The sequence below is a fragment of the Opisthocomus hoazin genome, chromosome 4 (assembly GCF_030867145.1).
Source record: "Opisthocomus hoazin isolate bOpiHoa1 chromosome 4, bOpiHoa1.hap1, whole genome shotgun sequence".
Taxonomy (NCBI): domain Eukaryota; kingdom Metazoa; phylum Chordata; class Aves; order Opisthocomiformes; family Opisthocomidae; genus Opisthocomus; species Opisthocomus hoazin.
In genome coordinates this window covers 9,205,258-9,271,978 of record NC_134417.1, presented here as the reverse complement: position 1 = coordinate 9,271,978, position 66,721 = coordinate 9,205,258, and the positions used below count along the sequence as shown (strand labels likewise).

General features: G+C 46.3%; 2 protein-coding genes across 4 annotated transcripts; one reads left to right on the top strand and one right to left on the bottom strand.

Moving 5' to 3' along the window:
• Positions 1-32,692: 32,692 nt before the first annotated feature.
• Positions 32,693-41,225, bottom strand: LOC142361095 (uncharacterized). Its single transcript, XM_075417852.1, has 5 exons — positions 41,189-41,225; positions 37,655-37,821; positions 35,983-36,105; positions 34,505-34,653; positions 32,693-33,038 (listed from the first exon to the last, which is right to left on the bottom strand). The coding sequence occupies exons 1-5, from the start codon at positions 41,223-41,225 to the stop codon at positions 32,720-32,722; spliced, it is 795 nt and encodes a 264-aa protein (XP_075273967.1). The 3' UTR covers positions 32,693-32,719.
• On the top strand, positions 37,080-60,987 carry SERPINE2 (serpin family E member 2). 3 transcript variants are annotated; one of them, XM_075417856.1, is made up of 11 exons: positions 37,080-37,160; positions 50,560-50,834; positions 51,536-51,556; positions 52,024-52,143; positions 53,317-53,544; positions 54,612-54,809; positions 57,327-57,525; positions 57,668-57,768; positions 58,760-58,846; positions 59,394-59,477; positions 60,305-60,987. In XM_075417856.1, the coding sequence occupies exons 2-11, from the start codon at positions 50,579-50,581 to the stop codon at positions 60,340-60,342; spliced, it is 1,332 nt and encodes a 443-aa protein (XP_075273971.1). In that variant the 5' UTR covers positions 37,080-37,160; positions 50,560-50,578; the 3' UTR covers positions 60,343-60,987. The 3 variants fall into 3 exon arrangements, with proteins under 3 accessions (XP_075273971.1, XP_075273969.1, XP_075273970.1); XM_075417854.1 differs by lacking the exon at positions 52,024-52,143; XM_075417855.1 differs by lacking the exons at positions 51,536-51,556; positions 52,024-52,143.
• Positions 60,988-66,721: the final 5,734 nt, after the last annotated feature.

Genomic DNA, 66,721 nt, shown 5'->3' with positions numbered 1-66,721 from the left:
TCCCTGCTGTGCCTGCTGCTGTCAAAGGGGAACGGAGAGAGATGGGTCCTGCCCCCCAAACGGCGAACCTTCATCATCTGGGGGGTTTTACATGATTAATGGAGATGTTCCTACCTCTATTGCTACAAGGTCAAACTATTTGTTTTCACGGGGTATGCTAATATAATCTGTTTTTTTGTTGCTTCTCAGACATCTCTCTTACACAAAAATTCTTAGAGGTTTATTTGGTAAAGTGTTGCAGATATACTTCTACGTGACATATTTATGCGTGCCTTCACTGATCTGAATGCAGCCCTGCGCTACGGTCATAACTGATAGGTTGTAATGTTTATAAACTTTGCTTTGAGATTTAAATTTAAGAGACAAGCCTAGGAAATAGATCTTATTATAACACACTGTAACCAAATAGGGTCCCAATAAAGAGAAATAAAGAAAACAAATTTTATATCTGGGCATCAACATTCTCCCAGATGTTGGGCACCATCTGCCAGGATTTTTTAGCTCTAAAGTAAACTGCATTTATAAAACCTATAATCCCAGTGATTTGTTCCCTTTTTCTCCCCTGCCCACGCTTCTGTAAGGGAAGGCTACACCTGAAAATAACTCAGGGTGAAAACTTCCTGCTGGTGTACATGGACAATGGTGTGGCATGTTCAGGTGGACTTGGCTCTGTAAGTAGGACCAAGATGAGCACTGCAAGGACTAAGAAGCTGGGCCATCTCTAACAGAGAGCAGGCAAGCCAAGGTTCCAGCTTCCCATTGCAGGTGCCATGGGAAGGTGAAGCTGCAGCTGGGGAGGAAGGTGCGTCTCCATCGGCATTCCCACCTCTGGGCTACCACGACCACCAGCACTCTTGGGAGAGACTTTTGCACGTAAGGAGGTTTTTATCTTCCAGACTGTTCATATCTGGGATGCTTCCAGTTTATTCTGGCAATAAGGCTGCTAGCTTTTCTTACTGTTTTGAGGAGATCCACACAGGTGTTACAGGTATTTAATACAGTTCACACATACTACTTACATATGCTCAAGGTCTCAGCTATGTTCTTATTATATCAACAGTATATGTAGATTCCCTAGAACTCAAGTTTTTACAGGGAAAAAGGTCAGTATTTGCTGACACATTGAAAAATCTTATCTAGTTTTGTTTTCACTCTGAATCCCAGTGATTCTGCACAAAGATGAGATTTATTAGAGGTTTGAATGCTCAGCTGTGTGCATTATTTCCATTGGATTGGGAGCAGATTGAAAACTGGAGAACTGGACATTCATATGGTCCAAGAAATGAAAGGTACAACTAGCACTGGGTTATTTCCCCCCCTCCCTCTGAGTTATGCTGACAGCAGCCGTAATATTAAGACTGAAAAGTTTATTTACTATATAAAGGCCATATTTTCCCTTCTTATCCCAGCTTTTCTTGGCTTGCATTGCTTGGCAGTATCCCCTTAACCACTAACACCCAGAGGCGTGGTATTAAACTGGGATGAAAAATGAACATGTAGAAGAATATTGGAGATTTAAGTGGGTATGTTTCTAAGAAAACCAGTGGAAAATATGTTTACTCCAAGCATCTGTAGCACCTAATTGAAGCAGTGATATTTTCTGTAAGAACATAGGGAATGCTTTTCTGCTTTCTCTTTGGCTTTGAATTTCACTTTGAATCGATGTGACATAATCCATGGAATTATTTTCTCACAGCTGCAATGGAAACTTTCTGCCAATAGACAAGGATGTGTTAATCGGGGTGAAAAAGCTGACATTCAGTCCAGCTTTGTTGCTTTCTGGAGTCTTTGTTAGGAACTGTTGCTTCCTCCTAATTTATTGACATCTAGTACACAGTAAACACTATTATTTTTGAACTATTAATGTTGCTATAAATCTCAATGGCTAGAAAAGGGTGGCAGATTGTGATCAAAAGGGAGCTGATCTACAGCTGTGTGTGAAATCATTGCCGATACCAAATGTGACAGAGAATGAAACACGTATTTATGTGCCCATAAAGGATGATTTAGCGCTCCTGGGCCTGCAGTATTGGCATCACCGAATGAATTTCTGTGAATCTAATTTAGAAGAACATAAAAGATCCCGTATCACCTTTAGGACATCTGCAAATGCTGCTGGTTGGTAGTTTGTTGTTTATTCATATTACTTTTCCTAGATGTCTCTAATTTGAAGGCTGAGCTCCCCTCCAGTGGACTTGCCAGGACCAGCAAGGGCGTGCAGCCCTGCCGGGATGGGGGACTGGCCACTGACCGCCGAGGGAAGGCTCCCGGTTGAGGGACAGTTCCCAGTGTGGGGATGGCTCCCAGAACAGAGGTTTCCCCCTGGAAGAGGTGCTGGGGTGCAAGAAGGCCCTTTGTGCGGAGGTTGCCGGAGCACTGTGCACCACTCCACGGGCACACCTCCCTAACACTGTGCATGTACTGGAGTTTTAATTAAATACAGCTAAGCCATCGTCGGCAGTTTTAGCTCATTTTGGTCCATTATTGACCTCGTGGTTCTCCAGCACCATTCCAAAATAAGTAAATAAATGGCATGTGTGTGTTTGATGGGAACACACAGGCAGCAAATGGCCTTTTCTTTCCTGCAGCCCTATCCCCCCCTTTTTAAGGCAATGGGGTCCTGCAGCAGCCGTCTGCTCTAAAAGCTACTGATTTAAGCATCCAACTCTTTTTGACTGTATTAATCTGTATTTATACAGGTCGCTTATCTTCCCAAGGACACATCACAACATGCAGTCAAGTCATCATCCCGCAACGCATTCACATCCCCTGGCAGGCATGAAAATCTCAAATGGGTAGGGGAGTCCTCCAGCCTTGCCCTCGCCACAGCCAGGTGGGCTCATCCTGCGCTCGGGCATCCCCTGGCACTTCATCTCACCAGCCTTTCCCTCCTCTCTCATACCACCCGAGGAACCACCGCTCCTGCCAGAGCTGCCCAGGCCCCTTGCTGCAGCCTGGTGCCTCACTTGGACCATGCCCACAGTCACGGCCAAGCCCGGTGTCGTGCCCGCTGCACCTCCAGTGACCGCCCCAGCCACTCGCCAGAAGAGGAAAGATGAATTCCCACACCTCACTGGTGAGTCTGGCCCGCCGTTTCCTTGCCTTGTGTCGCATGTGCTTAAACGGTAGCTGTTTCAGAAGTTAACTTTTTTCCCCCTAAAATACAGATTTACATTTTTCGGAGACCTTTGAAGATGTAAATTGAACAAGATAAATTTTAAAGCTCTTCTAATCAGCATCACAGCCCTGGTTTGTGCCATATGGAGGAGCAGAGAAACAGACTGGAGCTGAGAGAGTGAGACAGGGTAGGTGACGCACCAAACGGCCTCACCAGCAGGTCACACCAGTGGAGAGGCAAACAGGGATATTTAATGGGCGCTGTAGTGTACACGGTCATGGCCATCATAACAGAGCATGATAGTGCCATCAGGGTGGCTAGAAAAAAATAGATTTTCTCATTTAACCAATGGTATTATTTTACAGTTGTGTTTTGCAGATTAACAATGAACAGAAGAGGCTACTGATGTAAGTGCTCGAGAGAGAGCGACTTCATCCTGCAAACCGGTTATCAAAAGCTCCAACTGAGAATGGCAGGGCAGCATTCAGGCTGCACGAGGAGCGCCAGCAACCAGCTTTGAGTAGAGGCAGTTTCATGAATGTATCTGTGGGGAAAATGATCAGAGCAGAAACGGCCCCGGTCGCTAGCTGGAACTGCCACTGTGGGCAGTGCCGTGCCAGGCGGTGTCTGGCCTTCACAAGCCTTTGCAGAACAACAGAAATGTAATACCCACCTCATTATGGGGACCAGTTTCCAAACTTTTCTCACTGAACAGTTGAAAGAAAAGCTAATGTCCCTTCCTGGACGAAGCTTTGCTGCTCTTCTTTTGGCCAGCCTTCGCCTGAGTGGTGGACCTCATCTCGGGTGGAAGAACCGTGCCGACGAGGAGGTGGCTTCACAGCAGGCTGACAGAATTTCATGCAGTGGGGAGTGCTTTCAGGATTTACGTCGTCTGTAAGAGCTGCGTGTTGGGACAGGAGGGGGTGGGCTGGCTCTGCTTGCTCCCCATCCCTGCCAGCGTCGCTCCGAAGCATTTTGTGGTGGGCTGGCTTTCGGCCAGATGAGAGAGGGGTCTGTCCTGCCGTGTGGTTACCAGATCCCCACCACGGGGCTGCTCGGGAGGGTGCAGCCCACAGCAGGGACGGGAGCGGGACCTCCTGCTCACCTGAATGTCACTTCTCTTGCCTCCCATCACACAGCGCAGGGCTTTATTCCAGGATTCATCCCCGGGGAACAGGCATGGCTCCTTAAGGCACTGGGCGCAGGATGGGGCAGAACTCAGCCTTTGTGGGGTCTCTGTTGTTGCGCACAAAGAGCAGGCAAAGGGCAAGGGCTGTGGTTACTGACACAAAGCAAAAGCAGAGGTGAAAAGGAGGTTCTTCATTTGAAGAAGGCTGTTCAGACTTTATCTCCAGTTTCCCATGTGTTCAAAACAGAGCTGCCTTCCCTTCTCAGTCTTAAAACTTCTTCAAGCCCTGAGCACAGGAAGAGCCCTGATTCTGCCACTCTTCTCCACCTCTCAGCCCTGTTTGTTTTTTTTTTTCTCAGCAAGATGAATCAGGGTGCAAACTGACGGGCTGAGCAGGGCAGAGCTCCTCACCGGCTCCCACTCCCACCTACGCCTGCAGCGGAGACCTGTGCCTCCGACCAGCGCAATCGCAGGCCTGGCTGCTGGGAAGCTCCCCTTGGGTCTCAGCTCTTCTGAGGGCAGCTGGACTTTCACGGCCCTGTAGGTATCCAAACACTGACAAGGCTTTCTAAAAATTGTTTTGAAAATGTATTTTTACCATTGCAAATACTGTCAACCTTTGCTGGGGTGTCTGGCTGGGCTGCAAAGGAAGCCCACAATGTCAGGCACTAAAATAGAAAATATTTATGTAAAGAAGAAAAATGTTATAATGCCTTCTCTTTTCCGGTAAGTGTAAATTAATGGCAGTTCAGCACTGTGCTGAAATAAGTGGGGTGAGACTGTAGGAGGGATATATTTAGGCAAATATATGCAATGCTTTAATTGTCACCCACTCGTTTGCTTTTTAATTTGAGCAAGGCTTCAGCAGGCTCCAAAGAGCATGTGCCTGCTGCTTGCACCCACCCAGCTCCAGAGTGGCCCCAGCCAGGGACCTCCAGTGTGTCCACAGGCAGGTTTTAAACACCAACAAGATCACTGCTTGAGGAGCCAAATACCGTCTCCGTTGTCCATGGCTCTAGCCTGGAAAAAGGGCTCCAGGCTTTCCAGTGGTGGTAAGCTAGCAAAGGAAATTTGGGACTCCCCTGCTCTGCTCGTTTCCCACGAGATGTTAATGGGTGCTAATAACGTCACCAGCTTCTGTGGCGAGGATCTGCACGCAGAGAAACAGCAATCACGTGCTGTGATGGAAGGTGGTCAAACTTTGGGGTTTTTTCTTCCCAAAATCCATGATTGTCTTTGGAAGCAGAAGGAGGGCTGCTCTGTATTTGAGGATTTTTCAGAATCCTCTGCAGTGGTCTAATCCTGCTGCCACTGATCCCAGCTGGGGAAAAGCCTGACCGCTGCTGAGGATTTCTGGAAGTTAGGTCAAAACACCTAAGTGATAGCCCTGCATGGGAGAGGGGCTGGACACCCCAGCAACGCTGCTGGTGGGACTTCCAGAGCTGTCGGGCTAAATAGCTCCTGAGAGCCACCTCTGGTTCTCTGTGTTGCTTTGGATTGATATGCAGACTCACCCTGGGTTTTTTGCAATTACTGTCAGGGAAATGGAATAATATTCCTCTCCTTCACCTTTGTATTGGAGTTTAAGCACCGTCCTTAACCATGCGCAGAGACCTGTATCCTGGAGCTGTAATTGCACCTGGGATCTTCCCACACCGTAATGCAGAATAATAACCCGACACTAACGAGCTGTATGTGTTCAGTCAGGATCAGACCTGCCATCCTCCTTCCCAATGAAATTACTGCTGAGCTGCTAGTGCTGTCTTTCCAAGTGTATGCTAGGGCTTACTATCAATCTGAGCAAGTCTTAATTTTGATTCAAGTTTCTCCCGAAATATCTAACAAAGCCAAAGAAAGACAAAGCCAGGACAGTGAAGCAGATATGAATGCACTTAAACAGAAAAAAAAAAAACAAAAAAACCCCACAAAAAACCCCAGGGTTCTCTTTAATTTGCAGTTTATCTGCAATTTAAAAGAGTAAACACAGCCATGCTGAAGATGCATAAACACAGCTTGGAGAGCCATTGAAATCTAGGTCAGGGTTTCAGCTCTGCCTGGGGATCTCATTACGCGAATCAGGGAGACTGTGCTGCTCCAGGAGCCGGGTGGAGAACGCTTCGGAACTGGTACAGTGAAGCCAGGTAGGCTGCTGCACAGTCAACAGCAGCTCCGCTGCAGACTGATAAACAGCTCACGTAAGCCATCGCTGAGCTGAAATTGCTAAATTCTTACCACGTCACACCGCTCAGTAACGGGGAAGGAAGTCTTTCTTTTACTCTCTAGCAGCTTCAGTCTACAGTTGGGTTCTGAGGAGGACCCGAAGCATTTTCCAGCAGTAACCATCTTGCATTCCAGGTGCTTGGAGGAAAGTATCGAGCTGTCAGTCTGATAGTTGTTAACAAAATACGCAGTTTGAGGGGAAAAGAAAAAAAAACAGCTTGCATTGATCCATGTTCATTTGATTTGCAATCCGAGTATATGACTTTTGCAGAACATGAATCTATTCTGTATTTGAGACCCAGTCTGTGTTTGTATTTTAAGCTAGTCTTCCAAGCAAAACATGGGAAAAGAGAACATTTAAACAGGAAGGGTTCAATATTTTTTTTCCCTCATAAATTTCTGTGGGTCTTGTTGCTGCTAATTACTGGAGATCTTAGTACAAGAGCTTTTCTTTCTAGCAAACCAAGCTTCTCATGTTTCCTGCCCTTCAGTTAATCACTTATAATCTCCTGCTCTGTTTGTTTATTTAACTTTTAAAAAGCTAATTGACTGTTTGTGACATGAATCGGCCTGAGACTACAAAAGCTAAGTTTGTCTGCGTGTGCCCGCAGAGCAGATGGAGGGTGGGCTCTGGCAGTGCCCTCCACCTGCCCTGCGTCCCCTGATGCTCCCTGCCTGGCTCCCGGTGCCCACTGATGGGCATGGCGGGCGGGTTGACCCTGGCCTGCTGGCTCTGCCCTGGTGCCACCTGGGGAGCTGGTTCCCCTGGGGCTGGATGGCTGGTTTCCCTCAGGGATGGCTGGCTGGTTCCCCAGGGCTGGCCAGCAGCCCAGCACCCGCGCAGGTAGGGCACAGGCAGCTGCCGGGGCTGGTGACTTGCAGCCTTGCCCAGCTGAGGCAGAATCCCAGTCAGCAAGGGTGGGTTCAAGCAAGGCAGGGACGAGCATGGGAGCTGCTACAAGCCTGATCCTCTGATTCTTCTGGAGGGGCTGGAAAAGCAGCTTAGAAAATAAAAAGTTGAGGGGCTTTATTGCAACCTTGTTTGTGTCTCTTGTCTGTTAATTGAGGGAACATGTTTTGTGGTGAGAGTGGTGGGCTTGTGTCGTCTCTTGCTCCACTGTCCCCTCCCTGGCACAGACACGCTTTTTGGAAGGGCCAGACGCCTGTTTCTCTCTGTGAACATGTAGCGCAGGACAGTAGCTGCACCCACAGCTCCCGACTCCCCCGTGCCCTGGAGTCGGGCTTCTCAAGAAGCAAACCAGCACATATGGGTGTCAGGGTGTCAGGGTTTCTCTGCAGCCAATATGGTCTTTTTCACTGATGTGGCAGCATCTCTGGTGGGGCAGCCTGGCGTGCATGAGGCTGGGGCTCATACGAGCCAGTCGGGTCCAGTGTCATTGATGATCTGTTGGATCCTCTGAGCAAGAGTACGAGATGGCTTTTCTCAAAATCTGTAGTTAATTCACTGCAAGTGAGGAGGTTTTTTGACCAGGTGTTTTTTGCCTTGACCATGCAAGAATAACTACGCCACACTGATTTTTTTTTTTTTCTTTTCTCCCTTTAAAATGGATCCCTAGATCACATCAGACTTTGGCCCCCTTACAGCTTTCTGTGGTATCACATGGCTGCAGGCTGAAATGATACAGCCAGTGGAGAAATCCTCCTGCCTAAGGGGAGTTTCTGAAAGGATGGGTCTGCTATAAGGTATCTTAGTCATGCTCATGCATATCATTGCTACAAAAGAGATGGGTTTTTTCAGCAACTATGTGCTCCTGGGATTGTATTTCAGCATGAGACAAACAGGCTGTAACGCAGGGACTCTTCAGCAGGTCCCACTTGCGTTCCCAGTATGACAAAACTACCACTTCACCTCAACCCATCAAGTATAAGGCACTCTGCTCCTGAAGTGATTTGAAACATTATGCACAGTTCTATAAAAATGCAAAACAGGGCTGCTGTATTACCTCCCATAGTTCAGGAGGTTTGGAGGAATTGGTTCATCATTTATTACCAAAAAAGCACCTCCTTAAAGCTGTGGCTGCTGCATCTTCCTTTGCAGCAGGCTCTTTATTTTTGTGCTTATAATATTGCAGTTTATTTCAATGGCAACAACTATAATGTGATAATTTGCATCCATAATCACTTCACTGTTATTAGAGAAGGTAAACTTGTGACAGTCATTTCAAAAAAATGATCTGGGTCCAGCTGAAACAGCAAACTATTAAAAAAAATTAAAAATTAAACTACTTTCTCGGGTATTAAATCATGAGCTATTGAACTGCACATACAATTTTTCTCCTCTCACTGCAGGAAAGTTGCCTGCCATACCAAGGGGCAAGCCTGCGTAAGCAGGCTGGAGAGCTGAGGCTGCGACGAAGGAACACACAAGCACTCGCATTTGTATCTCACTTGAGCTTTGCCAGTGTTGTTCTGTTTTCCCTTCCTTGAGGACTCTGATTACTCATGTAGTGTTTTCCTTCATTCTACTAAGTGATGCACAAATTGGTTCTGCATTCCAGGTTAGTTTCTGATGTCCCTCTCTTCTGTTTACACACGGGTAATGAAGATGCTGCCCTGCTCGTCAGGAAGTGAGTAGGCTGCCTGGCTCCAGCCCGAGCCGAAGGAGAGGGGCCGCATCTAGGTCAGTGGAATCGCTGTGGCTTACCACTAGCCCTGAATTGGGATTTGCCCCAGAATTGCCAGTTCTTCAGTGTTCTTGAACATGTTCTACCTTTCACCTGTGTCCAAAATCTCAATGCTCTCCTTCACTGACAAGTTTAGGACAGAATGTGGGCTCCGCTGGGATGAACGCTGAGGGCAATCATCGAGGAGCTAAGTGAAAAATGCCTTTCCCTCGGTTCAAATACAAACCAGACACACGGTGTCTTTCCTAGTTCTGTCTGCTGTGGGGTTTGCTTGCGTTATATTTTTTCAGAACATAGTAAAAGTTTTTTATTTTCTTGTGCATACACACATGCACACTGTCTCATGTTTAATTAGATAAACGAGAATGCTGCTCGTATGATGAGACGCGCCTACAGAGGGTGTGTAGGACTCCACACTTGTCTGGTCTTCGATGCCATGCCTTCATTCGAATGATCCTCTGTTTGGATGAGTTGATTAAATCTATTTTAGCTGAATACTTCACAGAAATCAGGCTACTGGTAATATAAGATGAGCTAAGAAAAATACTGTACATATGCTTTCCTGAAAATCTTATATTTCCTCCATAAATAGAAGTAAGAAAGCCAGCACTGAGAGAACACAGCAGGCTATCAGAGAGGGAGGTCAGTCTGGCTGGTGTAGAAATTGTTCTTCAGATGATTCGATTCTCCATGAATTATTGACTGCACAACCAGGTTGAGAAGTTAGACTCCTCTGAGAAAGGTAAGAGCCACGTGAGCTGTTTGATCCCACATGTGGTCGTGAGCTCTTCAACCTAGCTTAAAGCAGCTGGGCGAGTGAATAGCAGGTTTTTTTCATGTGTGATGTGGGTTGGGAGAAATACAAAACAAACCTCCTCACCTGCTGCTTTGGCTCTTTACATTTCCTTAGGCAAAATTCCAGAACAAAAAACCCCACATCCAATAATGCAAGCAGGGGCTGGCCTCGGCCCTGTGTTCCCTTGCCAAAGGTGGCGAGAGGTCTCTTCGCGGCCCCTGGACACTGCTAGGACATGACCTGCAGCTCAGCTGGCCTCGGTCTGCCTGGTCTTCATGTGTGCTCTGCCTGCACGTGGTGCTCACCTACACTGGTACGTGGATTTGGCAAGTAAAGTTTGTGGCTGCATATAGACGTTCTGCTAATTAACACATGGTCTTAATTAGAACACAGGTATGGAGAATTGGCTCTGATGTTACTTTTGGCGAAGGTGGATAGGTTAAATTTGATTTTTGCTCTCTTAAAAATTTCCTGCTTTTCCTCTTTCGTGACACTGTAGTCTTTTACCAGCTATTGGAGTCACTGTGTAACGCGCTCCTTGTTGCTGTCCATGTTTATTTTTTCCTTCGCATTCAGAGTATTATCAATATTGATTCTCAAAATGGTTCTTGTGCCATTTCTAGAGAGACATGCAGATTGAACCACTTTCCATTTACTATTAACCGAAACTCCCTGGAACATTATCATCTGCATGGCAACCAGCAGCCCACCTGCGACTAACATCAGTATTACAAAGTGAAAGAGCCTGCTCTTCATATGATAAATACACGTTGTGAGAATCCTCATCAGGTCTGAATGTGGTCTTGGTGGGCAAAGCCATCCACTCCCCGACACTAACAGCAGGCCACACTATATTTCAGCTGTGAATAATGGACAGCAGTGATTCACTCTGCAGCTAGCCTTATAAAAGTCCACTCCTTATTCGCTGAGATGAATAGGAGCGATATTTTTGCAGACAAGTGTTATTGTCAGTAAATCCTTTCTAGGTCAGCTTAAACCAACACCTGTGAAACCTCCTGTCTGGCTCCCAGCTTCACATAAACTGGTAGATCCACTTGTCAGTTCAAACACAGGTGCTGGAGCGGTGCTCTGGAGGGCATGTGCTGAAGAGGCCACTTTGTCAGAGTTGGGAATTGGGTACAAAACTGCACCTAAGCCAAATGTTGAAATTCAACAGTGCTGAGCTCTGTTCCTCAACGGAGAAAGAAAAGTGCAAAGTGCTTGCCAGGGAGGAAGAAGCCTGTTCATCTGAGCGCTAGCCACTGAGGGGATCTTCACCTCTTCTGATGGTCTTCTGCCTACGGGTGACATGGCTGCAGGCTCCCAGTTTGGGGTTGTGCTTTCCCTCAAGTTAATGGTACTCTTCTGCTTACAAGAAATCTGCACAGTATTAATTTCACTGTGTCTTAATTATTCCTTTTCTGTTTTTCTACATATATGGCTGCTTTTATGCTTTAATGCAATATTTTCCATTAAGCAGCCTTATGCAGTACAACAAAAATAAACACTCTTATAACAACATGTGTAAGATTAAACTATTAAACTCGCTCAAAATACACAGTTCATAAATTAAAAGTGCTTATGCTCATACTTTAGTATTGATTGCTGAATTTATAAAAACAGAAGAACTTGCCCTTAGGAAACAAAAATCATGGTTCCTTACGCTTTTCTTTGTCAGGAAGCCAAAAAGACAACATAACATGGAAATGTCGCCATTTGTTCATGTCAAATGTAGTTTATTCAATTAGATATTTTATAACTCTATTGAGTTATACAAAGGAGGTTAATATTTTTTATTGTTTTTCTTCATGCTGTGCCTCTAATACACACAAAGATAACTTAGCCTAGTAAAATATACAGTGTAATTTGGTAATGTGTTTATTGGATTCCAGTAAAAGACTATGAGAAATTATTCAAGATTTTTGCTTCTTCAACTAAAATTATACTTTTTTTTTCATTTTCTTTCTCCCTCCCCCCCAATCTTGCAAGATTTTTGTCTTCTGGAAATGCTTGAAAGAAGAATTTGCTAGAAACAGAGTTGCATTTTTTTTTCCTCAAGAGTCAGGAAAGAAAGACTTTCTGGAGAAGAAGGTCTTTAGTTACTCATGATTTCCAAAATATCATTGTCTATGGTTCTGAAACAACTTGCAGAATTATAAATGCAAGAGGAGCCTAAATTTACAGTGACTTGCCTTTTGAAATTGTCTTATGGAGGTTCAGATCAGTTACGGTTTTATAAGCGTGGTTTTATGGTAGTTTGAACCACCAAAAAAATATTCACTTTTCTTGTGGAGTTAGTTTTCTGCCAGATTGGAGTCTGGAGCTCCACTCGGCTCCAGGGGTCAGATAAATGCCACCGTCGATGCAAGGCAGCGAGATGGGGACACACAGCTTGTGCAAGGGAAAGGAGAGGACCAGTGTGCCACTGACTTTAGGTTCACCCAGCCAGTGATGGAACTGCAGCCTAACGCAGCTGGATAAAGCTATGGGCATGCTCGTGAGTTTTACTGAACTGGGACAATGGTACCAGGCCCTGCGCAATGGCCTTGCACAGATGTAAAGAAAAAGGAGAAGCAAGGCTCTTCAGATGACTTCGGGCTGAGAACCATGTATGCGCTCTATGGTTACTTCCTAAAAGTTCCTGTAAGCACTTCTGCTATGTGAATCTACAGGAGGTGACGCTTCTCAACGGGACCAACACCCTGCCTGGAAAAATTGCAGAAGCTCACCAGAGGTGAAAGTTGAGACCTGCCACCCGCTTCCTCTTGTGCAATTTGATTAGTTCATCCTCTTAGGCAGCAGAAGTTGTGGTCCCCACGGTGCTGGTTTTAAGTCTTTTTCTGAAGTCTTGTGTTGTATTAGGAACTGGTATCATGTTTGCACTCACCTGAGGACATGAAACCGGCTACAGTTTGGCAAGCCACGTAAGCAGGAGCTAATTGTTGTTCTCTGTTAATTTACCTGGCTGTGAGTTTTTGTGCTGCCCAGTATTTAGTCACAGCTTGCAGATGAGATGCTGAACATGTTTGCCTGAAACTGTGCCAGCTGCTGACCGATGGGCAGCAGCAGCATGTCATCCAGTTGGGTTACTCCTCCCCATGGTCAGGCATGTTTGCTGTGCTCTAACACAGACAGACCCCAAGCCTACGGCTTCCCTTGACTACTGCATCCCTGAGTACACGAAGGCAGGGTTGGAAGGGTCTTTCACAGCTCCAGGGTTCCCCAGCTGGGCATGAGCTAGTGGGGCTGACGTGCAGAAACCCTGCCATCCAGCTTATGGGCTACATAAAGAGAGTAGAAGTCCTGGAGGTGATAGTGTGCTGGGGCACAGTTTGTGGAGTGGCCTTTGGGAGGGACGCTGTAACCTGTGATGACGAAGAGTGGCCTGGAAGCTAAATCCAGCATAACGAAGTGTGTAGGTTCATGACATGCATAATCCAATCTAAATGCAAGCTGTTTCCAACAGAGGTGGCCTCTCCACATCCCGCATCCCACATGCACATCCCTGCCCTCTCCCTTCTGTCACCTCTTGCTGCCATTCAGCATGACCTGGACAGGCTGGAAAGTTGGGCACAGAGGAACCTGATGAGGTTCAACAAGGGCAAGTGCAGGGTCCTGCACCTGGGGAGGAACAACCCCATGCATCAGTACAGGCTTGGGGTGGACCTGCTGGAGAGCAGCTCTGTGGAGAGGGACCTGGGTGTGCTGGTGGACAACAGGTTAACCATGAAGCCAGCAGTGTGCCCTGGCTGCCAAGAAAGCTAATGGCATTCTGGGGTGCATAAAGAAGAGTGTGGGCAGCAGGTCGAGGGAGGTTCTCCTTCCCCTCTACACTGCCCTAGTGAGGCCTCATCTGGAGTACTGTGTCCAGTTCTGGGCTCCCCAGTTCAAGAAAGATGAAGAGCTACTGGAGGGCTACAAGGATGATGAGGGGACTGGAACATCTCTCCTACGAGGAAAGACTGAGGGAGCTGGGCTTGTTCAGCCTGAAGAAGAGAAGGCTGAGAGGGGACCTAATATATACTTACAAATATCTGAAGGGTGGGTGTCAGGAGGATGGGGCCAGACTCTTTTCAGTGGTGCCCAGTGACAGGACAAGGGGCAACGGGCACAAACTGAAGCACAGGAAGTTCCATCTGAACATGAGGAAGAACTTCTTCCCTCTGAGGGTGACGGAGCACTGGAACAGGCTGCCCAGGGAGGTTGTGGAGTCTCCTTCTCTGGAGATAGTCAAGACCCTCCTGGACAAAGTCCTGTGCAGCCTACTGTAGGTGACCCTGCTTTGACAGGAGGGTTGGACTAGATGACACACAGATGTCCCTTCCAACCCCTACCATTCTGTGATTCTGTGATTCTGTATCCTCCAGGCGCAGGCTGACTTGGATCACGTTGCTCACCCAGTACAAAGCAGCTGACGTTCTGTGTGTTGCAGGTTTGGTTTGCGTCAGGCCAGAACTATGCATACGACAATCTGACCTAGGAGGCCCCATCTGGTAGTACAGATGGAGAAATACTACTCTGTTTGGTAGCCTTTAGTTAGACTGGATCAGATAAAAGCAAACTGGACTACAGGGAAACCAACTGGAATAATGCTCGAGGCTGAAATTATTTCAGCAGCTTAGGAGACTGAAATCCAGAAAACATTGGAAATCTCTGTTGGCTGTCTCACATAGGAACCATACAAAGACTGGAGCCTTGCACTAGTCTCTGGTGAGCAGGGCTGCAGGCAGAGGACCCTTCTGTCACAAATGTCCCTCGGAAGAAATCAGCCTGCCAAAGGTGGTTTGATGGGGCTTGCTGACACATTTATACAGGTCAACAGTCTGGAGGCCAGGACGGAGCTGGTTTCTAGCTAAGTGCCCGCTCTCTCATTCAGCTTACTACTGGTCACAGCTGCTGGCTGCTCCTGTTTTGGGACAGGGATGTGGCAGGATTTGAGCAGAGCTGGTGGTTGCAGAGCACTCGAACAGCACTGCAAGGGAGCACAACCACGGTATCCTCTTCCCTCTCCACTTGCATCCAAAATAAACACCCTTTCATTGCTGCATTGCTTATGCTTGGATTTTAAACACAGATTTTCCATTCCAGATGTAAACACTTACCAGGATTATCACCTCTGGTTTCTGCAGATGGATGTTTGTTTCGGGGAACAAATGGAAGAGCAGCACGCTGCCAGGGTAAGTTCCCAGCTTCCAGCGATTTGTTGCATGGTGACTTGCTTCCTGAGCATGAGATTGCGTCTCTGCATTGAGAAGCCTGTGGTGATTTCTTCTCCCAGTCTTGTCAGATGAGTGTAGTTGCAGAGTGCTAACAAAAGGTGTTCTGGGACTGTTGGGAGGACCAGTGGCTCAGGGAGGTGGTTTGGGAGGCGCAGGTGGGAGCTGAAAGTGAGGGATCAGGAGGAAGTGGAAGGGATACCCTTCCTGGAGTGTGCAGAGTATTTGGCAGCTGTGGGAAGGATGGAGAAGGCGTCTGGGTTTTATCTGTAATGCAAAAAAAAAACCAACACCACCTCAGAGAAATCAAGACATAAAAGTCGGGATAAAGGCAGGAAAAAATGTGGGAGCTCTCCTTCCAGCTTCTGCTCCTCCATCCTGCTCCTTCTGTTCTCTCTGTGCTCGGTGTGTTGCTGCTCTACACTCTCGCCTGGAGTATTGCTGTGAATCCCACCTGTCCTCCCCTTGTGTGGCTCACAGAGTGGGTGCTGCTGGGGGTGTTTTCTGACACGCACAAGTAAAGGCTTTGCCCACATGGGTGCTCACATCAGGCAGGTGGGCTGGGAGCCCCTTACGTCTCCAGGAGAAGTGTCGTGCCTACCAGGCCAGCACCAGGCACCCAAACCAACGTGCATGTGGGATTTGCAAGGCTTGCATGCAGCAGAAGCAGGGCTTCCCCATGCCGGGATGTTGTCAGTGAAAGTCAGATGAAGAAGAGAGACTTGGGGGCCCATCCACTGCCCAGAAAACACACCCTCCCTCTTAAGCCCGTGGGCTCTACAGCAGCTTCTCTGTTGCAGCTCAGGGATGCGCAGCCTGGCCCGCCTGCCCCTGCCCCTGCCTGCGGTGGCACAGCTCCGTCCCCGAGCTGCAAATGCAGCATCTTCCAGACTCACCGAGGGACAGTGCGGGGGAGAGGTGAACGGCACAGAGCACAAGCCCTAGCAGGCCTGAAGAGAGGGCTGCACAGGTACCAAGCAGTTCTGGACTCCAGACCCTGCAAATTTTACAGTCAAAGCCATCATTGCATCAAGTAAATACATATAATTAAATTAATTTACATGGCCTGCTTTACAGAGTAACATACTGCACATGGCATCACTTCAGTCTTTAATGAGTTCCTTCTACAGTAAATTCTCATCTTTTTTATTATTATTTTTAATTCAGCACAGTTCCAGAAACCTCATCCTATTTCCCACTGCCATACAAAGTGCCCGAGGCCATGATTGAAAAACCTCATGAAAGACTCATATTCTGTTTCTAATCTAACATGTTTCTGTCTTTGGAGCACCTGCTAGCTTCTTTTTGCCTGCATGCCTTTTCTATTTTGATCTAACCTCTTCCCCTCCTCCCTCTTGTTGCAGTACCTCTGTCTGCGGAGCCGGTTTCTCCTTCACAAGTTGTTAATGCGAAAAAACTACGTTGCCCCATAGCTGGGCAGGTCAGCTTCAAGCACTCCTACATGGCAGTTTCAGCTGATGTTTATGGTAGTTAACAATGAAAAGATTTTTCACACTGAGGATAATGGTGTATTTTGCACTGTAAGACAAAACTTAGATGTAAAATCATTATTTATTTAATAGGAACATCAAAGAATACCACTCAAGAAGGGAACTTCAAGGTTTCCCAGAATAATCAGATTTCTGGTATTATGTGGGGTATTTTTTCCTCCTGACTCTATAATAATGGGAAGTAAAAGTGTAGTTATCAGAAACCATTGAAAGCATGACTAGATTGATCTGAAGTAAAAAAGGAAATAAGTATTTCCTTAGAAGCTCAAAATCTAATAAGCAACAGGACTGCAGGGCTAACGAGAGAAAGAGAAGCCTGACTTGGAGCAGACTGTGGCGCTTCCGAAACCCGCTCCCGACCACAACAAAGATTTTATTTTGGGGAGGAGAAGTACCACCACTGGGAAAACTCGTTGCTCTGTTTCCTACAGGACTTGCCTTAATTAAATGTGTATTTAAATAAGCAGGAGCTCAGCAGTGAAAGTATCCTATAGCATCATTGTGCATTGTGCTCCAGCGGTACAGAAGCTCCACTGAGGGCAGCCCCGTCCCCAAGCATTGCATATTCTCGATAGAGAGTGCCCCAGAAAAGACATCCTTTGTGGCCCTCCTATTACAGATTTGTCTGAACGACTTTCTAAAGCCTCTGATGACTGACTGTGAAACAAGGCCCCAGTTGATTAAGGAACCGAGTGGCTTGGCAGGAGAATGGAGTCCTTCAGTTTAAATTCAGGCTAGTTTCCGCTTTCTTAGTCCTTTCCATGGCTCGAAGAGAAATCCCTCACGATTTTTTAACCCGTTGCTCTGCCTGGCTGAGCCCTGGGATGTTTTGGGCTGCGCGGGTCACCGTGAGCTTGCTCCGCCAGCAGCACCTCGCCGTCAGACGGGCCCCGCAGACCCCAGAGCCCAACGTGGCAGGGGCCAGCTCACCAGACAGGGCTTGGGGAGAGGTGGCTGCACCCTCCCGACGGACAGAAAAGATGAACCGAGGGGAAGAGAGGAGGATCCAGCAGTGGAAGCAGGTATCTTCCAGGGGGGAGCATTAAGGTCTGGGTAAGGCAGTCCATGGCAGGGAGGGATGCATGGTGGCCTCTACCAGCCCCAAGCCTGCGTGCAGCTTGCTGGCCCCATCTGATCCACCCCATCTGATGAAAGCCAGGGTGCAGAGTCCTCTGCTGAGCGTGTGCGACATTTGGCACGCAGGCATTTGTGTTTGACATTAATATACTCGACATTAATATGCTCCAGCCCAGGTGCGGCTGTGGCCACAGAATTGCCAGGTTTTGTTGACAGCTGTGAAAGGTTTCTTCATCCCAAAAGAACAGGGTTAATTTCCTATTCCCACAATAGGCGCATTGTTTGTGTGCATGTGCTTTGGGAAGGAAGAACAGTTTCTAAGTGGGTAGGGCAACAATCAAGGTCTCATCGGACCTAGCTGCTTGTCCCACAGCTGTCAAGGGTCTGCTCGATGGCCTCCAGAACATCACCTCCCCATGGCCCAGTTTAGCTATTGTGAAACAGAAATAAAAGTGCTGACCCTTGGAAAAGTTCACACAGCGACTTCCATTAGCAGAGGGCATGGGAGATTATACCAGTATTATTATTATGGTATGCATAAGGAGAACAATAGACAGAATTGGAACAAAACCAAATGAAGTGGAGGGGGAAAAGGATGGAGCTTAGACTGGAAAAGAATATTTTATAGCAGTGAGAGTAGGCAGGAAAAAAAGTTAGGTGAGAGCATGTCCTGTTGACTAAGAGAAACCAGTGCTGTCTTTGTACATTAGGAGACGTGGGTGACCTCTTTGTGTCCATGTCTGATGTTCTTACCCGAGCAGATTTCTTGAGAATAACGTGTGTATTGCAAAGCTCTTCCCAGCCTTTGGTTTCATTCCTTGGCACACTCAAGGAGTGCTGTGCAGTCCTCCACAGGCAGCTGCAGTGTGCGTGGCCCGTGCTGTTGGCTGGTTGTGCAGCCCCATCTCCCCAGCCTGAGCTAATGAGGGCTTGCGGTGGTGCTCACACCAGCCCGTGGCTTCTGGCCAGCTCACAGCATGGCCATAACTCACTTGGGCATGCCTGCACAGGCCTTGTGAGGGCCTAGGTGGGACTTGGCTGGCGAAATGACAGCTCTTTTAAAACCTGGCTGGTGAAAAGCGGTGACACCTCCAAAGGCAGCTTAAGCTGTGTGCAGTCAGGTGTCCAGGAGCTCCAGCCAGGACGTCACCCTGCCAGGGATGGCCAGTGCTGTCACCAAGCTGACTGGGGGCTGTATACAGCATGGGAGTGCTTTGGGGTGAACTGGGCTGGGGAGGGATAACCAAGTTTTAGACGTTGGGGGGTATTGCCCTGATCTGGGCTGTTCAGGAGAGCCATGCCTCATCTGACATGGCAGGAGACAATCTGCCCTTCCATAGCTCACCCAGAACTGTTCCCTATGACACTACTAACCAACCTTCCCCTCCTTGTGGGTAGGGGATGTACAGTGATCTGCTTTCTTGGGTCAAGCAAAACGTACTTTTTTCCATTTTTCTCACAAGAACCAAAACGGAAAGAAGTTCATTGAAACAAAACCTTTCACTTAGCTCTTTAGAAGGGGTGGAAGGGGAAAGCACTTGGAGCATACGCTGGCTGTTGCGGTTGCTCCCTTCACCCAGGAGTCTAAAGGCTGGACTATTTACCAGGACATGGGGGCTGCAGCCCTGGCTCTCTGCTCTGCCTCGCACAGGTCTCCTGGCAGCACCATCAGCACGAGCGCGCTGCTCGAGTCCTCCTGCACCGCTCCCCTTCAGCCTGAGCCGAAGCAGAGTGAGTACCTAGGGATACCGTCCGCAGGGAATGTCGAGCCAGAGGGATGGGGAGCCACGCCATCCCAAAGGCGAGTTCAGGATTTCACCCTGGTGGAGCTGTGCCGCAGGGGTGGACTGAGGAAGGCTTACCCAAAGGCGCCATGCCGCAAATGGAGCCTGAAAAACGGTGAGGAATGGAGGCAATGATTTTAGCTGAGCAGCACTAGGAACTAGGGAAATACTCAGAGGAGAGCCTGATGAGATTAGTCCTCACAGGACAAGGAATTTTAAGACACACAAAATAGTTCCAGCATTTATGGGTGTGATACCTGGGAGAGAAGGCAGGGGACTGCTCACGGGTTTTGGTAACATACAGTGAATTAAGCAAGAAGGTTGCCTAAACTACAAAAACAAAGATGATACTTGGTGAGCTGTACATGATTGATCTAAAAATAGTTCAGAAGTTCAGAAATAGTTCTGAACTTGCAGATTTTGACAGGTCGCATAAGCTATTTTCAGAAGGCAAAAGAATATAATGGTATAACTGAAATGGAAGAATATAGGTGCCCAAGGTCTTGAATGTTCTCTGTGTAGTTGCAGATTGCATGAAAAGTGTAGTGGATAGAAAGAGAATATACCTCTTGTCCTAGTAATAAACAAAACAAACTTTTGTTCCTATATAAAGTCTGATTCCAGAAATATATGCAATACTGTAATAGTACTTTAAAGTCATATCAAATACAAAGGTATATTTTCCTTTTTCCTAAATACCACATATTTTAAAAAGTCTGTAGTTCAAGTGGTCCAAAGCGTATGACTGAAAGCTTTTCAGAGATAATAATCTGCAGGCATGTTACACCCCTGGACAGCGACGGATCTGCCGCAGGGAGTCCTTGCCGCACAGAAAGAGGCTCCTTCTTGTGGGATGTGCAAAACAGCAGGAAAAACAAAGCTTCAAAGAACATTGATCTATGCAAAGATACTGTCAGTTTAATTTCAAAATCAATACAGGCAGCTGTAATGATTTCTAATTGCATGAAGCAGGACTCTGACATCCTTTGGCATTAGGGCTGGAGATGTCAGGACAGAGAATTTTGGTGGGAGATCAGTACAGCTCTAACCATGCCAAAGGACAGGAGAGAAGGGCCGGAGTTTCACAGTGTAGTCCTCCGCCAGAAGGATTTTTACTGAGTCAGAAGGAATAAAAAGGAGGCTTATCCTCAATACAGTAGAGTATTTTGAGGTGAATAATACTAACAATGATAGCATACGGAGCTGTCATAAGGACAAATTTTTGTGGACCAACTCTAAGGAAGAGAGACTGGACCAAAAAAAGCCTTGCAATAACACGGGTGATAAATATAATACCTTCTTGAACCTAGAAAGCAAAATAGAAAGGCTGGAAAGAGTAATACTCTGTATGAGATTTGTGGTATTTTTGTGGAGAACTGACTAACAAGCACATGATGTGCAGCTTGGAAGAGTGGGGGAAAAGTGCTAGGACAGAAACCTGAGCTTTCAGAGAAATTAATCTCACTGACATTAAAACAACCTCCGTTCACACTTTTGTAGGAGAAAGGCTCAAGTGCCAGATTTCTAATGAAAAGGTAGCACGATCAAGCCATGAAAAGCAAAGAGGCATGGCAAAGGTTTCTAAAAAATGGCAACATATTGAGGAAAATCTATACAGAATATGTTGGCTCCAACTGCAATATTGAGACAGCTGTTGAATTGCAGCCTGAAAAAGCGTAAAATATTGAGAACTGGTAACACAAGCTCCAATTCTGAATACTTGTGCGACAGGCAGAAGAGAAAGTCGTTAGGCAGCTGAAAATGTCACAGAACTAATTGCTTCATTTTGGCTACCTTCTGTTACATGCACATTGAAACCCACTCCATAAGATGGGGAATATTCAACTTTTGAGGAGCAGGAGTAGACTGCGTGGCATCTGAGCACCTCCATGCTCCAAACTCCTGCTGTCTGGCACCACGGTGAAGAAATGCCACTGTTCCCATTTTACAGACAGGGTGGTAGATCAGAACAAAGTGATTTTCTAAAGGTTGCACTGAAAGTTTGTGGCAGGTCAGGGACTGAACCTAAATTCACAAAGAACTAGCTAAATCTTTAGCCACTGGAATTTTTTTTTTGCTGAACTGTAAATGGGTCATTGTTAATAATCCAGAATTGTTATTCTTTTCTCCTTTGACAGATATAAGGGTTTTCATGTGCCACCTCCTTGTTCTCTCATGTGTGTATATGGAGCATGCACTGCATATTTGGTTGAAAGCCAAGTGTGCCTCAGTTCCTCATCTGCTCTTTTTATGTTGCAACTTATCTTCCATCCCACCTTTGCATTGTCTTTTGTAAGTGTCTCTCTAATCTCAAGCAGCATTTAGCAAACCGAGATACCAATGTCACAAGGGGGGACTGCAACAGTAGTGCTCCTAATGGTCTCCACCAGTGCATCTGTGGAAAACTCGAGCAGCCCTAGGAACAGATCACTAGGTGTTTGAGATTATTTTCAAGAACCTTCGCTAAAGTATTCACCAGGAATAGGGAGACAGCTGTTAACACTCCAGAAATACCAAGTGAAGGTTTGAATGCCAATCCAGAAAAGGAGTTGAAAATGTAGTAGATGATTTATCAAGGGCATATTGGAGAAGTGTGAATAGAGATGGTGCTGTCACGATGTATCTTACAGTGTCCAATATTGGAAAGACTGCTTAGAGATTTCCAGTTAGACATGGCAATATTTACGATAACTGCCAGTGTGGAGGGAGTCTATGTTAAATGGGTACCAAAAGGCAAAATGTGAAGAGCCTGAGGACCGGGGAATTTCTTGAGGACAATGGAATTTGGGTGGTTGGGTTTTTTTAATGCTCTGACAGAAATTACTATAAAGAGGTAAGAGGAAAATAGCATTTTATCACCATCCCACTTGCCACCAGTGGCAGTTCTCCCCCTCCCTACCTCCAGAAATCAAGGGCTGGAGAGAGGACGGAGGGCTGGGGAAAGTGTGCCGAGTGCTGCATTGCAGTGTGGGTGGTGGGACTGAAGGAAGAGCATCTGCTGCTTTTGTTTCCCCCACTTCATCACTGCTGGTGTCAGAGACAGCTGGGAGGTAGCCAGTCATATAAAGGAAGTAAGTTAATCCAAATAATAGGCATTGGTAATAAAATACAAAAGGATACTTGGCAAGAGGGTTGTACAAAAGAAGAAATGTTTTAATCTGAGGTGTGATCACACCTGCGGTGTGAGGTGTGAATTGCTGAATGCAGGGTGTTTAGGAAAGAAGGGTGCAAAATCAAAGGAGCTGCTGGCACTGATTGTGAGAGCTCGGTGTCGTCTATGTTACTTGGAAGTGGCTTTTAGCTTCTGCTGCTCTATTATCTGCACTGTTTTGACAATAACTTAATAAAAGTAGGAGCTAACTGCTCTGAGAGATCTGTGTGTCCAACCTGGGTGTTCAGTCCAAGTCCAGCCTGGTGTCTAGTTGGCCATATGCATGCACAGATGCCACTTTTGTGCACACATTTGCTATGCTAGTGCCAAGAGGTGCGGCATGCACAATTTGTGCAGGTGCATATGCAAACAGATAACTCGAAAATCTGGTCTTGAAAGTATTCTGTTTATTACCAGAGATGTAATTCACCTTGAATCTGTTTAATAATAGCATTTTAGAATGAGTCAATCCTAATGATTACAAAAAGAGACCTGCAATAATTTGTCCTCACATGTTCCGTTCATTTTGAATGCAGCGTATGGATACTAAGCTCTGATTCTCTGCCTTTGATCCTCAGGTAACTATTTATTCCTATGCAAACTGGACTCTAAATATTGCTGAACTGGAATTCAGTCGTCCTGTGTTGCTCTGCTGAAGTGAACAAACCACTTCTGAAAGGTGAGGGAAATCTGTGGTGTTTGGTGGCTGCCTGACACTGGTTCTACGCGCGTGTGAAAGGCTGGGGTCAGACTCACCATATTTGACTGAAACACTCAGGCTTAGTAGAAATGTCTTTGTTTTTCCTCTGAAAGGAAATCATATCCAGTAGGCAGTTCTCTGCTCTTGATGACAGTGAACACTCAGTATAAACGATGTAATATTAGATTGCTCAACACTTCACATGAAAAAAAGCTTATAAAAATTGGGTATATGAAGAATTATTGAAATACAGTGTGGCAAGCCACCAGGAATTCTTCTGTGAGAGAAATAACCACCCTAACAAAGTAGAGCCCAGAGCACCTCAGAGGACTGGGCTGGCCAGAAGTGACAGTGAGAAATGGTTTCTCTGGAAGCAAAGGGAATTTGAAGTGCTTTTAGATGAAATAGATAGATGTGAAAGGCTGGTGCTTTTAGCTGTCTCAAAGCTACTTTGAGCCTAATCCCTGGCCTTTCTCTTACAAGTTACTAAAAACAATGGTTTGATATATGCCATTTATTCAACACAAATGATTGCTCAGCCTGAACAAATACCAATCACAGAGGGCAGGCATAAAGGCACCAGATGAGATCCCTACCTTTGGATTAGTGTATGAACCAACTGGGAAGTTCCTAAGAAAAGTTGAAGTTGCTTTATGCAGCTCTTTGCCATCTGGGTTACCTTCCTGGACCTTCTTGCTAACAGGCGAATTGCCAAAAATAGCTCCCTCTGATACAGCAGGGCAGGAGCACTGATAACACAAGGCCAGTGCTAATGCCTCCTGTTGCTTCACACGCCTTTTGCCCCTTCCCTCCCGGGGCATAATTATAAGAATCCTCTGTGAGCGGACTTAACTGCAGTCATTTTAAGCCGGACGGATGTTTTACGTGGTCCTCCATGACTTCTGAACCAAACAGCACACCAAATGAATTACAGATACCAGCTGCTTCAAGGTACTATGACTAGAGGGAGGTACGTCCACATTTTACAACAGAAATACAGCTCTTGGTGTCAACTGTCCAGGAACCTGTGAAGCTGGAAGCCCTAATCCATGTATTTATGATCTCTGAGTAACTAACTCTGGAGATAAGCTGAAACGAGCCCGCATTTCTGCAGTGATCCTCTCTCCTCAAGCACCGACAGCCTTCCTGAGTGCTGTCATCTCAAGGGAAGGCACTGGGGCTACAGCATCAATCATTTCTGAAGTGTTGTCAAGCCCGATGGGGCAGGGCAAGCCTGAGCTGGGGACGCTGCTGCCAGTGTGCTAGCTTTCTGACTGAAAAGCTTATCCACTGGGCCCAAACGCTGCGACTGAAGAACAAAGCAGCAAAACCCTTGCTGACAAAAATGGATGGAAGCGAGCCAGAACTAGAACAAAGCAAAAGCTGCTGTGGCAGGTTGACCCTGGCCAGATGCCAGCAGCCCCCACAAATGCCACTCTGTCACTCCCCCTCCTCAGCTGGACAGGGTAGAGAAAATTATAATGAAAGGCTCGTGGGTCGAGATAAGGGCAGAGAGAGATCACTCACCAGTTACTCTTAGGGGCAAAACAGACTCAGCTTGGGGAAATTAGTTCAATTTATTATCAATCAAATCAGAGTAGGGTAATGAGAAATAAAACTAAAACTTAAACCACCTTCCCCCCACGCCTCCCTCCTTCCAGGGTTTAACTTCACTCTGGATTTTATCTCCCTCCTCCCCCAAAGTGGCACAGCGGGATGGGGAATGGGGGCTGTGGTCAGTTCATCGCATGTTGTCTCTGCTGCTCCTTCCCCCTCACACTCTGCCCCTGCTCCAGTGTGAGGTCCCTCTCATGGGAGACAGTCCTCCACGAACTCCAACGTGAGTCCTTCCCACAGGCTGCAGTTCCTCATGCACTGCTCCAGCGTGGGTGCAGTCCTTCAGGCACAGCCTGCTCCAGCACAGGCTCACCACAGGGTCACAAGCCCCGCCAGCAAACCTCCTCCAGCCTGCGCTCCTCTCCCCATGGGCCCACAGGTCCTGCCAGGAGCCTGCTCCAGCACTGGTCCCCACGGGGTCACAGCCTCCTTCGGGCTTCCCCCTGCTCCAGTGTGGGGTCCTCCCCGGGCTGTGGGTGGGGATCTGCTCCACCGTGGGCCTCCTTGGGCTGCAGGGGCACAGCCTGCCTCACCATGGTCTGCTCCATGGGCTGCAGGGGAACCTCTGCGCTGGCATCTGGACCACCTCCTCCTCTCCTGCACTAACCCTGGTGTCTGCAGAGCTGTTTCTCTCTCAGTCTCACTCCTCTCTCTGGCTGCAAATTGCTGTTGCGCAGCCACTTCCTCCCCTTCTCAACTCTGCTGTCCCAGCGTCGCTACCACCATCACTGATGGGCTCGGCCTTGGCCAGTGTCAGGTCTGTCTGGGGGCTGGCTGGCACTGGCTCTGTCGGACATGGGGGAAGCTTCTACCGGTTTCTCGCAGAAGCCACCCCTGTAGCCCCCCACTGCCAAAACCTTGCCACGCAAACCCAGTGCAGCTGCAAATAAAATACAGATCATTTCAGACCAGTTAAAAAAAAAAAAATTCTTCTGTGGCCAGGGTAAGTCTACGTAGTGATGGGCACAAAGCAGGCTTGGATGTTGCTTCATGTCCCCTCTGACGACACTGAAACATGGTGGGGAAGGCAGACCTGTCTGCCCAGCACACAAAAAGGAAGTCATGTTTGTTTTCCCTTTAGAAGGAGGTGACATAAGACAACCTCAGGTTTGTTGTTTCTGCCTTGGTTAAGGAGTAGCTTTGATCTCTGGTCTGCTGGGCTATGTGTGTTCGAGGCGAAAAGTTGCTGACCCAGGGAAGACCCCGAGAGAGAGACTTTGGTGCACAGCTGAGGTTTTCTCGTGCTAGCCCATGAGCCCACCAGCTTACATGTGGTTTCAAAATGCAGACAGTGGACACAGCCTGGAGATAGAAACACATCCCCAAGCACTGTTATGATAGCTGTGGAAATGACAGTCACTGTCTGCAGAGTACAGCAAGACAGACCACTGCAGCAACATCCTTCGTTCAGGAAGGAGCACTCATGGTGCTCGGGCACCGGCCAGAGGTCCGGACTTGGGAGGGAAATGTGCTCCACCAGAGCTGTTCAGACCCACAAGATGACTTCAGTGTGCTTAATCGCTTCCAGAGGGAGCCATCGGCTGGTGTAACTGTCTAGCCTCCTAACTTCCGGCACAGTGAAAGGATCCTAGCCTAGGACAGTCTGAACATCTTCCTTAGCTTTCCTGGTGATGCTAGGATACGTGGATGGACCCACCTGCTGAAGCCTCAGAAAGAGATGGAGTTTCTGCCAGTGCAACAGGGCAGGGGACTGGCAGAGGCAGGTCTGTGCATGGCAGGGGCTGGCCTTCGCTGTCTGGCCAGGGCTTGACCTGGCCCTGCTGCCAAAAGGGCCAGGAACAATTGAAGCAGATGGGAAGTTGTGGTGGAGGGTAACCACAGGGCAAGAGCATGGCCTACATCTGTCCGCAACGCCCACGTCCCTCGGGAATGGCCCTGCTGACGCCTGGGAAGCTGTTTGGCATCCTGTCTGTCCCCCTTCCCTGTATTTTTCCTTGTGGCACTATTCCCTGTGAGAACTGACCTGAGCAGATGTAGCCTATTCAAGCTGCAGTCAGGGCACATTTAAGTTTGGCTACAGCAGTATCTAAAATGTTCTTCTCAGAAAGGATTTTGACCATTATTTTTACCCTCTCCTTAGTCTACCAACTTGTATTTTCTCTTACCAGCAGCAGTGCTACGCAAAAGGGCCCTGCAGACTGGAGGGCAGAGGCACTGCGTGGGGAACCGTACGCCGCACTCGCCAGAGGCAAGGCTTCAGTGTCTTCCCATGGACTCGCCATTACCGATGTGCAGCCCAAGGTTTCAGCCGAAAAAACCCACCACTTAGAACACTGGCTGCAGTTGCATAAGAGTGAGTTGGAGGCAAACCTGGTTTTGCTCTGTGGCAGCTGATGCCGCCTTGCCTGCTCCCTGCAGAGCAACACACCGACCAGGTCTGCGATTCTGGGCTTATTGAGCCCCAGGCCAGCTACTGCCGGGCCCCTCGTCACAGACCACTTGGCCTTCCAGAGCTTTCTTGGAAGTGAACAAGGACTGAGCTGTTTCTGCCCAAAAGACTACCTAGCTGTGTACTAAAAGGCAATTGCATGCCCTGCGTGATTAAAGGTGTTTGTTCTGTTATCAGTAGTTGTAAAATTGTTTCCTGAACCTTACTGTTTCTCTTTTTTTTTTTTTAAATAAACAGAGCATCTGTCTCCCATAGTGCTACTGGTTTTTGCCTTCTAATTAAAAAAAACCCCACAACTTTTAAATGTCATATCTGTTTTTATATATATTCATCATGCACTGAAAATATATGATACATTTCCTATAATAGTGGGTAGCTGACCTTTTTGTCCTAATGCACAATAGCAACTAAATCTAAATAAATTCGATTTGTTTGTCCTCTTTTTTTTTTTTATTACATACTGTCAGCCAGTCCTCCAAAGCAGACTGCTCTCGTACCTCAGAAAACTGAGATTCACGTTAATTCACAAATTATCCTGGCATTATTAAAACCAAATCCCACCCCTTTCTGAAAGAAGGGGTTTGAACTGTGAACCATCCAATCTACTTCTGCCTTCAGAAACTGAAACTTCAAAAATTTCAGAAACTATAACTTAAGAAATTGTTAGCCTGATCTCCAGCTCTGAGAAGGGGACAGGGGAAAGGACCTTTCCCATCATCTCTGAAATTATCATGATGTGCCTTAATTCTTAAAGCTTCGAACCAGTTAATCCTGTCTCTATTGCTGTTGCAGCACCAACTGACTCAAGTGGATGTCTGGACTAAACTATAGGCAAGAGAGGTTAAACCAAAACTCTCCCACCAAGCAGAGAGGACATCCCAGTCCTGGAAGCAGCTGGTGCTGGAACGCAGAAGGGGCTGGGCAAACCCAAGACATTGAGGCATCAAACACACCAAATGGAGGTGTTTCGTGGAGAAATAAATTGGGAAAATAGAAAGCGAATGTTTCTCAATATGATGACAGGTGCTTTTTCCATTAAAAAGAGAAATATATATATAAAAAATATATATATAAACTTCACCTTAACCAGAGCTGAGTGTTTAATTGCTAAGCTCTAGAGAACTAGAAAGGTTGTGAAAAGCATGACAGAAGCAAAGGAAGCTGAAGATCATTAGCATGATCAGAGTTTAAGTGCGAGCAGGAAAATAAAGAGACCAGAAGGAAAGTATGAAACCTCTTGCTAAGAAATAACAGGGTTTTCAAAGCAAGACCTGAAGTATGTTAATTCATTGAAAGGCAAGAAAACTTTACTCTTAGCCAAAGACTGCCTGCTCTGCCATCTTCTAAGTCATTTCGGCAAAATGAGCCAAGATCTCCTGTGAGTATTACTCCAGCTTGCGAACTCAGAAGCTCACCTTTGTTTTGAGGAAAGGCAAGCTAACTTGAGATGCCGAGGTTTAACTATGGTGTCAGGTGTAGCTGGCTTGTGAGGAGGGAAGTGTGTTTCGGCAGAAAGCTGGAGGGCTCATTTTTCGGGGCTGGCTGTTGTGCTTTACAAAGGAGAAGCCAGGTTAGGGCAGGGAGGCAGGAGCAAGGCGCATTTGCACTGTATCTTGGCTGCCTGCTGCTGGGTTTCGCGCCTGCCTGAATGGCAGGCGATTACAGGCTGCAGCTGCTAATTATTTCAGACAGTGGTTTGAACCTTTGGGGAATCAGAGCCATAGCATTTCTCCTCTGGACTCTTAACTTTGTACTTTAGATATTTACTACTGGCTGAGCACACCAATAGCATGCTCTCTTGGCCAGGCTTAGTAGCAGCCTGTTTCGTCCAAGTAGGTTGAAATCCAGACCTGGAGCCTTGTTCATCTCTACAGGCCTCAGGAAGAGAATAGTCATACGAATTGATTTAATATTCTTGGGCTGAATATAGAGTTTCTTTTTAGACCTTACCTTAGGAGGATAAAAAGTACTTGTTAGCCCTGAAAGTCACTTCACTGGGCAGAAAAAAACCACAACAAAAAACCCCAAGACAAAAATCTAGAGTCCTAATCTGTAAATCTCTGGGGACAATATTAGCTTTTTATTGTTTCCCTACCAGCAAAATGCAGGAAATAGTCCAAACTGCCCCACCTCTACAACTTCCCATTATTTATCACAAGAAGTGTCCTTTCTAGGCTCTTTGGTTTCTTCCTACAAATATATCCCACAATTCAGCATACAGAAGAGAACAGATCAAAACTCTGTTCAAACCAATGCAAGGTGCTTTCATGTGCTGCTGATTCAGACTGTGAGCTGATCTCTCTTGGAGAAGGCAATGCGTGGTATTGCGTTGCAGCCTCAGAGTATGAAAACACCCAGACAGCCTCAGAAAAATGGCTAATCAGAAAGCATTCACTGGAGCTGGCAGGAAAGCACATTTTGCAAGCTCTTGTTTTATAAATATTTCTTTTAAAAATTGAATTTTGTGAATTTTCAGATAAAATAATCCCTAAAACAGTGAATAGAAACTTCAGGTTTGAAAATCTTGTGTGTTAAATTCTATAAAGTTTTTTTAACATTCTCTCTAACCTCTTTTCTTCTTTTTCAGTTTGAAAAAACTGAAGAAACTAAAACCTAGGAAAAAAAATGGCTCAGGCAGAATGCAGAGCCAAGGCCTGGTTTCCAGAAGAATATGTCAGTAAGAAAGAAACCTACAGCTAGTAACCAAAAGGCCTCGTCTTGTTATCATTGTTATCTTGAATAAACTCTGTATTGTGTATTTCCTGAAAAAGATGACCAAAAAACTCACTGAGACCATAGATCTCCCAGTAACTTATGGCTAAAAGCCCAACTAATGTTTTATGTCTCTTTTTGGTTCATATCCAGAAGGATCTGTTTGTTTGTTTTTACTCATTCCTTACTCCTGGAAAAAAATCCAGTGAACTTACTGGGATTTGCAATACAAAATTCATTTTTCATTTGTTAGAGAGCCCTTTCTGCAAACTGTAGAGAAATTGTTTCCCAGCATAGAAAAATCTGTACTGATGTGGCTCAGATTTAAAATTTAGTAATGTATTTCCTCTACTGGGCACGTTCTGAATTTCTTTAGGGCACTGAGTCACTCTGGTGGTGGCACCAGATTCAACTAATTTATGTTGAATGGCAAAACAAAAACTTTCCCAAATTTTAAAATATCACTGAAAAGGAATAAAAGCACAATTGTCTTCAGCCATTATGGCTGCCCTAATTTGAATCACATGGGAAAATGCTTTGTTAATGGCTTTCTTCTTTTACTCTTCATTGGCAACATACCAAACCAAACCCCCTATCTTTGCTCTTTTTCCTTTATGCATTGCTTTTCCATCTGATTTTAGAAGAAAACGGTGGGTTAGCAATTATGTTGCAATACTAGAGAGCTGTGGTCATTTCCACAGGCTTCCTGAATAGCCATGGACCAACCACTTTACCTCCACTACTATTCTGTAAAACGGGAATAATTCCACATCTCATAAGGCTGTCACTACAAAATCTATTTATTGCTGCAAGGTGCCCAACTACCACTGGAATATTCAAGGCATATATATATTGTATTTTTCCTTATAAGCATGTACTGTGTAGGGTTTAAGCTAATAAGTCCCAATGATGATTCACGATGATATGATGATTCATAAGGGGAACAAATCTGAATAGATTTAAATATGTACATGTAAAAGAAATATGTGCGGCCTCCCAGCGCTCTTTGAAATACAAAAGTGAGAATTCCTTTAGGTATAACGCTGGAAGCCTTCATGTCAGACCGTATTGGCAGGTGCCAGGCAGCAGGAGCCAGCCAGCAGGACTGATTTATCTGGCTTTCTGCCGGCGGGCCCCACAGGCTGCAGCCCCGCATTGCTCCAAGCCGCAGGGCGGGTGGTGGGATGCACTCCGCCAACGGTCCGCCAACGCTGCCTTCGGCTTTTAAGCCCAAGTAGAAGGCTTATTCCTCTGTGTTCTGAACCTGTGTTCTTTTTATTTGTCTGCTTTTCTATACCAGCTTCTCCAGATTTGATTTTCATTTTATTCCCCACTTCATTCCCCTCCTTAGAGCACTATTTAGAACTGGATAGCAAAATGTTATAGGCTGAGCAGACAGGACATTATATATAGGAAGAGCAGGGCAGTTCCCCTCTCTAATCATCTTCTGCTCTTATGCAGATAGTAAATGATGGGCCACAGAGGGAGTTGCCATTCGTCTCTAGGAAATGCACGTCGAAGCGGTTCAAGCGCTGCATCCTGCCCGCGTCATGGGCCGGTGATTTAGGCTTGTCGTGGCAGCACTGTTTCCCTAGCACTGAGGAGTTGCAGGTGAGATCTTCCGTCCTTCGGCTGAGTGCCGAGAGCCCATGTTTTAGAACAGTGTCTTTACAATAGCAAATGGTAGCATTCCCAGCTTGGAGTAACAGGCAAATTTCGGACAAAAAAAAAAGCGGCATCCATTGACATCATCCCCCTGTGCTGACCCCGTTGCCCACATACGCCTCAGCCTCGGGAACCGGGCCATGCCTCGGCCGGTGGCTCGGCCCTGCTGCGCCAGGGCCAGGGCAGCCTCAAGGCTGCCATTTGATTTGTTTGTGCTTTGGGCTCCTTCCTCTGACTTGCCCCCTCCGAGCCAGCTGACGTGCCCATGCTTTCTTCCCTCTGCCAAGTCTGCTTCGCTGCCGCCTTTCAGGTCTGGAGCTGTTCTGCTGCCTGCTCTTTTCACAGCTCTCCAAGTGAGTAGCAATAGTTGAACCAACAACACAACTTTGCCAGCTCTGGTCACTTGGGTCCTACAACTTAAACACAGCATGCAAAAGCTTAAGCAGCAGCTTCGCTGATGGGGCTTAGCCCCAAATCCACACAAATCCAAGGTAATCTGGAAGCAGCTCACTGCCTTCTCTTAATGTTAGTGTCAGATGGCTTCAGCTGAGATGGGGGCTGAGGGAGCTGGGAGATGTGTGCACGCCTTGAACTAGTTTGTGAACTAAAGGTTTTATAATCTGCATATTGAAAACTGTCAGAAAGTTTAGTGCAGTGGTTCTGCTTTTATCTGTGTGGAGCTATGGGGCACGGGTTAAGGCCCAGCTCCAAGAAGCGACCGAGGTACTACAATGCAAAGGAGCAGCGGGGATGCTGAGGACAAGGCTGTCAGTTAAATTTTCTGCCCGGCCTAAGGGTTGTTCATGTATTTTATCCACTGGCTGATTAATGTAAAATACAAAAGTATTCTGCCTTGCAAGCCGGGAGTGGAACTGCAGTCTCCACCTTCCCAAAGGATGACTTAAATACGAAGCTACGGTGCAATGCTCTTCCTTTCCTTCTGCCTGATCAAATGCATTTTTAATTCTTTAATGCAAAGTAGAAAGGCACCAACACAAGACTTGAAGAGCTCTCCCTTGCTCCAGAAAAGCCTCAGACAGGGCGGCTAGAAACCTCTCCTGGGAACACCAGACTCTCTCCTGCCTTCCGTGGATTTGAAATCGCACTCTCCGTGTTCTGAGCGACCACCTAACTCCTGAGATACGGAATGCACGGAGCGTTGTCCCCTTCCCGGCTGTGTGCTGGAGCACAGCACCAGGTACCACGACATGTTGTACCCTGGCGCTCTCAGCAGCGGCCAGAGTCAGGTCATCCAGCGAGCCACGCACCGCCCTGATTGTGCAGGACCTGTGGGCAAGAGCAAAAGCACAGGTTTAGTCACTCTTGGCATGCGAGCTCTTCATGGTCCACTGCTGGATTTCAACATACTTTAGGAAGCCAACAACAATTGTCTTACACCCAACTGGCTAAACAAAATATAGATGAATCCAGTAGTCTTCCAAAAATAAAATAAAAACTGGACATGCTGTTTGCTCCAGTTGTCTATTCGCTACAGGCAAAGCATTTCAGAGTCGCTCATCCTGAGGTGCTAAGATACTGCTCTGGTGTTTCCATCGCAGGCTTGCTATGACCCAAGTCACCGATACTTTCTAGTTAAAGCACTTCAGATGAACACAGTGAAAGCCAATAAATAAACACAAGAATTGTTGATCGGAAATGTTTCCCTATTCCTGCCACCAATAAAAGCAGCCAGCAATATCTGCTGTGTTTGCAGGGTGAAACAGAGTACAAACTTTTTAATCCTCAATCCAGAGCTCACCTAAAAGATTTAGGGCCAAATATTCCTCTTATTTACACTAGTGTAAATTTAGGGAAATTTCATCCTAGTTAATGTACTGCCAGGTGGTGGATTTTGCCTCAGATCACGTTATTTGTTGGGCTTTTATTTATATTCAGCCACTGTGTGTATACACATATACAAAGCAGTAATTTTTGCCAGCAATGAGAAGAGAGTGGAGTTTGCTATATAAATCAGTACTTCTCAGTCAATATGCTGCAACCCCTGAAGGGGTTATAAAAACCATCTGGGGGCTTGTAAAGCACTGAAAATTTTATAACAGTCTAAAGCAAAGAAAATGTCATTTCTTCCACTCTCCATACAGCAACACCATCCTCCTGGCAACCTGTCAAAACCGTACATGCAACAATAAATTCTATAGGCTTATCACTTTTACCATAATTTTTCACTTTAGCTTTATAAAACATGTATGGGAACTATGAAGTTTCTTGCACTTTAATATAGGATTTCCAATCTGAACTGCTTGAGAAATGGTGCTCTAAAATTTTTGGCCTCAAAAGGCCGCAGTTTTCATTAAGGGCCTCCGCCTTAGTCTTCTCCTAAGCTACTTGTCAAAACTGCAGCCTATTTTGTCAAGCTTAGGCTTGTTTGTGTTGGAGACTGTTTTTCTATTTCACCGCGACTTTCTGCCTGCCTGTCAGCTTCCTCTTTAAGTCTAAATCATAGAGGGAAACATCAACGTTTCCCTCTGTGGGAAGAAATGTTTTGCTTCAAGTGGAAAAAATGGATGAGATTTCCTGTATCCTCATCAGCAACTTGGTGTACGGCTTGAAATCTGCCGTTCCTAAGGTGAGATACCATCTGAAGAACCTTTGTGCTTTTAAGTACAGCCTCACAGCACATGCAGCTTGTCAGTGAATTTTGCTTTCATGCACGCATCTTTAATCTCTGTGCATAGCTACTTATCTATGAAATTAATTCCAGTAGCAACCAAGTGTATCCAACTCGCACCCACCTAAAGGAATCTACGCTAGATCTTACTGCAATGCCTCCTGTGGCTGAGTTTCTCCAGCAGTTTAAGCCAGTCTCACTCCTGGCTGCCGTGGGCCTGGCCGCTTTGTTGTTCCAGTGGCTCCAGCATTCATCAAGTCCCTCAGAAGGCTCCTGCAGAGAATAAATTCAGAATAAAATCTCAGTGTTGGGTTCTTTTCCCTGCCAGGATTAGATGGGTCACATAAGGGCCTGGCAAGCAGCAGAGCTAGTGAGGCCCTGAGACCCTCAGAGGGGTAAGGGAACAAGGAGGGGATGGTAGTGCTCCCCTTTTGGCAGCTGTTAGGATGGGTGGGCCAATCTCACACAGCTTAACCCCAAACTCCTCTTGAATTCACCTGGTTCTGCCTGATGCTTGAATTTCCACAAAGGAGTCCTTTGCTGATGCTAAGCGCTTAAGAGATGCGAAGCCTCACGCTTTCCAAAAAGTGTGACTAGTTAACTGTTTAATGGGCACAAATTTGATCACTTAAACCATTTGCTAACAAGGAGAAACAGTGATTTCTTGCCTGGGTGGGAGCTGGTTGCCCACAGCTACTTCAGTTTCTAGCTCTGGGCTATGCGGCAACAAGACAGGGGAGGACCAAAACTGCCTTCTGGCTGCAGCTCTTCAGCTCCAGTTTCACTGGATTGGAACTGTGCTGGCCAAACTGGATGTCATCAAAACCGAGCCTACAGTAGTTTATTTGGAACCCAACTGCCTCTACCCCTGTCCTGTTTCTACTGGACAGACTACAAAGTCTGCACCTGCAAAGGATAGGTTTGGATCCAAGCTGAGGGCATTTGGGGCCTTGGCTGCTGGCTTAGGTCTTCAGCCTTTCGGACTAGAGGCAGGATTCTTGCCCCAAGATCTGGGTGCAGCTGCCTAGTCATGGTCTGGCTCTTCTGCCTCCTTTCCATAAGCCAGATTGTACCAAAAGGCTCCTAAAACCACTCAGCAACATTTTTCCATGTGGTTTTCATGATGTCAAGCAGTTGGGCAGGAGATCTGACATGGTCTACATAACTTTTTGTCTTCATCCGTGAGAGAAAATGGATACTCAGAGGTTGTCCCTGATAATGTGAAAAATCATGGAAAAGGTGGGTTGTGGTGGGGGTGGTGGTGATGGTTTTAATTCATCTCTACTCTCAACTCCGAAACGGATCTGTGTTTGTAGAAATTATGGTATGAAGCATTTTGGGAAGAGGAAAAGAAGACAATTTTTAATTAAAATAGCAAAATCGAGCTAGTTAGTAAATAGCCTAAGAATTGTCCACCTCAGCTGGCACTGCCCATGAAGAAACCGTTCCTGAACAGCCCAGCCTGCTGGTGCCAGCCCCGTGTCTCGGCCAAACTCCTCCCGCTCTGGCTGAGGCTGAGCTCCTCGCCTCCATGTGCCGCCATGCCCTGCCACCTCCCTCCCCCCACCCGCCAGCACTTCGGTTTCCACAGGGAGAGCCCACCTCGACGGACACAAGGCTCTCCACCTTAAAGCCTGGCAGCGGCCGCCACCGCTGCTGCTCCAGCTCGTGCCAGGAGATGGGTTGGTTCGTTGTTTGTTCTTTTATCCGGAGAAGTCCAAACTCCTGAGGGAAGAAACGTGGTTTATTGCATACTTCTCCTGTTTCTTCAAAGCTGGACTGCACCACGCATGAGGAATTTTTGGGAAAACAGGCTCAGAAGGGATGACTTAACGAGACAGTGTTGTCCCGTGCCGGACCAAGGCGCGGCGTTTTCCCTGGCCTTGTCAGCAGCCAGGGAACAGCGGAAACTCCCTCTCGTGCTTCGCGGGCTGTCCGTGGGTGCGAAGCTTCACCTGTGTCCTCCCAGGATTACCCGCCGTCCTGCCCCGCTGCCAGGCCCGTGCCCACGCCATTGCACCGCAGCGGCAGCTCGCCTCCCTCAGCTGGCCCCGACGCGGCGTGCGGCAGCTGAAGCCCCGGCGCAGGGGGCCGTGGGTGCAGCGGTCCCCGCCGAGCGTGGGCAGCACGTGGGGGGCCCGGGGTGGCGTGAGGAGGCGCCTCTTTGGCCGTGACCCTCTGGCCCTCCACGCCGCCGCGGCCAAGCGGGGCCCCCGTGGCGGCCTTTGGCCTCGGTGGTCGGTCCCCTCGCTGCCCCCGGCCTCGCCTGCGGCGCTGCCCGGCGGGGCCCTGCCCCGTGGGCACCGTGACGGCTGCCTCCGCTCCCCCCTCTGCCCGCCGCGGCCGGGCAGAAGGGCGAGAGCTGCCGCTGGGGCTCGGGAGGGACGGCGGGGCGGCCGGGGCAGGGGCGCAGCACGCCGGACACCCCGGGGCGAGGGGACGCAGCCGGCCGCGCCCGGCACGACGGGCCCTGCGGTGCCACGGGCGCCATGGGGGGCGGCCGGCACACGGCGGGCAGGCCGGGCTGCTCCCCGCAGACGGACTCGGGGCCGGCCGGCGCTCCCCGCCCCGCAGCGCAGCCCCATCCCCGCCCCGCAGCGGCGGCCGCCGGCAGCTCTGCCCCGGGGCGGGCGGGCGGCCGCGGGCGCGGCGGAGGGGCGGGCGGGCGGGGCGGGGCGGGCCGCGGGCCCTATAAAGGCCGGCGCCGCGGGCGCGCTCCGGCTGAGCGGCGCGGTGCAGCGGCTGCCGGGGCGGGAGCGGGCAGCCAGCCGCCGGGGGAGGTGAGCGGGGGCCGGCCCCTGTGCCGCGGGGAGGGCTGGGCCGGGGCAGCCGCTCGGCGCCCGGAGGAAGGGGAAGGGGAAAGGGGGCCGGGGCGGCGTGCGGGCTCCGCGGGGGGAACCCAAAAGTTTCGCCGCTGCCAGCCGCGGGGCCGCCGGTGGTGGATGGGGACGCGCTGCCCCGGGCGCCGGCGGGTTCCTCGGCGCCGGGTGCGTGGGCGCTGCTGGCGCGGTGAGGTTCTCCCGCTGGGTGGGGGTCTGAGGGCGGGGAGGGCTCTGCCCCCCGCGAGAAGCGGGTTTGCAGGGCTGCGGGAGCGCCTGCTCGCCCCGGCCGCCGGCTCCTTCCCGGGCCCCGTGGCCGCGGCGTCCCCCACGCCGCTCCCCGAGCACCGGCTGCGTCCCGGGGGCCGGGGACGTGGAGGCGGCTCTTGGTTCAGTTGGTAGCTGGGGTTAGCTTCGCATACCGAGTGAGAGAGAGACGGGAGAGAAGTACTTACAGGCGCTGCGGTGTGGGGAGGAAGGGGTGCCCGTGTTCTGTTACTGAAGCAGGGTCCGGGCAGCGCGGGTGGCCTCGGACCGTGCGCCGGAGCGGGAGCCGGGCAGCTGAAACCCTGCCCGCGGCTCCCTTCCTGGCGAGGCGGGAGCGCGGTGCTCGCCCGGGGCGCTGGGAGGGTTTGGGAAGGCGAGGTACGCCTCGGGAGAGGGCGTTTTGCCTCCTGGTTAAGGTGGTGTGCGGTGTCTTGGCTCCAGGTTGTGCAGCGCGGGAGGATCTTCACAGTGGAACAAAACCCTTGGAGATACCGTTGTGCCTAGCGAGTAGGTGTTAAAATGTCAGGTTTGCCTTAAACCTCGGGAATAGCTGTTCATGGAGTAGAGGCCTTAGTGTGGTTTTTTTCTCTTGCTCTTTCTCGTGCCTGGATATGATTCTGAAACATGGTTTGCGTCTTGTGGTTTTAATTGCGTTCTTGGGCAACTTCCTGAAAGAGAAATCTGGTAGGCTGATGATGTTTTTCACTGCTCTGAAAAATGACTTCCTCCTCCCCCTCCACTTTCTCTTGTATGAGCATTTGGTAACATCCTACCCCCTGCTCTCCACGGGAATTCTTCGGAAACCTGGTTTTGTAGGGACTATTTGCAAAAACATGTGTAGGTGTAGGCAGCTGTATTGCTGTGTAGCTTTGAAAAAAGGGGGGAAGCTGCAGAAAGCCACGAGCCAAGCAAGCAGCAGCTGTATGCCTACGGAGTGATCAGATGAGCCTTCGAAGTGGGTGAGGTGAAGACCAATGCAGATAAAAAGGCAGTGTGATGAAGTGGATTGATTCAAATGTGTAGATGCGCTAGCGTGGAATTTCAGCGTTTAATGGGCTGTGATTAAACCTGTGAGAAGAGCAGCTGTATGGCATGGAAGTAAACTTTGAGTAATGAATGCTAGTCTACAGTTTCTTTAAAGTTATGGACAAGTTGTGTGATAGGCAGTCTGTTGGCAAACTTTGTTGGTGCTCTGAAGATGCTGGAAAGCTGCTTAGCTGGACATTACCCTTGCATCAGGGTGTTATAAAAACTGCTCTTTACTTTGGATAGTGATACGACCATCACAACTGTCTATATACACCTCTGTGTACCTGATGTGGGAGGTGATGTAAACTCATGTCAGTACAAAAAAAGAAAACAGAAATCTGCAGAGGATTTTGTCTCAAGGTGTGTACAGAAGTGTTAAAGCTGCTGTTTGGTGTTGTCATTGACAACCAGGAGAATAGCATGTGCTAGTGGGATGCGGAGTCTTGTAGTGTGGGTCTCTAAATGGCACAGCCAGAAAAGTGTTCCAGTCCTAAAGCTTCTTAACAGCATACTGTTAGGCAGAAAAATGTCAAGCAGTGAGCCCAGTAAGTGGCACTAGGCATTTTTAGACTAAACCACGGTGTGTGTAGGTATGTAAATATATAAAAATAAGCACCTTACCCTATTGCTAGGAATTAAAGTGGAGATGCATATAAATCGCCTACATCTCCCGTAAGGGAGCAGTTCAGAGGGAGCTCTGGCTAGAGATTTGTGTTGCTGTGGTGGTGGTGGGCTCGGTATCCACCTGGCTCGTGCAGCCGGCTGTGGCTTTTGATGCTTGCTAGGCAACTGCAATGCTCACGCTTGAAAAAGCTGAGGCTCACTGGAAGGTTTGTCTTGGAAGCTGGACTTGGGGTTGTCTGGACCACTTGGATTGCTTAATCACAAGCATACATGAAAGAGCATGCTTCTGTAATACTAATTAGAGGGAAGTACAGCCTAATCATCAAAACCCTTCCAGTTAGTTGGTCTGTTAACTGGATTCTGCTGTTCTTTAGGGTCAAAGGTTTTATGTGTGGGAAGACAGGGAAAAGGTGAATTAATCATCGCTAATCTGTAAAGTGTTGCTGGATACAGTCATCTCTGTGTGCCTCTGGGCATCCTCCCCATTGCCTGTGACTTAAGTTACAAATCATGTTTTACAGCAAAGTGCTGGCCTGTAAGTAGTGTGTAATTCAGTGCACTGGCTACTCCATTCTACCTGCTCTCCAAAGCTAAAAAGAGGCAATTCTTTATATCCCTCTGCTTATTCAAAAGCTGTTTACGGTTAGTATAAATAGGGATATACCTACATATGAATTTAAAGGTTAAGAGTGTATATTAGCGAACTGTGAAAATATGAAAAGTTTTTTTATTAATGTAAATAGCTTCTGTGTGTGAAAACATGAGAACTGAATATGTGAAACCATGTACACGTTCAGGTGTTTTTCCTCTGAAATGGTTAAAACAATGGGGTGGGAGGAGACCAGAAAGAGATGACAGTAAATGTGGTAGCATTCTACAGCTGTAGCTACACAAATACTTAGGCTGGCATGCTATGGACAAATGCTGTCTTGTGTTCCACTTTTTCCTGTCTCCTCTTTAGTACTAGAATCTAGTTCACTACGCAACTACGGGAATGCTTCTGCAAGCACAGAGGACTTCACTGCTAAGTTGAGGCCAGTGGTCATGGACAGGAGGAGAATGGGGCAATTTTAGTGGCAATGCTAGTATGAAGCCATAGTTTCTTGAGTTGCCTGTCATGGTCTTGAAATACACTTAAGTGCTAACTGAAATGCTTTATTTATACTTTAGCATCTCTTCTTGAGCAGTGTCTGTGGAAATACATGAGTTTTGGCAGCTACTGTATCTTGTCTGTGGTCTGGTGTTCACCCTTAATAGCCGGAAAGATGCTTTTGCTTGTATTTCCAGGCTGAAATCAGGAGGTGACTCATGCTGGGGTCTGATAAGTATGCCACAAAGCAGTTTGAGTCTGAAAGCATATTCATCTTGTGAATGGATCTTCCCATGGTGGAAGTCTCAGTCTTGCTGGCTGTACTCGACAACGTGGTGTGAACCATGTGCTTCAGGCAGCTTCATGTTCTCTTCCTGGGCTTGTGAAACAGTGGGCTGAAGTTCTTCTTAGTACCTTGGAACCATGAGAGCAACTATGGAAGGCATCAAGACTGATTACCAGCGAGTTGCAAATTGAAGACTTCTGCTTGAGGCTGTGTATACACAGGGGCCTCAGCATGCAGGTAGAAACTGCTTGTTTGTGAGAAATGCTAGTTGTCAAGAGGCTGTAAGCTACAGCTGTAAATCATACTGGGGTGTCCAGCAGCGGTATTGAGAAATGTTGGTACATCTTACCTCTCTTAGTTCAGCTGATGTGCAGATGGTGTGAATTCATGTTCATTGGCTATGTAGCTTTGACCAAGTGTTTTTCTTCTTAAATGCTTTTCTTATTATTTAACAACTTGAACTTTAAACATCTGTTCCTGCAGAAGGACATGTTGTGGTATTTAGTGATGGTCCTCACTGCTTCTGAGATGGCTGTGTCACCTGGTCTGAACTGCAAGGTTCTGTTGGCCAAAGGTGGTGGGTGGTTTTTTGAGGTTTCTTGTTTTGTTTTAGTGAGAGAGGGGCCGTCTCTGTCATTGGCTCTGACGGGTTACAGGCACCAAAACAAGAGAAGAACTGGATGTACCTCTAACTTTTCTTCTTCCATTCTGTTGTCTTCTCACTTAACATCCTTAAGCGATCTAAAAAATCCTGTGTAGAAGTTGGAGGATTTATCTGTTAGTTATGTGTCTCCATCTTGCTATATAGCTTTCTCCTTCAGAAGGAGTAGTTCCTGCAGCTTTCTCAGCAATGAAGCAAGCTTGAGGCCTCCAGCTGCTCTGGCAGCTCAGCTTAAGAGGCTGCTTTCCCAGCTAATTGCCTACTTCCTCTGCTGAGCTTCGTCATCTGTATTGCAGAAATAGCGATGGACTGTGCGGAGGCTTCTCAGCCAACACAGCTCACAACTCAGCCTACAGACTTCCAATCTGAACTGAATCAGATGGTTTAATACACCAGGTCATGACCTGCTCTGGCAGGATTCTTGTGCGTAGTTTATATTCAGTTGGCCCTTTTCTCTGTGGGAATTCAGGTCTTGCCTCTCCAGAAACCTGTAGTAAAGCCAGTGGGGTTAATCAGAAGTGAGGTCAGATTAATGCAAAGAGTGTGTTTTCTTAAATAGTTGTTAATTCTTTTATTAACTGGTTAATGTAAGTCATTGTGCAGATGACTGAGGCAGTGTCTATCCAAGCGTACAGTTAGGCTTCCCAGTAAAATGCTTCCTTCCCGCATCCTTACTGGGTGCAGTTCCTGCATCCTTACAGCATCTGTGACTTCTGATGCTTTTGTGGTTGGCCAATTTCCCTTCTGAAGCTAGGGAGGGGAGAAAGATTAATATAAGTAAATGTCTATATGTTGTGAAGAAAAATGTGAATATGCCTATCCCTTTTGGATAACCTTTAAACTGATCCTGAAATGGTTGAGAAAAGGCCCCTAGAAAACTGGTATCTGATGTTTCTGTGAGCTTAAGTCTGTTTCAGTGATGCTGTTCTAGAGTTAGAAAATAAATGTTTTTTTATCTTGAATATTAATAACTTTGATCCTTGGCTACACTACATTTTGAGTTACATTTGTTATCTAGCATTTCAGATGAGAATGGGGTTTCTAAATTCGCTTGCAAATAGGAAGCTGTTGATTATAAATGTTGTACAGTATGATAAATAAATAGAAGGCTAGTCACCTATCACTCTGCAGATCTCCAACCACAAGTGAAGTAAATGGTTAGAACAGTATTTCTGATCTCTCCAAGTGTTTTGTCAGATGGTAGTATTCCCTAGATACCAATGCCTTAAGTTTCAGGTCTTTGGTATCAAGGAGTTTGTGTAAGTACAAGTTCTTATAGAAGTTCTTATTATGAACAGAGAATACTGGAGTTGTTCCAACTTATTTTCGTGGTGGAAAGAATGTATCAAATACAACAGTGTAACTTACAGAACTGCCAACACTGTTACTGTAACAACCTTACCTCTCAAAGGAGGAAGGATAAATAAAAATTTAGTAATACTGAATTCCCTGCATTATTTTAAATGGGGTTTCTTAATTAAAGGCCACTTGGCAGACTGAGAGCTTGTCTCTTACTTGTTACCAGTTGAGCATCTCTACCCAAAGCATGTATAGGCTTTGGTTAGATATCACATGGCTGATACATCCTGCTGTCTCTTAGCTTCCCAGGAATATAAAAACGTCATTGCTACATAGAAAACATTTTCAGTGGTGTTGTACACCCAGACTGAACCACAGGGCGTGAGGTGTTGGGAACTGTGCTCATAGGGTGTTCTTTAATAGGAAATACAAGTACTACTTTTATGGAGTAAACCTAAAAGGTGTAGAATCCGAAGGGAAATAATCGTTTATCTTCTACTCTGCAGCAACTCATATGCCTTGTTGAAGCTCTACTGAAATTTTCACTGTCAGTTTGAGGACTTGATTCTATGTCTTTAACTTCCATTTTTTACCAAGATTTTTTTCTTTGCTTGACAATGCCCTAGGTCTGAGTGTTAGAGATCTTGGTATCTTAACCCTTCTGAGGAAGGATGCATACTGAGAAGCTCTGGATGTTCCATCTGCTCCAAGCACAGCTCTCTGCGCAGTCTCGAGGAGGCTGTGGGGCCATCTCCACAAGGCTGTTTCTGCTTTCTCAGCCTGGTACACACAGGAGATGGGGCACTTGTTACTGGCCAACAGATCAAAATTTACCAAGGAGAGAAGGAGCAAGTTTCAGTTTGCTCGGCAGGGCTGTAGAGGTGCGAGAGTCCTGGTATCAGTTGAGTCCTGCAACAAGTGAAAATTAATAAGGGTACAGGATTTCCCTTTAATATTCTTTAAGGAAGAAAGAAGTTCAAATACTGTAGCAGAAGTGTGGGTTAAGGTAAAGGTAGCGATGAAGGACCTGAGTTGGTAAGACACTAGCTGTTGTTAGTCCAGCACCTTGTGGAGTTACTTCATAAACCTGTACTTATGCAGCCCATTACCAAAGGGTTAATACCCTGTACCTGAATAAAGGGAGCTCGCAATCCTGGAGTCTTGCCTTTGGCTCTTAATGAGCCTGTACTTGTGTGGTGAGTATTGTTAGTGTACAGTACATGTGGGAACTGTGGTTCCATGAGGCTTTTCTTCCACAAAAACTTAAAATGGGAGCCTGGGTTATGAACCTGCTGTTAAGTTTTAGGCGAATGCTTTAATCCATTGAACCATCGTACCCTCTACTGGGGTGAATGCGGAGTGTGAGGGTATAGCCTCACTGCCATGTTGTGAAACACCACTGTGCTGCATCTTTTTGGGAAACTGGTTCTGCTGCATTAGTCATGATGGGCTGACTGTCCCATGCTGTTTCTTCATTATGTTAAAATAACCACATTGCATAAAGAACTTCAGATCAACAACACCACTTCTTTAATAAAGGGACACCAGTAAATTAAAAACATAATTCTCTTTAATCTTCCTAATACTCTTAAGACTTGATAATACATCTTAGAAGGCTGTGGAAACTCTGCTTTGGATACAGGAGTAACACATGGAAACTTTAATGGTAGTTGTTGAGCCTATCGTAATCAGACAACACAGATAAAATTTGAAAATGGTGGTAGAACTGTGAAGTCCCAGAATCATCTCCATAAGCCACCTGCCTTGTGGTATCAGCAAACTATCTGCTTCATGAAGCAGAGCTCAAGTTGGCTTATTTAATGATGTGTAAATGAGGGATAGAAGCAAAAGCAAATGATACATAAACGCCTATCTGTGTTCTTGAAACTCTGAATAGTGCTTGTGTAGTTATAGTACGGTTACAGCTAAGTGATGAAATCAAAAGCTGTCTGTAGTCAACTTTACGAAAACCAATTTCACATCATGCAGTGAACTACCATGAACCACTGACAGACGCTGTAGAAGACAGATACTGAAGAGAAAATCCGTCTGGTTTGTGAACAGGAGACACTAGTCATGAGGCTACAGAAAATTTTAAATCGAGCTTGTCTGTTCTTCGTACTAAAAATCCCAAGAAGTGGTGGTCAGGACTCTTCATAAAGAACCACCGAACTAACTTTCTGCTCATGTGGGAGCTGTGCTTGGACAGAGAGGTGGTTCCTATCTGGGGCCAGCCAGTTTTACAAGCCGGTGCTCTTCTGGGAAATTCCCCCTTGGCAGGGGAGGCTGCTTGGACACAGCTGAAAGAGGCGTTCCAGATGGAGATGGTCCATCTTGAAACAAACAAATGCATTAACAAACTGAGAGAATTAGAAATAGCAGAGAAAGGATTAAGGTTGAGAGAGGAAAGCCTCAGAATCAGTGCCATGCTTTTTGTGCTTGTGTGCAATGTGGGCTGTAGTGCCTGAAGTAAGACCAATATCGTAACATACAAAATGTTTTTTAGAAAAACTTCCAGCTTATCTCTGTGTACAAGTTATGTTTATCTCATGTTGACAGTAACTTACTCCTCTTCAGAGCAATGGAAGTACTGAGCTGTTTAAAATCTAGCAATCATCCTTTCTTAGTAACTCTGTGCATATACTAAACCTTCCAGGTATTGAGTAATAAAAATCTGTTGTGTTGAATATTTTTCATGTGACCTGAGACATTGATACAATGTGGCTTTTATTTTTGTGTCTGTGGGTTTTTTCCTTACTACTTTAAAGCAGGAAGCACTGGTAAGAGTTGTTGGGTGCAAGGGAAGAGCCAAAGCTCAGGATATACCAGAAAACCTGGAGGAAAAAGAAACATGTTACAGTTCTGTCGTGTGGAAGTAGCCACTTCGGAAGTCACCTGTCTTCAGGCCATGTGTCCTGCTGCTCCAAACCTGAAAGCTTGTTTAGATGTAGCAGAGGCTGAGCAGTATGGTAGGAGAAGATGCTGTTGCTGAAGGTTTTGACATGTAAGTGGCTTAGGCAGAAGGGGAATTGCGAACAATTGTGAGGGGGAGAGCAGAAGCCTACCGACAGGCTGGAGTGTTTTAGTATGCTGCCAAGTGTGCATCATCTGAAAAACAAGACACAGCATGTGACCTTCCTCTTGCAACCAGAGTGGTCTCATTGCTTTGGAGAAACAATTGCTGTGTGCTCAGCCAGCTCCTTAAATGACTGTTAACAAGTTTGGTTGAGTATTTATTCAGTCCTGCTGGAGAGAGTTAGTTAAATGCCTGAAGTGAAACTGCTTTCTTTGAGCTCACGTGTCAGTTGAAATAAGACTTTTAAATTAGTAGCACAGATGGCACTGACAAGGAAACATCAACATCTCAAACTTGGAGAGTCCCTGAATGTTAGTCCCAGGCCGACTTGCTCTGGGCACGCTGGCTGCCCCGTGCCTGCCACGTGGTCTTGGGGCTCTCGGCTGTTCGGGTTCGGTACAGTGAGACCAGCAATGCTGCAAGACTCTGCTTTTTCATTTTACTGTATTCAGCTGCGCTTGCTGCTGGTTTGGTTACAGCTATTCACAGAAGTGAAGTCTGGTGTCTAAGCTTCCTTATGCTTGACATGTCTCTTAAGGAAACTGCAGAATCCATCTTGCAGCTGCAGGAATGAGCCTTTTGGGTTATACCTTATTGCTGTTGAAGTCAGGCTTCAAAATAAACACTTGGAGGTGTCTCGTAGGGTGCTAACATACGTACAGTACTTAGTGCAGTCGATACAGATACCTAAAAATTGGTGTACAGTTTGCTATTTCACGTCTCAATTCACTTCAAAGTGTTTTTCCAGGTGCTCTGGGGTAGGTCTTTTCTCCAACTTACATTTTAAATCTGGGTGTTTTTCCAGCTCGTGTTTTTGCCTCTGGTCTTGAACCAAGCTAACTTTTCCTCTTCCTCTTGGGAAGAGTTTAGTAGCTCAGTCTGGTGTTCCAAAAACTAAGTCCTTCCTAAGCTAATTCTTTCCTGTAAGAGAATCTCGATGCTCAGCAGCTTTTTGTGCCTGGGGATGAAGACAGAACTTCTCCCTGCCCCACCAAATGCCTTTCTAGACCCAGATCAAACAATGTGTGCTAACAGAACTTTGCTTTTGTACCAAGCATTATGTAGAAGTAGGCTGAAAGTATCATGTCCTCTTCGTTGACATAAATACTTCCATAATTTCAGCCAAAAACTTAAACTGTGTGTTATGTGGGTGATGTGAGTAGCTGAGCCTAGTGAGTGGAGTGTGCTGCCTAGTATGTATGAGGGTTAGTGTTTGCAACACCAGCTAGAGGCTGAGGTCATCTGGAGATTGGTAGCCTGAAGACATTCTGTCATCTGTGGTGAAACAACACAAAATTACCAGTGCAGATACAACACATTGCGGTGTTCCTCTCCTGCCTTCCCCAGAACTCTGTGCCTAAAAATATGCAGCAGCTTAAACTAGGCTCTGCAGTTAGATACGGGTAGTGACTACTAATTTAGCATGGTGTACAGGGCTTGGTGTGCTGCTATTCAGTGGGCCAGGTGGAGTAATGGAGTTCTAAGTACACTTGCTGTGGACAAGGCATCCCTCTGTAGAGCTCAGTGCACGATGCTGTTATCTATCTTGTTCAGAAACTTTAGCATTAGTGATAAGAACTAGATTTGTATAACAAATTAAATTTGTCTTTTGTTTTTTTACTATTCTCTAGATGTATTTCTTTGAGTCAGTGTCAGTATTTCTGTAGTCTGTTTAAAGGTTAAGTTGTGGGATGTTGTCCTTCCTGTAAGCTCTCAATCTAAGAAGTGGGCAGCCTACCTTGAAGAGGGATTTTTTTTTTTTTAGTCCGGCATCTTTCAAAAGCCCACTTTCATGTAAATGAATTTGCCTATACACCTTCCTCCTCAGTTAACTTTGTAAAAATATAAAGGTCATAGGCAAAGAAATGCCAAGCTTGTATTTTTGTTTGGCTTTCTGAAGCATTAGATTCAAATTTAACTATCGTGAAGTTTTTAGCTTCAGCATTATGAAAGCTTGTTGAAAGCTTGTTGGTATGCTGTATAGCAGGTCAACTGTTTTCCAACCTACACATCCTACGTCCTTTTGGATTTTTTCTCCTTGCACTGTTTCTTTCTTTCAGGATATGCAAATACACTCGTTACTAAACTGCATAGAAATTGAATATGCTGAAATCCATGCCAGAAGCATTAATAACATGAATGCCACTTCTGCTCAAAGATGGAATCGGCTCCTCAGTTAGCTGGTTCAACTACACAGTGGGCATGGTAGGGCCAAGAAGTGACTGCTCTGTAACTAATGCTCAAAAGTGGTTTTGTTCTTTTTCCTGTGCTCAAAGCACTGCACAGCTTGGTTTCATTTATTGAGTAGTTATCTGCTAGAGGTTGTGCTCCAAAATGGACACCAACCTGCCCTAATCGTGTAGCAGGAAGGAGAGGTTAGGCAAGCATAGACACTTCTGGGGAATCCAGGTACAGGAGGTGATAGTTTTTCCCTAAAAAAGCAAAAATAAAATTCTGTAGCACTGGGCTTGAACAGAGTTGGGTTGTTTTGACAAGGCTTCCCACATGTGTCAGGGAAAATGCAAGGCTGTTGGTAGTTGTCACTCTGACTGGCAGCGGCTATTACCAGTAAAGTAGAAAACTTGGGACTTGCAATGTATTGTGGTAAAGGCAAAGAGAGAAATATCTGCCTTCAATTAGGCTTCTGCAGATGTAGTACATAAATGACAATGAAACATTGTTTTATTGGCTTCATAGAAGTGTCGCTCCTGTCTTTGCCCTCATAATATACTTCTGGCAATGTAATGTGTCAAGGGTAGATATGCTCAAAATGGCCCAATCTCTTCTGGTTTGACTGGATCAGGTGGAGCTACTGCCTCGGTCAAAAGGAGTGTTGCCATCGGTGTAGAGCTGATGCCTGGGAGAGAAGGAAGCCTTCCCCTGAGAAGAAGCCTGGAGACTTCAGGCGATTTGTTTGTGCTAGTATCAAAGAATCCTTAACAATATTCCTTAAGGTTCTTAGTAAAAAAAGTAAGAGTTCACTTCCCTTGTTAGGCTGCTGGTCCTCCCCCTGACTGCTGCCTGCTGCAGCCAGGGCTGTGAGATGCAGGACAAGCCTAGGAAGCCACTGGTGTAACCTGCTTTGGGGGGGTCGGATGGCGTATGGGGTTGCCAGCTGCAGCCGGCCAAATCCAGACTAGTTCTCAGAGTAAGCTTGAGTATTGCCAGCTGATGGCTGGAATGGGGCTCCTTGGGAAGGAATGGTACTTCAGTGACTCCAGTTTGCTTGGGCAATTAGTAAGTTGATGTGAAAGAGTGTTAATTAGTGGGCGGGCTGTTAACCTGCTTTGTAGGACAGCCTTTTCACTTTTTCTTGCATAATTTAAATCGGTCCAACAGGTTCCTCTAGTCGCAGCTATGCTATCCTAGTTGGGTTGGGGGGAGAAGGATGTCTCAACTCCTGCATTATTTCATGTTCAGCATTTGCTTTATTCTGTGCTGCAATGGCAAACTTTGACGAAGCCAATTCCATCCCCCAAAAGGGTGTAGAAGAAAGTGGAAGTGCTGTATTTGTTACTTTCAAGTGTTTTAGCGCAGTTAAAGTACATGGTTTTAAAAGATGATTAAATGAATCTGTGCAAACACCAGCTGGCTTTCTGGTAGTCAGAGCTCCAGCATGTTTTGGACTCATGGTGTAGGTAGGCTGTGCAGTGGCAGAGCTCCCCGGTGCCACGCACCCTTCCGTGTGAGCGGGAGGTGGCTGTGAGCCCAGAGGCTCTCCCTGCCGGAACCCTGCATTCTGCCAGCCTCAGCTCAGGGCTGCTGGAGCCTGAAGAGCACGTGGGCGATGCCAAGCAGAGGGCTCACAGGAAGGGGAGACCTATTTTTGGTTTTTGCATGTGGTAGGCAGCTGACACTTGAATTGATTGTACACCTTCTGCAGCCTGATGAGCCTGTGGTGAACTAGGGGTCTGGCTGACTCCTCAGCAGGTTTGAGGGTAACACCTAAGTGTGCTCTTGGAGCACCGAAGTCAGCTGAGTGGGGGAGCGGGCTTGCTTGTTGGGCTGAAAATGGAAGTTGGCTCTCTTTGAACTGTGCAACTGAAATGTCTTAACAGAAAAATGTTGTGACTGAACCTCTGAGGTGAGCAGGGAACCTAATTTCATGGCATAGGAAACTATTGCATGACTGTATCTCTGAGTACCTGTTTGCTCTAAGAAAAAAGGGATGGAATACGCTTCCATGAGGAGGAAATACAGCCCAGTAGTTACAGTACCCAGTGTTCAAGATTTGGGCTGGCTAATCTAATCAGTTGCTGAGAGATCCTGAACAAACTGTTGCTGCTGCTTGTGCCTCAGTTCCTAGGAGGTCATGGGTGTAATGGTAGTTCTGCTATGTGTTAGATCTGCAGATGAAGATCGTCCCATTTTGATGGTTAACTTAATTCTGTACTCACTAGCTGGTGAATTTTTCTTAAATGGAGAAGTACAGGCTAAAATCAAAACTTAACCTTGTATTTTAAAATCTAAGTCTTCCTCTGTATTCCCATAATGGAACAATGCCAGTTACACAGCTAACTCTTTATTATTCTAGGCAGGTGTAGATTCCCACAACAGGAGGTCTGTTTGCATATGTGTACATGCTCCTGTTCACTGCAGAAAATGATCTATAAAATGTATGGTGCATCACATCTTAGTGGGCGAGGACCATACCACGAGGCTTCTTAGTGCTAACTTATCCTAAAGGGCAGTTTAAATAGAATGCCAAGACTCGGTTTAACTGAAACGCAAAACTAACTGAACTTGTGTGTGGTGAGAGGTAGTGTTCCAACTTGGTGGATTTTGCCCTCATATATAGTCACTGGTATCTAGTTATTTTATGGTTATCTATGCTTCTGGAAACCCCTAGAGCTAAAATACTGGTAGCAGTAAAATGCAGGTGTGAGTCCCATTGCCAGAGCTCTGTGAATGGTGTGTGGAGCATGTGCAAAACTTGCCTGCTCTTTAGGTAATTAAGAATTCAGTTTGGAAATAAAAGTGCTGTACTAGTGAAAGCTGATTTAACTTTCCCCTCTTGTTCTCTTACAGGTATCTCCAACCAGAAATCATGAACTGGCGCTTCCTGTTTCTGTTTGTTCTTGGGACTTTAACATCTGTATGTTCCCAGTTCAGTTTTTATCCTCTGGAGGAACTTAGCTCTGATGTTGGAATCCAGGTCTTCAATCAGATAGTGAAAGCTAAGCCTCAGGACAATGTTGTTGTTTCTCCTCATGGGATTGCATCAGTCCTGGGGGTGTTGCAGCTGGGTGCTGATGGCAAGACAAAGAAGCAGCTAACAACTATGATGCGATACAGCGTAAATGGTGAGTGGTTCCTAAGGTGGTTTTGGGTGTGTTTTGTCAGAATTTTCATGCTGTTTTGAGGTGGCTTTCAAAGTGTGGTAGATTGCATCATACACCAATTAACTCTGTTTACCAAAGCACAAAATGGACACACTTGAAGTTAATTGGCGATTTGGGTATGGACATGTACATATACTTGAACTGGTGTATAAGCAGCTTTGTTAATGACTCCAGGGCCCTGGCTAGAACTGCCTGCATCCTTGCAAAATTGATTTCTCAGAACATTGTGCATGGCGGTCCAGTGCCAGCACTATGCAGGAAGGCTGCACTACAGCATTTCGGACTGTACTGAACAGCCCTTGATGTGCCCTCCTTGGATAACAGGGCAAGAGTATTTCTCGTTGTCACGTTGAAAGCAATGCAAACTCTAACCATACAATTGATACTGTCTTTTTGATGCTCTTCAGCTTTGTTCACTTGTTTCTGCTGTCAGGATACCTGAATCTGTAGTTCTTGTAGTGCTCTCTTCTTGAAACAGTCGTTTCTGCTTGCCTCTGTGCCTGACACTGCATGCATCTGTTTATATTCCTCTGCCAATGTCTGCCCCTCGAGGGGGTGCGGGCTGAAGGTTCTTGCTGCTTTACTTTGCATGCAGAGTATTTTTGTGAGTGTTTGCCAGCAAGACTTAACATCTTAGTGTCAGCATTCTGCCTTCCTTCCAGGAACACGAAACTCTCCAAGAGGTAAGTGCATGTTTAAATCTTGAGCACTATTGTTCTATAACATGTTGTCCTGTCTTCATTTGCTTTGCTGTTTTGGTTCTGGGTTTGAAGTGCAACCAAATGATTTGCTAGCTCAAGATCTAAATGTACACTGAAATCTCTTCATGGGATAACCAACTTTAGGAACATTTGAATGCTCAAAATACAATACTTGCAAAAATTGGGGCATAACATCAGCTGGTTTTATTTGGCCTGCACACTTTCTAATCCTGGCTGTGAGACACAGAGGTTCTCAAACTCCTTAGAAGGTAGCCAGTACCTTGTTAGAGAGATGTTATGGGATGCTACCTGTCTCTTCGCACAGATCTCCTCTGCTTTTGTTCATGATTGCCTTACAGTCCTTTGGCAACTACAGCAACTGCTTCTTTGGAAAGGTAATATTTGGAAAGTATTTAATTTATCTTTAGCTGTCTTTTAATGCAATTTAGCAGCTGGAAGCAAAGAGGAGAGCCAGCATCATGAGACCAGCCAGCTCTCCCCGGACCACCAGCAAGTGCTCCGTGGACCACCAGTGGTCCACAGAATACGGTTTGAGAACCTCTGTTATGGTATGTTCTCCAAAAGAATTTGCCCATAATAGTGGAGAGTGCACATGTAGAAATTCATGCAAACAGTACTGCTAAAGCATTCATGATACATAAAACAGCAAAGCCATCTGAGGCTTTTTCTTACATGCAGCTAAGAGAATAACTCTGAACTAATTTATTCCCTTCATATCTCTTATCTCTTAAGTTTGTCTACATAAGGATGTGGTCTGGAAATGTTTCTGCCTAAATTGTGTTGGGAAACAGAGGGAGCCCATTAACTGCTGTAAAAACAGCCACCAAGGATCCTGTTCAGTATTATGGTTGAACATGAAGTTGCTTGCCTGGCAATAGCTTCCCTGTGTAGACAAGCACTCATTCATAAGCCGTAACAATGGGGAGAACTGGGTATGGTCAACATAGCAGTTTTTCTGTACTTCCATTTGCCTTCTCTCACGTACAGTGAAGGAGCTAGCAAACACTCGGTACAAGCTGCTTTCAGGTCCTAAGGATCTTGACTGTAAGGACTGGAACCTACTGCTTTCCCTTTTTGCTTTTTTAAAGGCAAGCTCATGTGTTAAGGCATCGACTCCTGATTGTAGCTGATTTAGGTCAAGGCCTAATCTTTCAGGAAACAGACTTGACTTGAACCTTATATAACTCTTGACAGCTTCCTTTGTTTTCCAGTAAATGGAAAGGAAGAATGGTGGAAAGACAACTTTTGCTTTACACTCTGAGATTCAAGACCACCTGCATTGGCTGTGAGTGAGCAGGCTGAGCCCACAACTTACTTGGTCACTGTCTCAGAATTGACAGGTGACCTGGGCTTATATGGTATGGAATACACTCTGGAACAATCTCTTCTGTGTAAGAGCATGGTTAGTAGCTCCGCACTAAGACTTGAACCCCAATATTGTCCCCAGCACTGTCCGTTGCGTTCTGAGCAGACAGCTAGAGGGGCAGCAGGCATCACAGCAAAGGCTATGTTTTTGCTGGGAAACAGTAGTGTTCTTTAGATGAGAGATCAGAAATGGGTATTTTGGAAGGCCTCGCAGAACGCCTGCTTTGGTCTCCTTTTGTCTTCGTTTCTAGTCCAGCACTTTATGTCTGACCTTTCATGTCATTAATAGTTGCATATAAAGTAACTGTTTGTTCATTATCTTATTCTAAATTAAACTTGCTGTTCTTTTCAACTAGGAGTTGGTAAAGCGTTAAAGAAGATAAACAGGCTCATAGTCTCAAAAAAGAATAAAGACATTGTTACAATTGCTAATGCAGTGTTTGCAAAGAGTGGCTTTAAAATGGAAGTGCCTTTTGTTACAAGGAACAAAGAGGTGTTTCAGTGCAGTGTCAAGAGTGTGGACTTTGAGGACCCAAATGCAGCATGTGATTCCATCAACCAGTGGGTGAAAAATGAAACAAGGGGTGAGTATTAACGAGTGCTTTTTGTGCATGGCAGGGTGGTGTCTGACACATCTGGGATTCAGTTGGAAATACTGCAGAAAGATGGGATGTGAGAATTAACTGTGCTTTTTAGGTTAAAGCTGTCTTTAAACTGGCTTGTCTTAGAGCTGATGGGCTGGGAATCTGCAGTCTCACTGCCCCAGTGATGTGCCTGTCTGGTGGCCTTGAGGGATGTGTAGTGTGTGCCCATCTGCCCATGAGATCAGGGGAGCTTCTGCTGTTCTTTGCCTTCATACAACTGGTGAGAAATCAGAGCAGTGTCTCTTGAAGCTGTGCTTTCTGAAACATAAATGATGCTTTCAAGGAACTTGGGTGTTTGACTCAGTAAATCAGACTGTGGAAAGCTGTAGAGCAGTTCAGCTTTTGCTCTTACTGTTCTAAAATCTTGCAAGATATGGCCATGTTCTTGGGAGTCATGTTTAGTGGAAGGCTTTTAACCCTGCCTTGGCAGAACTCCTCATGGTTCAAGCCTCTTGGTGTCTAGTTGTCAAGCTTACATATGCTAAAGCCAGAGATCACGTTTTGCAACATAATCGTAGTCAAGGTCAACTACGTTTGGTATCTCTTGAAGTTGGAACTAGTGCCTCCTGGGTGTGATGACTGTGGTGTTAATGGTGTTGGATATGGTATTTGTGGTGTGAGGCTGTCAAATTCTTTCTCTACCCCATCACCAGTTTTGCATAGCAATGTTGCAAGCAGTGTGTGAATGGGGAAGTGCTTCAGCTGAAACTCACCACTGTAATGGGCTTAGTTTGAGTTTTAAGTCTGCTCATGTGCTAGAAATGGTAAGGCCCTGTTAGTTGTATCATCAGTCTGTTGATTAGCAAGGTGTATTTGCTTCCTAATTATCCTAAAGGTTTACTTTCTGACAAAGAATACTGTTGCCTTTATGAACCTCAAATATGTTGTCCCATGAGGAGTTACCACACTCATAGATTAAGAGGTCTAAAGTAATTGTGCTTCAAGTTCTTAACAAACAGCTGGCCAGTGTTATGACAGCAAATACTTAGACTTTCTTTTTCTTCTAGGTATGATTGATCAGGTTGTAGCTCCAGATGATATTGATGGCAGTTTGACCAGACTGGTTCTAGTAAATGCTGTGTATTTCAAGGGCTTATGGAAATCACGATTTCGACCGGAAAATACAAAGAAACGTCCATTTTATGGCGCTGATGGGAAGACCTACCAAGTTCCTATGCTGTCCCAATTATCTATCTTTCGCTGTGGTAAGCTCAGTAACTCCCACTGCTATCAACAATGGCTGTAAAACTTGCTCTTTGCCTTCAAACTGAAACAAGAGTTTGCTGTACAAGTAGTGTTTAATGTTGTTGCTTGTTGCAGCTGATGTGGGAGGCTTTGTGTTAAAGAAGTGTCTCTTACTGCTGAGGTATGGATGAGCTTTCTGTGCAAGGTATTTACCAGTTGCTTAAAGTTGAATACTCTGTCGAAGTACTTGCCTTATTCTGTTGTCTTCGAAAAAGAAAATCTGAAGTACACAAACTGAGACCTTTGCATGTTACTTAAGCTTTGCAGTAAGAAGAAATCCTTGTTGTTTTTTAAGGGGTGAGAATAAAGGAAAACTGCCAACAGAAACAGAACCCTGAGGTTTATCCGGTGATGAGCTCTGTAGAAAGAAAGATTGGAGTAGAATCAATCCATATTTTACTGTATAATAAAGAAATGGGACTTGCACAGTCCCCAGTCCTGTGGGAGCCAGAGGAGCACAGAGTTAGTATGCTGGCTAGATCTCTTAAGGTGTGAAGCTGCTCTTCAAATTCAGATTGAGTCACAAGTGAAAAGAAGTCCGGCAGGTTCAGCCAGACTTCATCAGAGACTGAGAGCTGACACAGGCAGCTTGATGTGACTGACAATGTACTTCCGAGCCTTGGCGGTTTGCAGCCCTATGGGGATTTTATTGGTCAATGCAAGATTGAAGCTTTGATAAGAGAATGTTGCATCCTTCTGAGAAGAGAGCAGTGCTGCCTGGAACTTGCTTCTATGTGTACTAAACAGTTTGAGAAATAGGCCTGGGAATACAGCTTGCTCTAAATCCAAAAACCAAGATCCACTTGGCTTTTAAATGCCTTAGTTTTATTGTTGGTAGTGCCCAACTAATATTAGATTTGTATTAAACAGCTGTAACTTTCTGTCCCAAGCCCACATCTGCATTAGAGCAGATGTAATATTTTGAGATAACTGCTGAAAGTGTGAGCTGGGGGAGGTGCAGAAGCTTACCTCAGTGCATACTGCTATCTGTGGAGTTTGGAAGAAATTCATAACTTAAGACAGGCTTTAGCAAGACTAGTATCTTAAAGGCTTTTGATTCTGATGCTGGTTAAAAACTTACTGTTTTGGCTTATATTTAAGCTAAAAAAGCTGGGGCTAGAAAGGAACAAGAGAAATGCTGCTGAGTTAGGACTTGCTTTAGGTTGGATGTCTGAATATCCTAGTACAGGGCTTCTACCTTGTAAGCGTAGAGCTGCATTATACCCTGGGACACTGATTTTTATGCTTGCAAAGGGTTCTTTAAGAATTTTAATTTCTTAAACATCTTAAATACCATTAGTTGGTTGTGAAGATAAACTCTCCTGCTGTTTGATATGCCTCAGCAGCAGTGATAATGGCATGTAGCAGATCAGGAAAGCAGTCTTTTGCTCTTGTACAGTTTACCTTTTACTGTTCTGTAGCGGGCTTATGCAACCAGTATTTTGATCTGTAGGCTCTAGTCTGAGAACCACTGTCATAATAAAAGGAAATAATCAAACTGCCAAGCTTGACACAGTTCCTGTAACAAGTGCAGCACTGCCAGTTTTCTAGCAATATGAGCTCAGTCAAGGTAGGTTGCATGGCCCTGGCAATAAGATTAAATTACTAATGAAGATGTAGATTTTCAGCTTGGGCTGACAAGTGCAGACTTACGTGAAGAAAGGGGAAAGATAATAAGATCTTATTCCTATCCAAAAACTTTCCCAGAACCCTGTCTGTAGTTAATCTGACAAGTTCTCACTTGAAACTCCTATAAAAAGCGCTTGTTCCCCAGTCAGATGCCAGAAATCCCACAGTAACCAAAGGGAACTTGGAGGAGGAGAGGGTTGCTCAGACAGTCTTCTTGGCACTTGCTGTAACTCAGAGGCGTTGCTATCTCCCTCCTTTTCCTCTAATTGGCCTCCTGCACTGCCTCAGAGTGGCTGATCTCCACTACCTCAAAGGACTTAAGTCTGCTTCCTAATGAGATCCTTGTTAAGCAAGAAAATGAAATAAGTGTAACAGACTACTTCAAACAGGAGTTCTTCCAATAACTCTTGGAGGAAAAAGAGCTTGTTTACAGGATCCCTTCAATTTGGAAAGATAATATGCTTTTTCTTGCTTTTTGTTTTTCGGTGCTCAGTTCTGGTACAGCTGAGATCTGAAATAGAGATCCAGCTGAGTCTCAGCCCTGGTGACTTCTAACATAGCTGGCTTGTCAATCCAGGCTGGTGAGGTTTGGGAAAGAGTATGGATATCAGATTCAAATGGGTATTTGCTTCATGGTATTATCCTGTTGGTGCTTTTTGTCAGACTAGCATCTGTACAGACCCCATGCCATGTTTTAGGGTCGCCTAGCAGGAAGGCAGGCAGTCTGTGACTTCTTAAAGTCAGTTTTAAGATGTGGGCAAAGACTCATAGAGCAATAGGTGTCTAAAGGTAAAATAAAGATTTAAGGCTGTAAGAATTATGGCTCATTAGCTTTGCTTATTTTTTAGGCACTACAAGTACTCCAAATGAGCTGTGGTATAATATCATTGAATTGCCGTACCATGGTGAAATGATAAGCATGTTGATTGCTCTGCCTACGGAAAGCACAACGCCGCTCTCTGCAATCATTCCCCACATCAGCACAAAAACAATAGGAAGCTGGATGACAACCATGGTAGCAAAAAGAGTGCAGGTTATTTTACCTAAGTAAGTACTAATAAAATCCATTTCTACTTCCGGGAGTGTTTTGGGAGTCATATGTGCATCTCTTCTGATACAGGAGAAAGATAGTGCTTAAGGCAACTTTCCTGTATAACACTGCCTTCTTTTTTTTGTTTGTTCCAACTAGATTTACAGCAGTAGCAGAAACAGACTTAAAGGACCCTCTGAAAGCACTTGGTATTACAGATATGTTTGATCAGTCAAAGGCAAACTTTGCAAAAATAACAAGTAAGTTTGTTTGATCCATGGTGGTCCTTATTCATGGTTTCTGGCACTGAATAAAGTGCTGTTTTACCAAGGCAGTTGTCTGTTTTGTCTTGAATAAGTGTTACCATGACATTAAAGTTCTACTGTGTGGCCAACTGAGCATGGCTGCTTGCTTCTACTGAATGTTGCGGTGGCTTTTTTCCCCATGTCTTGCATTGCAGCAGTAAATCATGTTGGTCAGCTTCTTGGAATTTGACGTTACAACCTGAGGGTCTCAAACATTCTCTGACATCTATGGCAGGACTTCTAACAATACCTTAGACTGTAACAAATACAGCAACTGCAGTATTTAACATTTCCCTGAAGTTCGTGTTTAATTTGAGAAATTTTCTTGAGCTGTAGGAAAACTCAAGGACTAAATTCCCAGTTTAAGCGACTGGACCAAACCAGAGCTGTAAATATTAGCATCTGAAAGTGAGGTATAGACATTGTTGAACTCATGGTTCAAAATGTCATCCTATGTCTGTTCCCTGCTTCCATTAAAGTCCTGATTAGCTTCTACGGAGAGATCTAACAAAGCCTGCCTTGTGCTGGCTTAATTTGAAAACAAATTCCTGTGTTTCACGGAAAACAAGGTGTCTTGCTAAGTGCTTTTTTCCCCCCTGACATTGAGATAAATCAGAGTGTAACTTCAGATAGCATATTTTTTTCAGTCATTTGTTTAATTAAAACTAAAAATGCAAGTGAACACTTCTTAGGCCATCAAAGAAGAAAACCTGGTAAATTGGGAGGAGGGAGGAGGAAGATAGTTTATTCCTTGTTTTTTTGCCATTACAAACTTGCTGACTGTATTAAAGTTATTGCCAGTAGTGTCCTTCACTGCAGCTTCAGGATTGCAGCAAGATTGTAGCAGCTCTTATTATTCTTAGGCATGTCAGCATAGCTGCTAGCCACAAGGTACTTCAGGACTTGCAGTTCGTTTTACTGAAACTGCTGTTCTTGGGTTTTTCAGGGACAGAAGGTCTTCATGTATCTCATGTTCTGCAGAAGACAAAAATTGAAGTTAGTGAAGATGGAACCAAAGCTTCTGCAGCAACAAGTAAGCAACTGTACTGATAGCTGTCAGACTTGGGGAAAACTGTATTAGAAGGTTGTACCACTAAGCAATGACAACCCAATTTGAAACCATTGCAGAATGTGTTCTGGTGTCTGATCAGTTGATGGATTTTGTGTAATTTCTTGGGAAAATCCCAATTTGCCAGTATTTGTCAGACCATTGGTATACTCTTAAGAAATATAAACAGGCATACTTCTCTAGAAGTGTCTTGTAATAGCTAACACTTCAGCCACAAATGTAATGTTCCTGGCTATCCAGGTAGCGAAGAACACTAAGCTACTGCATCCTTTGTGCGACAACCCAAGACTTCCTTCCAGCTTTCTGTGGGTCTGTGCTGTGTCTTTTTAATACAGTTCCTATAACTGTAGGAATGTGACCCCTGTGGCTTTAAAAGTCCAGGTTGGTAGATCTGGGGCATTTATCTCTACCTGTGCAAGCTTCTAGTTACACACTAGGAAATGTCACTTTGATAGAGTATATAATGCATTGTGGTACTTTCTTTGTCTAACTTGAAACTTTTTCTTGCAAGCTGCCATTTTAATAGCCAGGTCGTCCCCTCCTTGGTTCATAGTAGACAAGCCATTCGTATTTTTCATCCGGCACAATCCTACAGGTAAGCAGCATTTGTATGTACTTTCTTGCTTAGAAGTTGAATATCAGCGATGCAGTAGAGACAAAAGAAGTCTGGAACTACCGAATAACTAGTGCTTTAAAAAAAAAATCCTGCGAGTATATTTTTATGCCTTTAATATTTGATTATTTTACTTGGAATACAACTTGGAGCAGGAAAAAGTATAAATATTGGCTGCCAAGTTAACAGAAATAAGTGTGGCAGGTTCATGGGTACGAAAGAACAGTCTTTTAATACTCATAGTTCCCGTGAGTGGAGAGGAAGTAATTCTGTTACTGATAGTGGATTGGTGAATAGGACCCAGCTCTCTGATGGACAGTAAAATAGTGCTAGGGCAAGGGCTGGAATAGGGCCTTTGGGTATCTAAGGTGCTGCCCCAGCCTGCTGGGAACAGGAGTGAGTGATCAAAACAGTGATGGTGGTTTCTTTGCAGTATAGAGTAAGTCTCCTAGAGCAGAGCTGCCCCAGTTACTTTGAATATCTCATCTACTTCTTGCAGTGACATGTGGATGATAGATATGCTAGTTAGTAGGGAACAAGATGCAGCTGCCAGCACTGGGGAAAGAGAAGGCTGCTGGCAGCAGTCCCCATCCCAGACTCCACAGAGCATCAACAGAACTGTGTGTCTCTAGAAATATGAGCTGGCCACCTATCCAAACATATGCTTCCCTGGGCTCACAAACTCGAGGGAGGCTAGACAAGACTGTGATGAGGTAGCTCAGCTGTGCTTTGTGGACTTTATGCTTTCACGGAAAAACTTAACGGCGTTTGCAGACTGTGGTAATCCTTGTTTTCATTTCATCCCTCAGGTACAATCTTGTTTATGGGACAAATAAACAAACCTTGAATGTGGAAAATAGTTTCTTCAAGAAGTAAACAGACTCATGTGACACACCCCCATTCTGTTAAATATTTTGTACACTACTCTTTGACTTCACTCAAGAGCTAGTTTTAACCACTGACTAGGTTTTGAAGCAGGAGTCGACGTAGTTCTGGCTTTGTGGGGAAAAGTACAGATCGGAAACTACAGTATCTCTTCAAAATGTCTAAAAGATTCTCTAAACTACTGAATGGTTACCTATGCTAACAAACTTTTGAGCTTTTTCTGTATCTACTAAGAATTTTATGTATGGCTTTTGTGAGAGGATTTTAACAAAGAATGATAAATGTTTCTATTAATGTTGGTTTATTCTTGTGTGTGGAAGAGGTCTAATTGTGTAGGTACTGCCTATCGAGATTATTTTTGGTTCTTGAGTATCTTGGTACCTGGATATTCTTGGTAGAAATAGATTAAAAGTTCTAGCAATTTTTATTTTATATAGTGCATGTATCACTGGGAGTTTTAAAACTAATGTGGTGTTAGATACACATCGCATTGTCCTGTCTTATTGTAATGTAAACTTGTCATTGCTAGTATACACTTTGTATTGGATTTAAATTTTATATTTGTTTTTGTACAAATGAAAAAATAAAACTGCATTATGAACAGTCAGTGTTGTGGATCATGGATGTCCAGAGCCCTGTGAAGTACTTGTTTGAGACTTCCTTCTGAGGAAGGTGAAAGAAGGGTGAGATTTCTTTTGTTGTGTTGTTTTTTTTTACCTTTTCTGCTGAAGTCATTCTGCAGTGGATGAATTATCCATAGGTTCAGTATCTGAAGAGCAAACTCTTTGCATTTGCTATGCCCAAGTTACTGCTAAAACTGCCATGTGAGGACTCTCCATGCACCTGTGGGGCCTTTCCTCCTGCTCCCTATGGTGTAGGTTGTATGCATATCTGCATGTCTTCAGGCCCTTGCAGGACTCCCCTGACTGCAAAACTCTTCAAAAGATAAGCAGTAAATCCCTTTGGCTTGTCACAGATGGTGCTTTGTTTGCAAGCATGTCGTACTGCTCCTGTGGCAACCGAGGGATTTGGATGGGGAAGGTAAATCTTTGATATTAGCTGCTTCTCTTAAGGGCATGCTTGCAGTGAGAGGAGCCTGGATGATGGTGGTCTGTGGGGAGAAATTCCTGCAGTGTTTGACACTCAGCCTTGGTGTGAGCAGGTGACTCTTGCATGTATCCACAAGCTGGAGGATGAATCCGCATTGAGCCTTTTTGTCAGGTAAGAATACCAGATGAAATGAAAATGTTTCCAGCAGAAAATACCCAAATGCATCATCCATGGCCAGTCCTAACCCAATACAAAACCCAGGATAAGATCTCATAATAAATACTGCCACAGATAATGTACAGGTACTTAGTAGGGGGAGGGAAGTAATGAATCAGCTTTATAAGAGGAACGTCTGTCTCTGACTGCTGGCCTCTCTTCCTGCTTGAGTTGATTACTGCAACCATAAAGAATAAACCTGGTTAGATGTCTTTTATGGGATGTATTAGCTACCTGCCACCAAGTCTTCATAAGCTGGGAGAGAAGTGCTCCTGCTGCATGCTTTCTCATGGTACTGCATGCTGAGGGCTAGATCTCCTGCATTCTTCACTCTGAAGGTGAATGGAGAAACTACCATGGTCTGGTTCGTTCTTCTTGTCTCATCAAAGAGAAAGTGAGCCCTGCAGGTTGGGGAGGGGAGGAACCCTAACAAAAAACCCATCTAAGTAGGTCACTGATGTAACTAAAAATTCTAATGCTGAGCAGGAAAGCTCTACTGGCTAGCCTAGCCAGGCTTGCTTTCAACTCCTTGCATCTTGTGGAGGTAAGGAGCAAAAGTAGTAACCAAATTGTTACTGAATTTTGTATTAAGTGACACTTGCATTGGTTTGTCTTGCATGTGGCTTGGGTATGGTTTCTCCTGCAAAACCAGAAATGTTGCCTCACAAAAACTATATAGCTAGGACCTAAGCTGGATTTGGGAAGGCATGATGTACATGAGAAGTGACTACCGGGGTGTCAAGGCACTGCCTTAGGGCTCTGGAGCAGTGTGGGGTGGTATTTCAGAGGAACAGTACTGCTGTTTTGAGATCAAAATAAAGTTACAAGATGAGAATTAATTTTCCAGTTGCTTCCATTTGTTTCTGGTACAAATTCAAATAGTAAGGGGTTGGCACTCAGACTGAACTCCCATAGGGGTTGCACACAGCAGCAGTGTGTGCTCTGTGCAGCAAGCAGGCTTGGGCTTAGACTTGGGCAAGAAAAAAAATGCAATGACATCAGTTTTCAGGTTTGCCTTAGCACAGTTTCTCTGTAAACAACTGTTGGTCTCTTAGTCCCAAAATAATTTGCAAAATAAGAGGACTGCTTAGAGCACTGAACAAAGAGCAACTGTGAGTATTTTCTTTTTCCCCCCAACAAGGCCAAAACTGGACAATGAAGAGCATGGCCTGGCAGGCGTGAGCAGGCTCTTTCAGCCTGGTGGGGCTGGGACTACCTGCCCAAGCTGAGCTCTGAGCAGACTGATGGGGGATGTCACACATAGCAGCTACTGGGGAGCTTCAAGGTTCTGAATACATGGGTGAAATACATCAAAAAAAAGGGTTTTTCCCTGCTGCTTCTGACGCTCCTCAGCAGTAATTTTTTTGAGCTGGGAAGGAAAAATTCTAACAAAAGCAGGTTTGAACCAAGATGCTGATTAGCATTTGCCTATAAACTGGGTAAGGGAGGTCAGGATGAAGGGAAGGGAAATAAGAGCCTGGGAAGGAGGGGGTTAGGTTAGCTACTAAAAAGTTCCTTTTTAGTAATGCTATGAAAATGCTGTCTATGCTCTTCTGTCCTGGAAGCTGATTCATATCAAATTTCCAGTCCTGCTCAACAGAGTAACTAGAGTTCAGTGTGATGTTTTAGTGTTGGGCCTGTGCTTACTGTAGTCTTATTAACCCTTACTATGGCAGTCCATTAGCTGCTCCTGAAAGGCTTTGGGAAATCTGTCTGTAGAGGTGGTCTGTTCAGTTTTTAATCTTTTTTTTTCTATTTCCAGGAATATCAAACCAAAGATGAATGCTTGTGCTGCTTGGGTCTGCTTCAGTCTATTCCTCCTTTACTCTCAACTCTTCACAGTTGCACTTTGTCTTTGCTCTACGGAAAAGCCAAGGTGGTTTTGGGCCCCTGGGCCCTGCAACACAGGTAGCCCTGTGCCCTGCTTGCGGGCAGGAGGAGGGCTGGTGAGACTGGATGTGCGAGGCTCTCAGCTTAGCGATGGGTTGGTAAATTCAAGCAGGAATGTAACTCTATGGAAAGAGTGCAGAACTAGGTGTGCCTCAGTTTCTCCATCTTTAAAAGTGGAGATAACACATCCCTTGTAAACTTGCCTGACATGGAAAGCCAGAGAGACTGCTAGCGCTTCGGTAGCGTGAGACTGAAGCCCTGGGCAGGGGAATGAGTGTGGAAAATGTTTGTGGTTCCAATTGCTTTAGCCTGGAGATTGAGTAGGGAGGAAGAGTTTGGTAAAACTCACCGTTTGTTTCCTGAGCCAGACTTGTAATGAAGAAAGTGGTTGTTAATGAAGTAATTAAGAGGAAAAAAAGCAGGCTGTTAATCTGCTAAACTGTGTCTCAACTTTGTTTTCATAACTTCAGAGAGCTCTAAGAAGACTGCTTTACTTTTACAACTTCCACACTTCATTAACACTTTGTAGTTAGAATCTTGTTTGCTCAACAGAGTGGGGAGGGTATTGAGGGGCCAGATTCTCAGCCCATGTAAAGCCATAACTGCTGTTCATCCCTTGGCATCACACCGTGTTCCCTCCTGGTAGCCCTCTTCTGACAGCAATCTCTCCTTTAAAAACACGGCTGTGTTGCATCCCAGCAGCAGGGTGGGTTAATCAAGATGAAAATTAGAAAGAAATTCAAATATTCTGTTAGTAATGCTCAAAAAACTCCCTTGTGCTTCAAAGAAAGAGAAAGCCCTTTAGCTTAGCCCCATCACTTTAAACTGCCTGTATTTGTTAATAATGCTACTGCTACCTGCACTAGTTGAAACATGTCTGACACTAATAATTTCCATTATTACTGTGGTGCCGGGAGGCCATGATAGTCTTGTGTGCTGGAGGTGACACCCAGGAGGAGAGCAGCCTCTGCCAAGGCAGTAGGGGCACCTGAAGGTAGAAGCCACCAAGGGTACTACCAGCTGCTCTGCTTCCCGGGGGGCTGGTGCCGAGGATGCTGGCAGGCTGCAGGTCCAGCTCTTGCTTTGCTAGGCTTGCTGCTACGGCCAGGCAGGCACCGTTCACTTACCAGGTGAGTTTTCTGTGAGCTCCTGACTAATACTGCTTTTTTCAGGGACACAGAGCCATGTTACTGCTCACTCACAGTAACTCTCAGTGCTGCGCTGCCTGCAGTGCCCTCTGTGCTTCGGGTCACGTCGGAGCTTCCAGGGATGCTGGTTTTACTCCCAAGGCCATGGTGGGGGTAACAGTATCCCTGTCTGGGATGGATGTAACGTGTATGCGTGCTGACATGCCGACGTTTTCATTCCAACCTACCTCCAATGCACAGCCAGCCCCGAGCCCTCCTGGCTGCTGAGCCCGGGGCATCCCCCGGAGACTGGATCTGGGCTCCTAGTGCACAGAGTTCACCGTAGTTCAGCGTGCTGGCTCCTGAAAGGCAGTTGTGCAACAGGGCAGTGGTTCAGATGCTTTTCCTCCGGGGCACCGAGCGCCGGGAGCCTGTGGGCATCGGTCACTGACGCCGGGTCCGCGTCTCCTTGGCTCACAGGCGGCAGCTGCTGCACCTCCAGCCGAGGGGCTTCTGGTGGGCCCGGGTCTGCACGCGGGAGAAGCGGTGCCACCCTCCACGCTCCTCTCTGTACTTAAAACCCCAAAACTAAAAATCATAAGGCAAAATAGTGGAACGGGAATAGACTTTTCTAAGTCTAACCCCCCCCCTCCCCGGGGGGGGCCAGGCGCGGTGCCGTGGGGGGGCGGTGGTGGTGCCCGGGGCCGCAGCACCCTCTGGCGGCCACGGCCGGCAGCGGCGCCGTGCGGCTGCTTGCTGCGCCCGGGGGCCGCGGGGCCTGCGGGGCCCGGGCCGCGCCCCCAGCGCTCCCCCGAGCCCGGCTGCAGGAGCGGGGCTCCCGGCGGTGCCTCCGGCTCCCGCTCTGGCCGGGCGAGGGGGTTGCTGTCCCCGCCGTTTTGGGAGGGCCTCCCGCTGCTCCCCGCCGGCTCTGCCCGGGGCCCCGCCACCCCAAGGCGGGCCGGCTGCGCAGGGAGCCCGCAGCAGGGTGCCGACGGCCGCCCTTTCCCCGGGGAAGCCCTCGCCTTCTGAAGCAGCGTTGTCCTTCCCAGGTGCTTGCGGCCCCTGTCGCTGCCCTGTCACCCGTGTCGGGCCCCAGCGGGACTGCGCTGTGACCGGGCACGTGGGGAGAGGGGCAGCTGGTTTTGGCGAGGTTCCTTTACCTTTTTATTCCATTTTCATGGTCACCTGATGGCTGACTGTGTCCTAATTACACCTGGCTTAACCAGGAAAGCCGTGGAGCGGTAACCTGGCTGGTGGCTCTTTGCATGTTAAAATGGGCCGGAAAGTGAAGTCTTCTCCTCTCCTCCACAGCGGAGGTTGGTACGGAGAGTGCCGCAGCAAAGCACTGCCCAGCTGAGGTGTGCTCCTGCTCAGGGCGGAGGAGGTGAGCTGTGCCGTGCCGTGTGCCCCCGGAGAGGGGGAAGCACCAGGAGCAGCAAGGGCCGGCACAGGTAAGGAGCAGTGCAAACGCGGTTTGCTCAGGGAATGGCTTTTGTCGACAGAAGAACAGCTTTTACTGGATTTCCGCTGTGGGAGGAGAGCTGACGTGGTGCAGCAGAGAAACGGGTCCGCTCAGCGCCTTCCCAGGTGTTGTGAACACAAATGGGAATCTTGCTGCTTCAGTGCAAGGTGGCACATGTCTGTGGCATTATTTACCTGGAACAATAGCCCTTAAAACTAGACTTGCCATCGTGGCATGCTGTGGCACGAGTGATTTGTGGAGCGCAGGAGGAGGAGGAGAGATGACAGTGCTGTGTTCTGTGGCTGTATGGGCGGCAAGAAGAGACAAGCTGGAGAAAGGGAGGGGGAGGAGGAGGAGGAGGAAGGGTTCAGCAAGGAGGACCCAGTAGGTTGTGATTCTGGAGGCAGAAAATTCAAAGCGTTTTCATACCCCCTGCTCCTGCAAAGGAGCTCAGAAGGAGATGGAAGAGCTGGTAGGAGGATGTGATGTGCCTCAGCCGAAATGCATCTCCACCACAATCCCGAGTCAAGGTCAGCAGGATGGTGAGTACCGGATGATGAGGCCAGGGGCAACGTCTTACGTGGTAAGAAAGGAAG

What these genes read in the sequence shown, in the direction of transcription:
- LOC142361095 (XM_075417852.1), bottom strand. Translation starts at nt 41,225, where the DNA reads ATGTTAAGTGAGAAGACAACAGAATGGAAGAAGAAAA. An exon ending in CTCCCCACACCGCAGCGCCT is followed by an intron (nt 36,106 to 37,654) that starts GTAAGTACTTCT and finishes TTCTTCCCTCAG; the next exon opens with GAGTTTGGACTTCTCCGGAT. An exon ending in AGAGCCTTGTGTCCGTCGAG is followed by an intron (nt 34,654 to 35,982) that starts GTGGGCTCTCCC and finishes TATTCTCTGCAG; the next exon opens with GAGCCTTCTGAGGGACTTGA.
- SERPINE2 (XM_075417856.1), top strand. Translation starts at nt 50,579, where the DNA reads ATGAACTGGCGCTTCCTGTTTCTGTTTGTTCTTGGGACTTTAACATCT. An exon ending in GTTTGAGAACCTCTGTTATG is followed by an intron (nt 52,144 to 53,316) that starts GTATGTTCTCCA and finishes CTTTTCAACTAG; the next exon opens with GAGTTGGTAAAGCGTTAAAG. An exon ending in GGTGAAAAATGAAACAAGGG is followed by an intron (nt 53,545 to 54,611) that starts GTGAGTATTAAC and finishes TTTTTCTTCTAG; the next exon opens with GTATGATTGATCAGGTTGTA.